Below are 72,089 nucleotides of genomic sequence, written 5' to 3' on the forward strand. Positions count from 1 at the left end.
GCTTCTAAAACCATTACATAATTTCCTGGAATTTTTCGAGCTGTTTAAAGGCACAGTCAACTTAGTGTATGTAAACTTCTGACCCACTGGAATTGTGATATAGTGAATTATAAGTGAAATAATCTGTCTGTAAACAATTGTTGGAAAAATTACTTGTGTCATGCACAAAGTAGATGTCCTAACCGACTTGCCAAAACTATAGTTTCTTAACAAGAAAGTGGTGAAGTGGTTGAAAAACAAGTTTTATTGACTCCGACCTAAGTGTATGTAAACTTCCGACTTCAAATGTAAGTTGATCGGAACTCCGATCTCCTCTTCTAAAAAACGGTAAAAGAAACATCAAAACAACAGGATACGACAGTAAATAAAGACATTGGTTATGTTTAATATTGTGTGACAAAATCTACAGGGAAAGCTAGTAAATCATTTGTAAGACATCAACATCATCATATCGAGAACAGGGCGACATGTTTCTCCTCTAAACAAAATCCGCAAAATGCACCGATCTCACGTTGGTATTCTGCCACTCGCAAAGTTTCCAAAAAGTGGAAAAGTAGAGGGATGGACTTAGGTAGCAGATGTTAAATTGCTAGGCACATATGAAATGAAGTCAATTTACAACCTTGTACACTCCCGCCCAGATGCTGAGTAAAAGATGCATATAGAGGATGTGAGCAAAATGTTTATTTCACATGTAGGCTAACCTGTTCTACAAGAATTTGCTACGTGACCTTTCACTGCTACACTGAATTTTGGTCGTCATGGTTGAATATAAATCATTTGTTTGTGTGTGTGTGGGGGGGCTGATGTTAAGCAAATATAAAGAATAAGTACATCAAAAGTAAGTTGATATATTAAAGTATAAAGAGTAGGCTTATGTGACTGAAAATACCATATGTTCTTGCTGCGTGAGGTGTTCAGCAGTAGGAAAATGTCACCCATAAAATGTCAATTTAATGCAAACTAAAACATGTATAAATATATATTTTTTTGTATCGCTCACATGCTCCAGCGTTGAATCGCCGTCATTGTTCACTGAAATGAATATGATGCTGAAGAGCATAGGATATTTCTTTTTCATTTAAGTACATCAATGCCTTTGACAAATCAGTAGAACTAAAAAAAAAAATCTTCATCAATCAATCATAAACAACAGTTTGGGGGGTATATACAAGAGGGTAAGGGAGATTGCGGTAAAAAATGAATATTGAAGTAGTATGTTGTAAGCTTAATGATCTCTCAAGCCGCATGTTTGCTTTTGCGTGTAGAAGTGCATTACACAAGATGGGTCCAAGGCAAAATGCTCACTTGATAAAGGACGTTTTAAAACAATAATATTCATTTGACATTTAAGAAGACACATACATGTAACAATCACTTTTCGCTTTAACAAAAATAGATGTGGCTTTTCCAGCCTTGAGGTTCCCTTTCAGTATCTATAAAAAGCATGGCTCTGTCTGAAATGGTACCCTACTCCCTATATAGAGTACTACAGATCCCTGTTGGTCCTGGTCAAAGTAGTGCAGTGTATAGGGAGTAGGGTGCCATTTTGGAAGAAACCTAAGTCTGCCTATTTACAGTGTCAATTAGCATTATGGTCATTTATAAAGGTCCTGTTGCAAGAGTCAGTTGGTGCTGGGGATTGTGGGTAGTGTGGTTTTAGTGTGTTTTAGTGTAGTCATCTAGCTCAGGGATGGACTAATCCTAGAAGGCTGCAGTGTGTGTGTCGACTTTATTCCAGATAAGCTCTAACAAACACCTAATTCCACTTGATCTAAATCGAAGACTTTGATTAGTTGATTATTTGAATGAGGCGTATTAGTGCTGAGCTGTAACAAAAGCCTGCACACAGTGTGTCCCTCTAGGACTGGAGATGCCCACCACTGATCTAGCTGATATGCACAGGGGAGAGAGAAAATCCAGGAGAACATTTAGTTGTGTTTCTAAACTCTGAGATTTATCTGTACATTTCCAGGATTTAATTGAGCAGATATTCCAAGCGTTTATCTCAGTGTTTGTGACAAATGTTGTTTAAGGTGTTTTGGTCCTTGCAGACGTCAAATGTTGGATATAAAAAATGATTTGTTACTGTATATCAACATTGCATTAACCATTATTTATTCTAGTAAAATCCCATAGTTCTGACATTCAACATTGACAGTGGGTCTTCAACGCTTTAGCTGCTTTTCCTATTGGACTCTCTGGGTGATGTAATACTCTGACCAACCTCCTATTCCCTAACCCGGGTAAGGGGGATGTCACTCTTCTCTCTCCTCAAACAGATGATTGATCCCACACCTGTACAGGAACATCAGAGACAGATCTGGTCAGGTGTTATGGCATTAACACAGAAGTTAGAGGAATTTACATGACTTGGTATCATTAAGGCTTGATCAAAGACGATTCATCACTGAAATAGGAAAGTCTTATAGAAAAATACATTTTCAAGTAATTCAGCATATCCAAAGAATCTATCAAAATTATGCCATACTGAAGAAGACAGAGCTCTGGTCCAAAGTAGTGCACTAAATAGGGAAAAGGGTTCACAAGTCACCCAATACCACTCATGTTATGTCCTGTAAATCAGGCAAGGGAAATCATTGAATAGGGTATTGGGGCTATTTGGGAAGCATACATAGTCTACTCTCTAACCTTGTTGACTGTGGTGAGGGGCGTGCGTCCGGAGCTGGTGTGGAGTCTCTGGCGAACTCCATGCTGCTGCTCCTCGAACCCCCGTCCCGGCGACCTCTCCCTCCTCACATCCCGGTCCATCAACCTCCCTGGGGAGCGACCGAGGCGTAGATCCCCCCCCAAGGCTCTCCCTGGAGACCTGGCCAGACGCGGGTCCATCATCATCCTGCCACTGGGAGACTTTTCCCTCTCCACCGAGTGTGGCCGGCGGCCGGGTGACTTGTCGCGGCGGAACTCGGTGCGTGCCTCGCGGTAGCGGTGTGGCGTGCCCGGGTCACCGTGCAATGCAGGGCTGGCCGCCAGGCGCTTGGTGATGTGCTCGTTGTAGGAGGGCGGCCCACGCTTGTTGGGGCTGTGGATGAAAAGGAGGTATTGGAGAGACCCATTGTGGAGATGGAAAGGGCAGAGCAGGGCGCCACAGGACAAAGATCACAGGGTAAACAGCATTGCATAGTATACTGCTGCCCTGATGTGAAGGGGAGTATCTGGATGAAGTTACTGAACAGAACCATGAAACAGCAACTAATGCATCCAGCTTAAAGAAGTGATCTTGGTCCAAAGTGGTGCATTAAATAAATATATTTATATTAAGCTGATGTCAATCATAACTATGGCTAGTGTAATACTCTCAATAGCTATGTAAAATGAAATCAAGACAGTGGCAAGCAATGGCTTTGGATGTCGAGAAAGCAATTCTCATTGAAATCACTGAAGATTATGCAAACAGCTAATGGGTTAGCCACTGTCACAGTAGGAGACAAAACATGAGCAAGTGTACAGGACAAAAATGAGATATGGTTGATTCTGTCACTGCACATTTGTATCCATCGATGGATTGGAGAGCCAAAGACATTTTGTCATATCGTCACCATGTTCGCTCCAGAAGTAAAATGTCCCATTTTATATTACACGGAGGATTATGGAATCAATGATATGACAACTCCAGCTGGTCATTTTCCTAGCGCTTTAACAAACATACATTTTTCTGTCCTAAATTGCACAGAAAGAGTACGATGTATGGATAATGGCTGAATGACGGTTGACAAATTACATTTTGGATGTCCTTCTGTCTTTTACTATAAATACATTAGAGTACAAACATATTTTTGGTGAAGATGAGAAAAATTGCAATGAACCCTATGCCACTCTTTAACCCTCTCTTCTGTTCTTTAAACATCTTGAAACCCACAAGGTCAAACTGTATGAGAGGGTGGTTAAAAAAAGCTAACTCTAAGCAAACTGTCACTACAATATTACATTAATGCAGCTGTTTGATTGGTAGATACAGGGAGTCTCAGAAAATACAAGTAGTAACCACCTTTTATTTACCATGATGTATTTTACTTATTAAATAGACAATGTCTAAGTAATGCCATGTTTAAGTAAAATGCACACTTCCTCCTGCAAAGAATAAACACCAGCATTAATCCAGGTCTCAGATATGCATGGTGTATCAGATGGAAGAATACCATTACCAGAAAGCTCACAAGTTATGTATGCCAACCTATGTCACCCATATGCAGACAGGTGCCACCTAGTTTGCCAGACTATGCCACGTGTCTGGCAACTTATGCTATGGAGCCATTTCAGCAGCAACAGAAATCGGGGGGGGACCACATGGGGAGTGTGGCGAAGTCAGGTAGGAGACCTGCGCCAACTTCCCGTGCTTACCGGAGAGCGAGAGGGACCCGGGCAGGCACCTTGTTATGCGGTGGAGCACACGGTGTCCCCGGTGCGTGTGCATAGCCTGGTGCGGTACATTCCAGCTCCTCTATCGGCCAGGCTAGAGTGGGCATCGAGCCAGGTGCCATGAAGCCGGCTCTACGCATCTGGTCTCCAGTGAGTCTCCTCGGGCCGGCGTACATGGCACCAGCCTTACGCATGGTGTCCCCGGTTCGCCAGCACAGCCCAGTGTGGGCTATTCCACCTCGCCGCATTGGCCTGGCTACGGGGAGCATTCAACCAGGTAAGGTTGGGCAGGCTCGGTGCTCAAGAGCTCCAGTGCGCCTGCACGATCTGGTCTATCCGGTGCCACCTCCACGCACCAGCTCTCCGGTGGCAGCCCCCCGCACCAGGCTGTCTCTCCGTCTTCTTCCTACAGGTGCTCCCGTCTGTCCTGAGCCGCCAGAGTCTCCCGTCTGTCCTGAGCCGCCAGACACTCCCGTCTGTCCTGAGCCGCCAGAGTCTCCCGTCTGTCCTGAGCCGCCAGAGTCTCCCGTCTGTCCTGAGCTGCCAGAGTCTCCCGTCTGTCCTGAGCCGCCAGAGTCTCCTTTTCCTGAAAAAAACAGTCTTTTTTTACCTTTAGTTGAACTAGGCAAGTCAGTTCCTGAGCTTCAGAGTATCTGTCCTTTTAAAAAAACTCTTTTACCTTTTTTGGGATAAAAAAATGTTCCCGTTTTAAACAAGATATTTTGTCATGAAAAGATGCTCGACTATGCATGTAATTGACAGCTTTGGAAATAAAACACTCTGACGTTTCCAAAACTGCAAAGATATTATCTGTGAGTGCCACAGAACTGATGCTACAGGCGAAACCAAGATGAAATTTCAAACAGGAAATGCCCAGATTCTGAAGGCGCTGTGTTCCAATGTCTCCTTATATGGCTGTGAATGTGCCAGGAATGAGCCTACACTTTCTGTCGTTTCCCCAAGGTGTCTGCAGCGTGACATATTTGTAGGCATATCAATGGAAGATTGACCAAAAGAGACTACATTTACCAGGTGCCCGCTTGGTGTCCTCCGTCAAAATTATTGCGCAATCTCCAGCTGCGTGCATTTTTCCATTTGGTTCAGAGGAGAAACCAAACTGCCACGAATGATTCATCATCGAATAGATATGTGAAAAACACAATGAGGATTGATTCTAAACAACGTTTGCCATGTTTCTGTCGATATTATGGAGTTAATTTGGAAAAAAGTTCGGCGTTGTAATGACTGAATTTTCGGGGTTTTTTGTTAGCCAAACGTGTTGAACAAAACGGAGCGATTTCTCCTACACAAATAATATTTTTGGAAAAACTGAACATTTGCTATCTAACTGAGAGTCTCCTCATTGAAAACATCCAAAGTTCTTCAAAGGTAAATGATTTTATTTGAATGCTTTTCTTGTTTTTGTGAAAATGTTGCCTGCTGAATGTTAGGCTTAATGCTATGCTAGCTATCAATACTCTTACACAAATGCTTGTGTAGCTATGGTTGAAAAGCATATTTTGAAAATCTGAGATGACAGTGTTGTTAACAAAAGGCTAAGCTTGTGAGCCAATATATTTATTTCATTTCATTTGCGATTTTCATGAATAGTTAACGTTGCGTTATGGTAATGAGCTTGAGGCTATGATTACGCTCCCGGATACGGGATTGCTCGACGCAAGAAGTTAAGAACAAATTCTTATTTTCAATGATGGCCTAGGAACAGTGGGTTAACTGCCTGTTCATGGGCAGAACGACAGATTTGTACCTTGTCAGCTCGGGGATTTGAACTTGCAACCTTCCGGTTACTAGTCCAACGCTCTAACCACTAGGCTACCCTGCCGTCCTGAGCCGCCAGAGTCTCCCAGTCTGTCCAGAGCCGCCAGAGCCGCCAGTCTGTCCTGAGCCGCCAGAGCCGCCAGCCAGGAGCCGCCAGAGCCACCAGCCAGCCAGAGCCGTCAGCCAGGAGCCGCCAGGGCCGTCAGTCAGCCAGGAGCCGCCAGGGCCGTCAGTCAGCCAGGCGATGCCAGAATCGCCCTTCACTCCGGTGTCGCCGGAGTCTCCCGCCTGTCCGGCGCTGCCGGAGTCTCCCGCTGCTGGAGTCTCCCGCCTGTCCGGCGCTGCCGGAATCTCCCATCCATTCGGGACCCGTGGCAAGGGCCCCCAGTCCGAGGTCGGTGGCAAGGGTCGCTGCTCATAAGAGGCCACGGGAGCGGTTGAGGAGGCGGACAAAAACTATGGTGAAGTGAGCTCCACGTCCCGCGCCAGAGCCGCCACCGCGGACAGACGCCCACCCAGACCCTCCCCTATAGGTTCAGGTTTTGCGGCCGGAGTCCGCACCTTTGGGGGCGGTACTGTCACGTTCTGACCATAGTTCTGTTATTTTATTCTTTGTTTTAGTATGGTCAGGGCGTGAGTTGGGGTGGGCAGTCTGTTTGTTTTTCTATGTTGGTTTTTGTGTTCGGCCTAGTATGGTTCTCAAACAGAGGCAGGTGTCGTTAGTTGTTAGAATCATACTTAGGTAGCCTGGGTTTCACTTTTCGTTTGTGGGTGTTTGTTTCCGTGTGATTGTTTGGGCCACACGGTACTGTTTCGGTTTTGTAAATTCACGTCATCGTTTATTGTTTTGATTCAGTGTCCAGTGCTTTCTTTAATTAAAATCATCATGAACACTTACCACGCTGCGCTTTGCTCCTCCTCTCTTTCTCCCGAAGACATCCGTTACAAAAACAAACTATCAATCATGTATTGTCAGGTACAGATACTGTACCTCGTCAAGCAACTGCTTTCTATCCCTCTTGATCACTCAGTCTTCTCTCTTGTGTCTTCCCGACACTAACCTTATGTAGCAGGTGTAAAAGAAACATACCGGCGCGCAATGGATTTAGTAATTACCATGTTTTCTGAGCTAAACTATGTAGAATTTTGTCCTGTTGGAAACTACAACTCCTTAGTACATCGCATAGTTCGGGCTTGATCTGATTTTTCTCTAGAAATTAAGCAATGTGCGCATGGAGCTCACAGGAAAAAAACGAAGGAGATGGAATTCAAATAATTTAACAAAGGTCTGTCAATTGGTTGTTTAAAAAACAAAACATTTGTACCAACATTTCAGTTTATCGCTCAGCATTGGGGAGGAATGAGTGAGTGAAAGAGAGAAATAAATAAGAAAAAGTAAGAGCCATGTACCTGCGTCCAGAGCCATTCCTCTGCAGCTCCCCCTCCTGTCCCAGGTTCCCCTTACAGCAGATGACCCGGAGCTTGTTCTGGTAGGATGAAGCCAGGTAAATGGCCCCGGAGGAGATGGCTGGGCCCAGGTAGCGCGGGTTGGGGATGTCTAGGTGAGCGTACGAGTGGGCCCTGAACAAGACACAATATCCCCATTGAAAAATCTTACAATGTTATGCTAACTCATTCAGGGTTTCAGTAAACTAAAGGATCAGGGAGGTGGTATTACCCTAGAGCAGAGTGGCCCTGGACCTCAATCACATCCAACGAGTTGAAATAGGTCACAAACAGGTAGGGTTCTCTGTAGGCTGAAATGGAGAGGAGCACTGTGTTATAAGCATGTACGAGCCCTTATAATGTCTTATAACACTTTTCTAAATGGCAATGCTTCAATCCTTCCGAGATGATCCTTATAGTGGTAAAACATTATTTGACTTACCAAATGAGAGAGGCAAACAGCTCCATTGGATGTCCTCACTTCGACTCCTGCGGCCATGCTCGTCCACAAACACCCCAAACTCTGGACATTGAATCACCACAAGCAGAAATTAGCAATCATTCTTGCAGGTAAACTGTGTGGAAATTGGTAGTAGCACTTTCACTAATCATAATGACAGCAGAAACTCTCCCTCTCTCACAACCAGCCGCGCACACACACAAACACGCACACACACACACGGCCTATAGAATGTGTATGAATGTGAAAGAAACATCTGTCTGACCGTGGAAGCAGAGCAGGTACTCGTCTTTCTGCGGTGCCTGGGTGACCTGGATGATGGAGATGGGGAAACTGTGGGAGGAGGCTGCAAAGATGGCCGAGGCCAACGTCACATCATTCTTATCCAGGAACTCTGCAAGAGAGAGGTCCCCATACCAATCAATCAACCAACGATACAAAAATGTATTTTTGGACAAGTCCAGGTAGTCCTTTCCTGTTTCAGTCCATTTAACCCGAGATAAGTGTCTACCATTAACTTGCATCCTGTGTGAGGAGTCATTGACCAACCTTCCAGCATGTACTGCTTCATCTCGATCTCGTAGAACTTGTTGGTGCCGATGATGATGCTGTAGCCTGTGAAGTGGATACAGCTGCAGGGCTCTGACGTCTCAATCTCCTTCTTGATACAGAACTTATTGAGGTTGTCGTTGTAGCGCAGTATGGTGATCTTGTTGGGCATGGCTGCACATATACACGTGCCATTCTCAATCTGCACAAGGGACAAAAGCAAAACAGTCAGACAACAATCACTCCAGAGATCAATCAGTTGTGTCTACAGTGTCAAGGAATTTAACAGACATCTTGATGCATTATCAAAAGGTGTGAATAATTTGCTATGCGCTATGACTATGACTAAGACTCATTATTTTAACAGAAAACAATGTTGCGTTCTATTTCGATAAGGTGAAAACAATCCATGAAGAGAAACGTAAATTGGTGGCTCACACCTTGCCAGAGGAGAAGAGGTGGCATCCCTTGACCGTCTCAAAGATGTATGGGCTGAGATCTGGCTGGGCCGGGAGGTGGGACTGAGACAGTGACTGCTTCACCTTCTTGATCTCCACCAGACACAGAGCCCGCTCCTCTCCTGGACCAGACATGGTATAGACATAATCAATCATTTATTTATAAAGCCCTTTTTGCATCAGCAGTTGTCACAAAGTACTTTTACAGTAAGCACAAACACCTACAGTACAAACTGCATACTCCCTCCCACACACAATAACAGATGGGATAATAAACAGATATTACACTGTATTAACATTCTCTATAATCGTGGTATTAATATACTGTAACTGTTTCGGTGAACTACGCTTGCATGCAACAGCAACCTTGCCTGGACACAGTTTGTCCCAAACACTAACCAGTAATTATGAGCAGCTTGTCGTGCTCCTTGAGGATCCGGATCTGGAAAACGGAGGCCAGGCCAGGGATGTGAGTCAGACTGTTCTTAATGACATTCAGGGCATACAGGCCCTCCTCAGAGCCCACCAACACTATCTATGGAGAGGGAGAGAGAAGGCCACACAGTTCGAATGGGGAAATAGCAACATAACCCATCGCATACATATTTTGCTGTTAAGAATTGAGCAAATAAAGCCATGTTTCTTTCACATTCTTGTGAGTGATCTATTTAGATCGCCAAGTATTATTCCATCCATGATAAAAGGTATACCTCAAGGCAGTAGCATGGTTTAGTTGCAGATCCTACCTGGTCGGTGAGGGGCAGGGTGCAGTTAATATCCAGCCGGTCGTCTCCCTCCAGCTTCAGCAGAGAATTCCCTAGAAGTTTCTGTCATCATATAGGAGAGGGAAAGCAACAGGTCAGCAGGTTATATGCACAATGGCTGTGACAAGAGGCAAGAGTGTGCCAGGACAGAGCAGGTGACAACACAGACATGACTGTTAGCTGCTGGATATGGACACTTGGGGGGAAAATAAAAAAATTAATCTAAATTAACAACAGACACTTGAAACAACTATAAAGACATAGCAATGGATGGTGAATCTATCAATCCCTAAACAATAGACGCGGCCAGTTGATCAATCGTTGGGCTGCATTGGTTGGGCGTAGAGTACATGACCTTTAACATGGAAGTGCATGCATGAAGCCAGGGGACAAAGCTGCTCAACATTGCCATCTCACATACAGGCGCTGCATGAGTGCTGCATGTGTGGGCATGTGGCTGCCTTTCAGGGCGTGAGAGTGTGTGTTTGCATTTACTGTATGCGTGATAGTGATGTGTAGTTTGTGTGCTTGGATATGTCTGTACATGTATACAGTAAGTGTGTGTCTGCATGCTCTGTTGGCCCAAGCATAAGGCAGGCTCATGCAGATCTTTACCTGGACCAATGGGGAGAGGTTCTTCTGTTTTTTAGGAACAGCTGTCTACAGTGTGGTCAACAACACCTCAGTATATTTACACATACAGTGTAAAATATGCGTAAAATATGTATTCATACATAAAAATCATTGACAACAAACAGATAGTAGAGGGACAACATGCAGACAAAAAGAGAGGGAAAGGGGTGGGAAGAGGAGAGAAAGAGACTATTGAGTGTGAATACACCTGACCCTACTCTCCAGCAAACACCAAGAAAGTCTTGCTCTTTCATGTTTGAGTGTGGTTCATTTATAAACTCTACTGCACTAGCAGGAGAACTCAGATGGAGACATTAAAAGTTACAACAATACTTCAAATATCAACTGACTAGAGATTGAAGATGGCTCTTGAGATATGCACAGACACACACTCACCGCGTCAGCCTCAACCTTGTCCTTGGAGCCCCTGCTGCCAGCTACAACTGACTCCAGGACAGCCACCCAGCGCTGCTTGTCTGGAAAGCTGGGAGCCATGAAGTATAGGGACTGGCCAGGCCAACAGGTGGTGTGAGGGTGAGACTCCAGCTTTAGGATGTATGGGATGTCTGCACAAAGAGTATCAACACAACAAGATGACAGATTGAAGAAACATGACTTGATCACACACCCACACCTGATTAAGCTACTTAAATGAGTAATATCTGGAGGAGACATCTATAACTTTTGTTCGGTTTAATGTCGGGACCATTAACTTTGTATGTTCCAGATGGCGGAATTTAGCAAAAAACAGAAGTTGAGACAGGTGGACCCGTACCAACACAACCTGTACCAGCACTTTGAGAATTTCTTCTAAAGCCCTTTTTAAACTAAACGTATTTTCTCCTTCCCTACTCCTCCTTAGACAGGTGCACTGTAACTGTACCTGACTTAGCCGTGTTGATGAGCTCCGAGGCTCCCACAGCTCCATGGATAGTCACCTCTCCGTCAGGGAGACACAGTTCAAACTCCTCCTCTGGCTTCAGAGAGTCTGGTAGATAACACACCAGGGTCATATTCATGAGAGAAAACCGCAGCAAAACTTTTTGCAATGCTAAACAAATAATTATCATTTCCTATTGGACAAGTCCCAGCAGACCATGGTCATGAAAACACTGCCAAATCAGTCTGTTGAATAAACACAAAAGGAGAGTCAAGTCAAGGAGCAGTACCTTCTCTGGGTTCAGAGTCATAGATGGACACCTTGGTCCCATCCAGCACCACATACTTCCTCTCCCAGCCTTGCTGGCCCCGCCTGGAGTTCCTGCAGACACACACACACTATGAACCAGAATATTCACAGGTGTTACATTTTCCCTGTGAAGCACCATACCCAGAGCTCATGCCCAAGGAGGAAGAGGAGGAGTAGGGAAGGAAAAACATGTTTAGTTTAAAAAGGGCTTTATAAGAAATTCTCAAAGTGCTCTACATAAAGCAAGGTAAGGCAGGTAAACAGAAGAATGTCCATAATAAAGTGGTTACTATTGTGACGTGGTAAGGTTGGACCCAGGTGCAGAGGAGACCAGACAAGGATTCAGTGGTTAAGGATAAACAGTACACTTGAAAAAAAAAAAAACACTAAGTCTCGCAAACTCACTCAGGAAACGAACGCACACGGTAAACAATTCTAGCTTTTGCAAAGAGAAACAGAAAATACATCTCTTTTGAGAGGGGAAATCATAATGAGTAATATAACACACCTGACTGTCATAATTGGCTCTAGGATGGTCTCTGTCGCCCTCTGCTGACAGGTGGAACCATGACAAATATAAGTACACAGACCTGGGTTGTTTCATCCAGCCCTCCAGGCGTACATGGCCAGCAGCCTCTTTGAGCTGCAGGGGAGGGGAGTTGGCCTTCTCCCGACACAACACCTCTGAAAAGTGGGTAGCATACTCCGCCGGCAGGCCGCACGTGGCAGGGAGGCAGGGCGAGCACTTGGGGTGGCACAGGGTGTGGCACTCTACAGTAGACCAGGAAGAGAAAGAAGAAAAGGCATTCATTCTGTAGGATTGATTTTAGAGTTATGGTGGCTGAAAACAAGTACTCTGAGAAGTTGTGTTGTCAATCCATTTTATCTTCATACCTGTATACAAGTGTCAGGTATAATTAAAACATTTTTTATAGAAAATAAGGACCACAAGCTAGAAAAGTTTGATTTCAAGAAAAAGTTGAAATACAGTATGGGCTCCAGACTAACATTTCCCCCTGGTGGCACTGGTTGGTGGCACCAGCCCATTATTTGGTCCCTCCACTTTTTTTGCGCAGCGTCACACAATATGATTTTAAAAAATATCATTTTAGAAAGTCATTCACTGTGCTTTATTACATTTTTTTTATAGACCACTGAGATTGTATTCAAGAAATAGGTTGTTTCATCATCTTTTCATGTTGTGATTCTAAATACTCAAATTTGGTTCCTAATCCAGTGATTGTCATCTTGGGTTGACAATTAGGCTTTTGTTATAATTTAGTGTTACCTTTTTGATTTTGTTCAATAGAGATGAATTTGCCTGCACAAATATCATAGGCTAATTTATTTGGGGCCAATTCATCACTCGAGTAAGTGGAAACTCAAAACACATCAATCGCTCAATCACTAACTCCAAATATAATACCCACTGTTAGTTGCCATGTATTAATCTAAAAGTAAATGTAATGTCCCAATTTTTTTTGCAGTTGTAGCCTCTGGCCCAATGAGATCTATGCAATCGCAATGGCCAATGCACATAATAATTTTGCGCGCTCTGTGTCTCAAAGCTATATCAAATATTTCAGTTGTAAAATAGTTGCTAATCAGCACAGAGTTAAAAAACTGAAATTATAGCAACAAAAAGCTGAGAACCTCTTCTCTCCAGCAATTGGATTTCAAAATGTTATACAATCAGAACACCTTTCTTTCTCCGGGAGCATTTTTGTTATCCCAAAGCAAAAGAGGTATCCGGGCAGGTAGACACAGTCTGGAGCCCTGGTAATGAACATAATGCAGTGGTCTGGGACATTGCTCATGAGTTCAACCGCAGTGCTACCACAACAGTGATGAGGAAGAAAGGCAGTGCAGTACAGTAGGACCTACTAACCTAGGCAGGTGGCGGCCTGCCGTCCAAAGTGCACGGTGTCCAAGCAGACAGCACACTTGGTGGCCCTCATGTTAAGTCCGAAGTTGAAACGATGGGGTATGTTGCTGTGCATCCTCTCCTTCACACGACGCCCATACTCTACAAGAAGATGGAGGGAGAAAAATAGAGTGAAAATTTGTGAAAACTAGAATGAATGAGTTTGCAGTGGTCTTGCACATACAGTAAATTCGGAAAGTATTCAGGCCCCTTGACTTTTTCCACATTTTGTTACGTTGCAGCCTTATTCTAAAATGGATTCAATAGTTTTTTCACCCTCATCAATCTAGACACAATACCCCATAATGACAAAGCAAAAACAGGTTTTCATCAAAAAAATGTTTTTCATCAAAAATCAAAAACTGAAATATCCCATAAGTATTCAGACCCTTTACTCAGTACTGTCTTCTTGGGTACGACACTACTGGCTTTGCACACCTGAACTTGTGAAGTTTCTCCCATTCTTCTCTGCAGATCCTCTCAAGCTCTGTCAGGTTGAATGGGGGGCATCGCTGCACAGCTATTTTCAGGTCTCTCCAGAGATGTTTGAATGGGCTCTGGCTGGGCCACTCAAGGACATTCAAAGACTTGTTCCAAAGCCACTCCTGTGTTGTCTTGGCTTTGTGCTTAGGGTCATTGTCCTGTTGGAAGGGGAACCTTCGCCCCAGTCGTAGGTCCTGAGCAGGTTTTCATCAAGGATCTCTCTGTACTTTGCTCTGTTCATCTTTCCCTCAATCTTGATTAGTCTCCCAGTCCCTGCTTCTGAAAAACATCCCCACAGCATGATGATGCCAGCACCATTCTTCTCCATATGGATGGTGCCAGGTTTCCTCCAGATGTGAAGCTTGGCATTCAGGCCGAAGACTTCAATCTTGGTTTCATCAGACGAGAGAATCTGGTTTCTCATGGTCTGAGAGTCCTTTAGGTGCCTTTTAGCAAAGTCCAAGCGGGTGGTCATGTGCCTTTTGTTGAGGAGTGGCTTCCGTCTGGCCACTCTACCATAAAGACCTGATTGGTGGAGTACTGCAGATATGGTTGTCCTTCTGGAAGGTTCTCCCATTTCCACAGAGGAACTCTGGAGCTCTGTCAGAGTGACGTGTTCTTGGTAACCTCCCTGACCAAGGAACTTCCACCCTGATTGCTCGGTTTGGTCGGGCAGCCAGCTCGAGGAAAAGAGTCTTGATGTTTCCAAACTTCTTCCATTTAAGAATGATGGAGGCCACTGTGTTCTTGGGGAACTTCAATGCTGCAGAAAGTTTTTGATACCCTTCCCAAGGACTGTGCCTCGACACAATCCTGTCTCGGAGTTCAACGGACAATTCCTTGGACCTCATGGCTTGGTTTTTGCTCTGACATGCACTGTCAACCATGCACATGTCCAATCAATTGCATTTACCAGAGGTGGACTCCAATCAAGTTGTAGAAACATCAAGGATGATCAATGGAAACAGGAAGCACCTGATTTGAATTTCGAGTCTCAAAGCAAAGGGTCTGAATACTCATGTAATTTAGGTATTTGTAATTTTTATATAGAAAATTGCTAACATTTCTAAAAACCTGTTTTCACTTTCACATTATGGGGTATTGGGAATGGTCCAAACACACCAAGACAGTAGTGAAGAGGGCACGACAAAGCCTATTCCCCCTCAGGAAACTAAAAAGATTTGGCATGGGTCCTGAGATCCTCAAAAGGTTCTACAGCTGCAACATCGAGAGCATCACTGCCTGGTATGGCAACTGCTTGGCCTCTGACCGTAAGGCAATACAGAGGGTAGTGCGTACGGCCCAGTATATCACTGGGGCTAAGCTGCCTGCCATCCAGGACCTCTACACCAGGCGATGTCAGAGGAAGGCCCTAAAAATTGTCAAAGACCCCAGCTACCCCAGTCATAGACTGTTCTCTCTACTACCGCATGGCAAGCAGTGCCGGAGTGCCAAGTCTAGGACAAAAAGGCTTCTCAACAGTTTTTACCCCCAAGCCATAAGACTCCTGAACAGGTAATCAAATGGCTACCTGGACTATTTGCATTGTGTGGCCCCCCAAACCCCATTTTTACACTGCTGCTACTCTCTGTTTATCATATATGCATAGTCACTTTAACTATACATTCATGTACATACTACCTCAATTAGGCTGACCAACCAGTGCTCCCGCACAGTGGCTAACTGCATTGTGTCCCGCCACCCACCACCTGACAACCCCTCTTTTACGCTACTGCTACTCTTTGTTCATCATATATGCATTGTCACTTTAACCATATCTACATGTACATACTACCTCAATCAGTCTGACTAACCGGTGTCTGTATGTAGCCTCGCTACTTTTATAGCCTCGCTACTGTATATAGCCTGTATTTTTTACTGTTGTTTTATTTCTTTACCTACCTATTGTTCACCTAATACCTTTTTTGCACTATTGGTTAGAGCCTGTAAGTAAGCATTTCACTGTAAGGTTGTATTCAGTGCACGTGACAAATACATTTTTATTTGATTGTGTGTAGATTAATGACATGTTTTCCTAATCTATTTTAGAATAAGTCTAACTTAACAAAATGTGGAAAAAGTCAAGGGGTCTGAATACTTTCCGAATGCACTTTATACCTTGCAAATTGTTCTTGTCACTTAAATGTTCCTGACATAAGCAGCAGTTTTTTGACAACAAGATTAAGCAAGTATACAAGGCATAGTATACCCCAAACATTCTCTGCACTTGCATGTTCTCTGTTCTAGTGACATAACAATGACTATGAGTTGGATCATGCAGATGGCAATGTGTGTATGTGTCACGTCCTGACCTTAGTTATTTTGTTATGTCTTTGTTTTAGTATGGTCAGGGCGTGAGTTGGGTGGGTTGTCTATGTTATTTTTTCTATAATTTGGGATTTCTGTGTTTGGCCTGGTATGGTTCTCAATCAGAGGCAGCTGTCAATCGTTGTTCCTGATTGAGAACCATACTTAGGTAGCCTGGTTTCACCTTTGAGTTGTGGGTGATTGTTTCCTGTTGTAATGTTTGTTTCACATTTCAGGACTGTTTCAGTTTTCATTTGTATCATTCACTTTGTTATTTTGTATTCTTTAGTGTTCAGTTTAATAAACTAAAATGGACCAACCTCACTGAGCTTGAGCTGTTTTGCAAGGAGGAATGGGAAAAGAATTTCAGTCTCTCGATGTGCAAAACTGATAGAGACATACCCCAAGCGACTTACAGCTGTAATCGCAGCAAAAGGTGGCGCTACAAAGTATTAACTTAAGGGGGGCTGAATAATTTTGCACGCCCAATTTTTCAGTTTTTGATTTGTTAAAAAAGTTTGAAATATCCAATAAATGTCGTTCCACTTCATGATTGTGTCCCACTTGTTGTTGATTCTTCACAAAAAAATACAGTTTTATATCTTTATGTTTGAAGCCTGAAATGTGGCAAAAGGTCGCAAAGTTCAAGGGGGCCGAATACTTTCGCAAGGCACTGTACATTTGCCAAGACCCACCCACATCTTGTTGACCAACTGATGGAGCATTTCCTCAGTGGATTCTGAATCATTCTCTATTTTTTGCCCACTGATACTCTAAACATTTGTTCCTTCAGCCAATAACCCTGACATCATCACATCATGGTTTCTTTTAGGAAACTTTGGCACCGGACAATGTGACTGGAAAGATTTCAATACACAGGACATTTGAGAAATGTACCGGACATTCATATATGCATCGGGTGCTTAACGAATTAGGGCGTACACCCAAGGTGCTCAAAATCACATTTAGATTCTCGAAATTCATTTTTACTAGAATATAAATAAGCCTGTAAAGTTTTAATAAAATAAAATAGAACAATGTTCTTATACCAACATGACAAGTTTTATTGAAAAGCAAAACATTGCCAATTGCATCTTCATCCCTGTTATAGATCAATAATAAATATATAAAAAATATACACTACCTTTCAAAAGTTTGGGGTCACTTAGAAATGTCCTTGATTTTGAAAGAAAAGCTAATTTTTTGTCCATTTAAATAACACCAAATTGATCAGAAATTCAGTATAGACATTGTTAATGTTGTAAATGACTATTGTAGCTGGAAACGGCTGATTTTTTATGGAATATTTACATAAGTGTACTATCAGCAACAATCACTCCTGTGTTCCAATGGTACGTTGTGTTAGCTAATCCAAGTTTATCAAGGCTAATTGATCATTAGAAAACCCTTTTGCAATTATGTTCGCACAGCTGAAAACTGTTGTTCTGATTAAAAAAGCAATAAACTGCCAAGAAGGCCAGCATCGTGTAGTTGCTTCTTCACTGTTGATGTTGAGACTGGTGCTTTGCAGGTACTATTTAATGAAGCTGCCAGTTGAGGCCTTGTGAGGCGTTTGTTTCTCAAACTAGAGGCTATAATCTACTTGTCCTCTTGCTCAGTTGTGCACCGGGGCCCCCCACTCCTCTTTCTATTCTGGTTAGTGCCCGTTTGTGCTGTCATGTGAAGGGAGTAGTACACAGCATTGTACGAGATCTTCAGTTTCTTGGCAATTTCTCATATGGAATAGCCTACATTTCTCAGAACAAGAATAGACTGATGAGTTTCAGAAGAAAGGTCTTTGTTTCTGGCCATTTTGAGCATATAATCGAACCCACAAATGCTGATGCTCCAGATACTTAACTAGTCTAAAGAAGGCCAGGACAACAGTTTTCAGCTGTGCTAACATAATTGAAAAAGGGTTTTATAATGATCAATTAGTCTTAAAATGATAAACCTGGATTAGCTAACACAACGTGCCATTGGAACACAGGACTGATGGTTGCTGATAATGGGCCTCTGTATAACAATGTAGATATTCCATTTGTTTTTTGTCTGCCGTTTCCAGCTACAATAGTCATTTACAACATTAACAATGTTTACACTGTATTTCTGATCAATTTGATGTTATTTTAATGGATAAAAATGTGCTTTTCTTTCAAAAACAAGGACATTTCTAAGTGACCCCAAACTTTTGAACGGTTGTGTATATAAAATGTAATAAATAAATAAATAATAAAACCCAAATTCAAAATATTATATTTATTTAATATAATTTGCGAACAACCCTATAGGCTATTTGTATGAAATTGTCATTAATAAATAAACAGCTTTTTTCAAATACAATCTAGGCCTCTTTAATTTAATTTAGATTAGTCATGAACATTTGATTTAGGCCTAATAAATAACATAATATGGTTGTCGACAAACACCTGGACCAGCAGGTCATGGCGAGTAGGGATCCAGCATTCATGTCATATTTGACTTTTTGTAGCAGGTTAGGAGAATTTACGCAGCAGGTTAGGAGAAATAATGTAGCAGACTATGATAATTAGGTTAAGGTTAGTTAAAGGGTTAGGGTTAGCTAAAATGTACACACAAAAAAAAACCTTTTGATGTTTGCTTAACAAAGGCAGGACCCTTCTAGCCATGACCGGGTCGGCCAGTCACACTCCCGCTGCAGTTCAGCACCACAACAGTGGAAAGAGATATTATCAAACTGATGTTCGACAATCAAATTCGATATGTAAATAAACAAAATTTGTTAAGGCTGGTTCATTGAGAGAAAGCTTATTTTACAATGCTCCTGTGAAACGAGGCCCCCACCATGCCTTTTTCAAGGTCAGAAAATATCTCCCTCTTAACAGTTCTTATGGATGATGTTAATGTTATGCTTATTGTCATTTGAATTATCGCGGGTCGTGACTTGTGTAATATACGTGGCTTATTGATAACAACTCTGTGCCTGGTGACTTCAACTCTCCGATGTGAATAGTCGGCAACGACGTATTGTTTCCAAATGTTACTGAATAAGCTCAACTGAAGTGCACCAATTGCGCATGATACACATCATTACTCTAGTCTATCAATCCATTCCAATCTTGATACTATTAACATGCATTGCCGGCCCAAAACCTAATATACTACATGACACAGAGGCGGCATATGTTGATCTTGCTTAGGGTGGCAGTAGAACTTCTAGGATCGGGCCTGACGAATACAAGAATTTGCCTCTAATTTACTTGCGTTTGCGGCAGACGATGGCCTGCTCAAAGTGAGCCGCTGCTGTTGGGAAGTCAAAACTGTCCAACTCCTTGGAGCACCCTGCGATGCGCATCAGCCTCGTTACTTTGTCCTCAAGAAGGTGTGATCTTGAGGCAGTCTTTACTCTGTTTTGGAGAAAAAATCCCCTCACACTAGAAACATGGAAAATCAACACAATCTTCGTAAATGTTTCCCAGTACATTTAGCTGAAGTCCCTTATCAGGACCTTGTGTCTTTTGTGTGAGTAAAAATAGAAACTCACACCAGACACTCATTTCCAAACAGCTTGATGATTTATTGGCCTATGAAGCATATTTGCCTTTGAAGTTGGAGCCCATCTACTGGTATTTCCATCAATTAATAAAAAGCATTCATTTGCAATGGATTTTTTTTTAGGACAATTTGGCTGGCAACAATTTTATATATTTGCTTTAAAAAAAATGTTGGGGCTAAAAGACAGCATTTACCGGCTAATGGAAACACTGCATCACATGCACCTCAGATGCAGGCTACCGTTGTAAATGTGCCCCATGAACCAGTTGCAGCGAGGAGATGAACACAAGCACAAGGAGTTGGAAGATGGTGACCTCTTCAAATAACATTTTCAAACTGGGAATACACTTACTTTCAAAAGTTACTCTTCGCTTCTCTGTGAGCAGAATAAGAGGGAGAAAAAAAGAGTTCTAAAAGTGGCTAGGTGACAGCAAAAGATAGCAAGGAGAGCAAGAAAATTAGAGCGAGAGAGAGCAGGGGCTGTAGGACTTACCCTCGGGCGTGGAGCTCTCCTTGCAGCGGGCAGAGCTGGATGGTGCCAGTAGAATGCTGGGGTTGGGCTGGAGCTCAGGGGACTTGACGATGGCTGACATGAGTATCTGCTGGCGCGCAAAGGCAGGCGTGGCCGGAGCATGCTCTGAGGCTTTGAAATGGGCCGCTGGGGTGGAAAGGGTAATACCTAATCAGTTGTACAACAATGTGTTCAAAGGAAATGGGTCTTCTGCATTTAACCCAACCCCTCTGAATCAGAGAAGTGCGGAGGGCTGCCTTAATCGACATCCACGGCGCCCGGGGAACATTGGGTTAACTGCCTTGCTCAGGGGCAGAACGACAAATGTTTACCATGTCAGTCCAGGGGTTCGATGTTTGGCTCTTCCTGTTTGGCCCTGTCCGGGGGTGTCCTCGGATGGGTCCACAGTGTCTCCTGACCCCTCCTGTCTCAGCCTCCAGTATTTATGCTGCAGTAGTTTATGTGTCGGGGGGCTAGGGTCAGTTTGTTATATCTGGAGTACTTCTCCTGTCCTATTCGGTGTCCTGTGTGAATCTAAGTGTGCGTTCTCTAATTCTCTCCTTCTCTCTCTCGGAGGACCTGAGCCCTAGGACCATGCCCCAGGACTTCCTGACATGATGACTCCTTGCTGTCCCCAGTCCATCTGACCGTGCTGCTGCTCCAGTTTCAACTGTTCTGCCTTATTATTATACGACCATGCTGGTCATTTATGAACATTTGAACATCTTGGCCATGTTCTGTTATAATCTCCACCCGGCACAGCCAGAAGAGGACTGGCCACCCCACATAGCCTGGTTCCTCTCTAGGTTTCTTCCTAGGTTTTGGCCTTTCTAGGGAGTTTTTCCTATCCACCGTGCTTCTACACCTGCATTGCTTGCTGTTTGGGGTTTTAGGCTGGGTTTCTGTACAGCACTTTGAGATATCAGCTGATGTACGAAGGGCTATATAAATAAATTTGATTTGATTTGATCCAGCAACCTTTCGGTTACGGGCCCAACACTCCTACCCGCCAGGCTACCCGCCACCCCCAGGGATGAAGGCAGGGGAAACGTTAGCCTTTGGGTACATATCTGGTACACTTCGACACACCAGAAATGTTGCTTCATGTCCCCATCATCAATATACAATGACCATGTTCAAATACTTCAAAAACGTATTTTCACTTCCCTGAATTAAGACATCTTTCCACTGGACTGCTCTCCCCAATATTATGTTAGATCAGTGAGAAGTTCAACGAAAGGACAGGATACAGTCCAGGATTTGAACCAAACACTATGACAACCATCAGGGCATATATTCACAAACAACTCACAGTAAGAGTGCTAATCTAGGATCAGTTTAGCCTTTTAGATCATAATGAATAATATAGCATGGACAGGGGGGAATCTGATCCTAGATTAGCACTCCTGCTCTGAGAGGCTTTATGAATATGGGTCTAGATCCTGCAAAGATCCTGCAATAGGTTGTTGGCGACACCACTCTTACCCTCTTCTCTTAGTGATCTCAGCTCTATCCTCATCTTCTGCAGAGCCTCCTCCAGGTCTGAGCAACGTGTCCTCTCCTTCTCCAGGGCCAGCTTCATGTCACTGTACTGCATGGGCAGCGCCGGCTGAGCCTGGGCCCCAGATCCCCCAGCTCCGTTCCCATTGGGCCCCAGCTCCTCACGACGACGCCCAAAGATACCCTGGCAGGAGAAAGAGAGGGTTAGACAGAGCTTCAGAAAGAGTTAGCATCACTCTCACACATAGTAACATTACAATGTATTGTCTCTGTTTTCATTCTCATTGACATAACTTACTTTTTATTTTTTACATTTGAGTCATTTAGCAGTTGCTCTTATCCAGAGTGACCTACAGTAGTGAGTGCATACATGTTAAGATGTGTTCCTACTGGTCCCCCATGGGAATCGAACACACAACCCTGGCATTGCAAGTGCCAAGTACCAGGCCAGCTAAGGTAACTGAGCTAAATGACTACCACCCCGTAGCACTCACTTCCGTCATCATGAAGTGCTTTGAGAGACTAGTCAAGGACCATATCACCTCCACCCTAGACCCACTCCAATTTGCTTACCGCCCAAATAGGTCCACAGACAATGCAATCTCAACCACACTGCACACTGCCCTAACCCATCTGGACAAGAGGAATACCTATGCAATCTCAACCACACTGCACACTGCCCTAACCCATCTGGACAAGAGGAATACTTATGTGAGAATGCTGTTCATCGACTACAGCTCAGCATTTAACACCATAGTACCCTCCAAACTCGTCATCAAGCTCGAGACCCAGGGTCTCGACCCCGCCCTGTGCAACTGGGTACTGGACTTCCTGACGGGCCGCCCCCAGGTGGTGAGGGTAGGTAACAACATCTCCACCCCGCTGATCCTCAACACTGGGGCCCCACAAGGTTGCGTTCTGAGCCCTCTCCTGTACTCCCTGTTCACGCACGCCTCCAACTCAATCATCAAGTTTGCGGACGACACAACAGTGGTAGGCTTGATTACCAACAACGACGAGACGGCTTACAGGGAGGAGGTGAGGGCCCTCGGAGTGTGGTGTCAGGAAAATAACCTCACAATCAACGTCAACAAAACTAAGGAGATGATTGTGAACTTCAGGAAACAGCAGAGGGAACACCCCCCTATCCACATCGATGGAACAGTAATGGAGAGGGTAGTAAGTTTTAAGTTCCTCGGCGTACACATCACAGACAAACTGAATTGGTCCACCCACGCAGACAGCATCGTGAAGAAGGCACAGCAGCGCCTCTTCAACCTCAGGAGGCTGAAGAAATTCGGCTTGTCACCAAAAGCACTCACAAACTTCTACAGATGCACAATCGAGAGCATCCTGTCGGGCTGTATCACCGCCTGGTACGGCAACTGCTCCGCCCACGACCGTAAGGCTCTCCAGAGGGTAGTGAGGTCTGCACAACACATCACCGGGGCAAACTACCTGCCCTCCAGGACACCTACACCACCCGATGTCACAGGAAGGCCATAAAGATCATCAAGGACAACAACCACCCGAGCCACTGCCTGTTCACCTCGCTATCATCCAGAAGGCGAGGTCAGTACAGGTGCATCAAAGCTGGGACCGAGAGACTGAAAAACAGCTTCTATCTCAAGGCCATCAGACTGTTAAACAGCCACCACTAACATTGAGTGGCTGCTGCCAACACACTGACTTTAATAATGGGAATTGATGGGAATTGATGTAAAATATATCACTAGCCACTTTAAACAAGGCTACTTAATATAATGTTTACATACCCTACATTATTTATCGCATATGTATACGTATATACTGTACTCTATATCATCTACTGCATCTTTATGTAATACATGTATCACTAGCCACTTTAAACTATGCCACTTTGTTTACATACTTATCTCATATGTATATACCGTACTCGATACCATCTACTGTATCTTGCCTATGTACCATCACTCATTCATATATCTTTATGTACATATTCTTTATCCCTTTACACCTGTGTGTATAAGGTAGTAGTTTTGGAATTGTTAGCTAGATTACTCGTTGGTTATTACTGCATTGTCGGAACTAGAAGCACAAGCATTTCACTACACTCGCATTAACATCTGCTAATATGATAGCAGCTGGTGAGGACTCACCATGTGTATGTGACAAATAAAATTTGATTTGATTTGATGCTCTACCAACTGAGCTACACAGGACCACGATAAATGAAAAAGCTGTGTGTAGTGAGTGACCTCTCGAAGAAAAATAAATATCTGCTTCTATACAGACACTGCCATTTACCACATTTCCAGCACTAAGTTCTTTCACCTTCTTTTTCTTGGTGGGCAGGTCCATTTTGGCCTGTAGAAAGTCAATCAGTTTGGTCTGCTGAGAAATGGTGCCCTCCATCTTGACTTTCTCATGAGAATAGACAGCCTGTGTGTGGTGGGAGAGGAGCAACATCTCAGAATCAGCCTCAATATAAGAGTACCAGCTAACAACTCAAACTGAACTAGCTGTAGCAGCTGCGTTCCAGCAACTATGGTGGATGTGTGCGTAATCTGGGTCATATTCATTTGGGAACACAACAGAAAACTTTTCAAAGTGTTTTGCCACAGAAAACGAAAGTGAGCGTTTCTTATTGGATAAGACCACGTAGTCCTTCCCTGTTTCAGTACGTTCGGTGCCTAATGAATACCTCCCAGACCAGGCCAGTACAGCTCAGCTTCGCAGTGTAATAACAGTCTATGTGGAAGTGGGCGTAATGTCACCTGAATGTTCTCCAGCTGGTACTCCAGGTCAGTCCTCTCAGTCTTCAGCAGGTCAGTCTGGTCCAGAGCATCCTGCAGGCCCTGGGTCAGACGGAAGATGTGGCTCTTCTGTAGGTCCATCTGCTGCTGCAGCTTGCCTTGCTGTGGTGGGCAGATCACCACACAAACACACATCATTCCAAGACAAGCTAAAAGCTATTTTGTTAACTCTTTATTTTACAGTCCTATCTCAATGGGGCTCGTCTTCACAAAATGTTTCAGAGTACAAGTGATCTAGGATCATCAGCCCCCGTATGTCCATGTCACCTTATTCATTATGATTTAAAAGGCTAAACTTATCCTAGATGAGCATTATGGGGTACTTTCTACCTCATCCATTAGCCTCTGCTTCAGCTCCCTCTCTGTCTCCAGTTTCTGCTGCAGGGTGCGGGCGTTCATCTCCAGCATGGCGTGCTTCTTCTCCAGGTCATTCAGCTGACAATAAACATTCAGATTCAAAATGTGTGTAAAATAATCATAATAATATAACATGCCATTTAGCAGACATTTTTATCCAAGTGCCTTACATTGCATATTTATTTTTGTATATTTGACCCCAACAGGAATCAAACCAACAAACCTGCCGCTGCTAGTGTCACGCTCTACACAAGACTCACCGTATCAGAGAGACTCTCAGCCTTCAGTCTCTGTTCTTTCAGAGCTTGCTGCAGAGACACGATCTCTGCCTTGTGCTCCCTGACCGCTAGCTCCACTGCCTGGCGAGACTCGGTACTGCGCTGGTCTGCACGCAGCCTGAGCACACAAACATAAAATTCACCGTGTGTGCACAGCTGTGTGTTGGTAGGAAGCTATGTTTGTATGATTAGTCTGTGAGATGGCAGTGTGTGTTTTGTGTGCTGGCCTTTGTGAATGTCAATATGACATGAGCACGTGTGTATGTACTATGTATGGGTGTCTGTATGTATGATGGTATGGGTGTGTATGACACGTGAATTTGTGTACATATTAACGCTTGTGCGTATAATGCCTGCTCATGTTACGTGTGTGTATGATACCCGGCGTGCGTGTGTGTATCTGCCTGTTCTGCTTCTCGTTGTCAATCAGGCGCTGCATGTCTCGGGTCCTCCTCTCGGCCTGATTCTTCTCGTCCTCCAGGGCTCCCCTCCAGGCCTCCCACTGTCTCTCCTTCTCCAGCAGCTCATCATTCAGACTCTCCAGCTCCACAACCTGTTCCTCCAGCATGCTGCATGTCGTCTTCAGAGTCTCAATGTTCTACAGGCACACAAGTCACTTGTTTTATTTTGTTTTTATGTAACTAGGTATGCCTTTATGTAACCAGGTAAATCATTGAGAACACAATCTCTTTCGCAATAACGACCTGATTTACTTGTCGCTTCCTATGCTGAGTCTGTATACATCTCAAGCCCAGCTAGGGCTGGGCGGCATACCGTTAATTACTATATACCGGTATTGATGCATGGACCGGTTTGGGTTGTTACTTTACCTTCTATAACGGTTCAATTAAGGTTGTCCCGTTGGGTTGCAAACACCCGGCGTTGAAACAGGTTATGTCATTTCGGCGACAGGTGTTTATGTTTTTGGACTCACCGGAGCAGACTTTAGAGTTATCGTTTAAAATCAAGTATGACAATAGAATGTATATGACTTATGCTAGTACGGGTAGTCAACTGTGTTTTGAGTGTGGGGATGTTGGTCATAAGCGACATGCTTGCCCGAAAAGGGAGAAGGCAGAGGGAGGGGAGCAGGTGGTCATCGTAACGACTGGGCCCACTGATGTAGGGAGAGGTGGACTGACAGAGGTAGAGCAGCCACAAGCACCTGTTGTTGAGGAACAAGTTCTCCGTGTTGAGGGCACGGAGTTGCAACTTGTATTAGCGGGAAATGTTATGCAGCAGAAAAGTATTGTTGTAGAAGGTAAGGATGTATCTGAAGAGCCAGTTCCTCAGACTGGTGAGCAGGTGCCCAGTACGAGTGCTAGGGTAAAGGAGGGGGTTCTTGTGGTGCTAGGCTCCCAGGTAGTGGAGGAGATGCCCACTGTGAGTAATGGGGTACAGGAGGGGGTTCATGTGGAGCTAGGCTCCCAGGTAGTGGAGGAGATGCCATCTACGAGTAATGAGGTTCAGGTGGGGCTAGTCTCCCAGGTAGTGGAGGAGATGCCTGGTACAAGTGATGGGGTGCAAGTGGGGAGTGTTGAAAGGGATGTGGTAGAGGGGAGTCAGTTGTCTGTGGCCTCAGCTGAGGAGGATCAGGAGAAGGATATGGACATCTCGTTTGATATGATAGCAGCTGGTGAGGACTCAATTTACGATCTAGAGAAGGTAAATGGTTTTCTGGATCAGACTTTTGGGAAATCTGTCAAATTGGCAGATTATTTTGATGTTGATAAGTTTGTGAGGTCAGCTGTGATGTTACAGAAGACGGTGGGGTTAGACCAATTGAGTGAGAAGAAGCGGTTTCGCTTGAGGAAATTTGTTACTGCTGTTGCAGCAGCAAAAGGTGGTAGGAAACGTGGTCAGGTTAATAAGAGAAGATTAAAACAATGATGATGATCATGCTTCATAGGGTGTCTTTTCTCTGGTTTCTCTGTGGTTTCTTCTGCTTTTCTTTTCTCTTTTCTATATGGAGGTACTAAGGGTAGGTCTCTCAATATTAATGGGGAAGGGACAGGAATAAGAGGGCTTTGGTATTAGAAGTAATAAAACAGAAAAGGCTTAATTAATGTAGTTTTCCTACAGGAGACACATAGTGATGAGGAAAATGACGTTGACTGGGGTTATTTGGTGGGAGGGGAAGCATATACTCAGTCATGGTACTAATTTCAGTGCTGGGGTGGTAATCTTGTTTTCCTCAGATTTAGGGGGGACTGTGGTATCTACAACAGAGATTGTCAAGGGTCGAGTTTTATTGGTCAAGGTGGATGTTATGTTTTTTTTTTTAATGTTTTATGTTTATGCTCCTAATGAGGGTACAGAGCGTATTGCTGTATTTGATCAAATAAAGGAAACCTTAAGACAGTGTGATCAAGAGGGGTGTATGGTTTTAGGGGGTGACTGGAACTGTACAGTGGATTTTACTGTTGATCGCACCGCTGAAGAACCTCACCTGCGGTCAGCCACTTGCCTGTCTGGCCAATTAACTGAGTTTGAGCTTTCTGATGTGTGCAGAGTAAGGAATGCAAAAGTTAGGCAGTACATATGGCTAAAAGGTTGTATGTATCTGAGCAATACTGTAGTAGGGTTGGAAAGTGTGCCATTACTCCTGTGGGTTTCTCTGATCATCATATTGTTACTGTTGATATTCACTCGTCCTGTCCACGAAGGCCATCTCCTTACTGGTATTTTAATGTTAAATTGTTACATGATGTCATGTTTTGTGAAAGGTTTTTGTTGTTTTGGGAAAAATGGAGGGTTACAAAAGGGAATTTTGAGTCCTTGAGACAATGGTGGGAGGTTGGGAAGGCCCAAATACGAGTATTTTGTCAACATTATACTGCTCTGTCTCAAATTGAAGTTAAAGAGACTATCAAAGCCCTTGAACAAGTCTACTGAATTGAAGCTGCTCACTCAGAACGACCCTGGACTAGTCATGAACTTACAGGACAAGAGACATAAACTGAGGTTGTTTCTGCATGAAAGAGTGAAGGGTGCCTTGATTAGGTCTCGTTTCGCTTCCCTCAAGGATATGGATGCTCCTAGCGCTTTAAAAAAAAACCTAGGACAGTCGACATTGCAACGTAAACAGATGGTCTGCCTTCGTCTCCCTGATGGGAAGGTGACCACGGATGACAGTGAAATGCGAGGATTGTGACTCTCTGTGTACTGAACAACTGTTACACGGTCTTCCTGAATTGGGACCTGAGCAGAGAGTCGCATTGGACTCATTGACATTACACTGCAAGAGCTGTCCAAAGCAGTTATGCAGCAGGCCGAGGCCCTGGCATCGATGGTTTAACATCTGAGTTTTATAAGCACTTTTGGGGGTCTATTGGGGAGGATTTTTATGAAGTGGTGTGTGAATCCTTTCATGAGGGTTCTCTTCCTGTATCCTGTCAACGTGCGATGCTTTCACTGTTGCCAAAAAAGGGGGATTTGCCGCTCATAAAAAATTGGAAAACTGTTGCTTTGCTGTGCGCAGAATACAAAATTGTTTCTAAATGTCTCTCAAACAGGTTGAAAGAGTATCTGGGATTGTTGGTCCACAAGGAGCAGTCCTACTCTGTACCTGATCGCTCTATCGTTGATAACTTGTTTCTGATAAGAGATGTTTCAGACATTTGTAAACTGTCTGATGTAAATGTGGGTTTACTTTCTTTGGATCAGGAGAAGGCTTTTGATCGTGTGGACCACCAGTACTTTATAACGATGAAAGCCTTTGGGTTTGGGGATGTTATTTTGTCTTGGATGAATTTACTGTATGCTGGGGCCTCGTGTATGGTGAAAGTGGGGGGTGGTTTGAGTTGACCCATCCCTGTCCTTAAGGGGCATCAGGCAGGGATGCCCAATTTCAGGGCAGTTATATAGTCTGGCGATTGAACTAATGCTTTGTTTTTTAAGAACGAAGCTTACTGGTTTCTCTGTGCCAGGTGTAATGAAGGGTCCGACTATAGCACTGTCTGCATATGCAGATGACGTGACAGTTTTTATTACAGGGGGTGAAGATGTTAAGGTTCTCTCAAACGCTTTAAAGGTGTATGAAGGGGCCTCCTCAGCTAGAGTCAATTGGGGAAAGTGTGAAGCGCTGTGGGCAGGTCAGCTTCAGACGGGGTCCGCTCCACAATTACCAGGGGGGCTTCAGTGGGGCAGAGATGGGATGAAGACTTTGTTTTTTTTTCTAGGCTCTGATGTCTGGTTGCTGCCCCAGCTGTCTTATAGGGGAAGGGTACTGGTAGCTAATAATCTTGCTGCCTCTACCCTGTGGCACAGACTAATGATTTTGCAGCCACCAAAGGGTCTGATACAAGAGCTTCAGAGGACCCTTGTCAATTTCTTCTGGTCTGGACAACACTGGATTAAAGCTGCAGCCCTGTACCTGCCACTGCACGAGGGTGGGCAAGGATTGGTGAACATTTCCTCTAGGATCATGGCTTTCCGGCTTCATGCAGCCCAGAGACTGTTGTGACGGTTAAAGCTGGGTCGACACAGCATACACACTGATGAGGAGAGCGGGCTGTTTGGGCTTAGACAAGCACATTTTCCTCTTAAAGCTGGAGGGGAGTGAGTTGCCTGGCCTGACTCCATTTTATCAGTCTGTTATGCAGGCTTAGAGGGTTCTTGTCAAATCCCGTAAGGGATGTTGGTTTTTGAAGAGCCTCTTTTTTATAACACTGCCATCCAGTCCCGTGCTCTGGGTTCAGCCAGCCTGCGTTCATGCCTGTTAATCATGGGGTGTACCAAGCTGGGTCATCTGATGTGGAGCAGGAGCAGATCGTTGGAGATGCTGGGAGAAAGAGCAGGGATCCGATCATCTCGCCTACTGAGGAAGGTCGTCGCTGAGGTCTGTGACTCCTTGCCAGTACTTCATCTGCAGTTTGTGACTGACACTTCCAAATCTGATCGGTGGAAGGAGGGTCTGGATTATATGTTCCCTGCACTGATTGTTAGTGCTGTGGTGGGGGCATTCGAGGAGGACGTGGGGACGCTGCTTGCCTTCCATACCCCGGAGCTGGGGGAGTTCAAGGAGGTGGGAAAGAAGGCCATGTACAGAATATGTATAAAGGTGTCCCATGCCTCTTCCCTGGAAGTGGTAAAATCGACGAGGTGGGCAGGTGTGCTTGGTCCAGGTGCCTCCCCAAAAGGATGTTGGCGATCATTATACAAACTGCCTATTGATAAGAGGACAGCTGACCTCCAATGGAGGATAATACATGGAGCCATAGCCACCAACATGCATCTGGTACACCTGGATCCTACTGTTGGGGAAGGGTGTCCATTCTGTGCTGAGTCTGAAACTCTGGCACATCTGTTTTTACATGTGTAACTATGGTTTTATATGAGTATTTATGTGTTGTGGGCTCCCCGACCCAATAAAGATGATTTAAAACTCTCTCTCTCTCTCGCTCTCTCTCTCGAGACCCACCCCTGTCACTCAAGGAGCGCATTTGTTGTTGCTTGACAACGAGACACTTTCAATCAGTCTGCATGGTCAATGCAGCACATGCAACAATGTTGTTTCCAATTTGATCTTATTATAAATCCACAAGTGTTCCATACTTACAATATTAGTTTGTGAGCAAACGTAGCTAGCTAATACGGAACATCACTTTGGTTCCTACCCTATCACAATAACTCGTCCATGGCATTTTCATTCATTCATATGTCAAGCAACACTGTATTCAAAGTGCCCACTATTATTTATATTCTAACTATATAATTATAATAAACATTCTATTTCCATGATTCCAAAAGTTCACCCAAGTGTTTTGATCTAAATCGCAATTGCAACATTTGGTTAAAAATAAGGCCTAGTATTTTTGCCCATATCGTGGCAGTGTGGAAATGATCTCAAATGAGTGCAGGAAATGCAGAAATGTATGGAAATGCAGGAAATTATTTCAGGTTGAAGTTGAATTGAACAGTATAAAACAATCAGAATGGAGAAAGACCCATTGAAATCACTTAGAATGTCTGTTGCCACCCTAGGGTCACGCACTACTCATAAAGTAAATTTAGAACTTTTGTTAAATCTAAAACATAAAATACTGTAAAAAATTTGAAAAATACCATGATATGATATTTTGGCCATATCTCCCAGCCCCAGGTACATCTGTTCTTCAGTCATTGAACGTAGTATCACAAACATTCAACAAACATTCAGGAAGTTAGAAAGAACAAATGATGAGCAAACGTCTGTCACCTGTTTCTGGTTGTTGAGGTGCATCTCTCGGTCGGCCACCTCACGGCGGAGGCAGTCCACGTCCTGCCCCAGCTGCAGGCGGTCGTCCGTCTCGTCCGTGGCCTCATCCAGCTGCTTGGATAGGTAAAAGTTCTGTCGGTTCAGCTCGGCGTTCTCCTGGCTCAGCTGGGTCAGCTGCTCCTCTAGGTCTGTTATCACCTGATGCGGGGGGGAAACACACACAACTGAACAGAATTCAATAAGTAGTAGTGTTTCATTGCTTTGCTTGAACGCACAAAAAAGTCAACATGCTATACCACCATTTCCTGCGTTTAGAATTTGTTGGAATTCCACTTACTGAGCAACTGTCTCTCAGGGCATCAAACTTGCGTTGGATTTCATCTCTGTGAGCCTGAAAAAACAAAAAGGATTATGGGTGCGATTCCTGGGGCCACCCGCGACTGAAATGTACTCACACATGACTAAGTCGCTTTGGATAAAAGCATCTGCTAAATGGCATATATTATTATGTATTATTATTCTTGACCTCTGGTGTGATTTACATGAGGCAGGTTGGTTGTGTATGTGCGTGTACGGCTGTGCAGGTTGACTTGTCTGGTTGTCCTGCCAACGTCCTCTCATATCCTCTCCTACCCTGAGGGCGGTGATCTCCTCCTCGGCCTCGGCGGTGGTGTCCTCCAGCTCTGTCTTGGCCTGCTGCAGCTGGTTCTCCAGGGCATGGCGTGCTGCTTGCAGCCCACTGATCTGGGACTCCCGCTCCTGCAACGACAATGTCAGCTCCGTCACCTGACGCTTGATCTCCAGCTTCTGCTCATCGTGCTCCAGGCCCATCTAGAACACCAAAGGTTAAAGGGTCAGAGGTTAAAGGGTCATCATTTTACTTTGTTTTTTATAAAACATGGGTGTGGGTCTAATCAGGTATTAATTGTTTCTTTGAGGTGATGTATCACTTGAAACAGCAACTGAAGTTGCATACAAGTAGCTTTGTGTAAATGTCAGCCAAAGTCAACACTTTTAGGGCTGGTTTCTCAGACACTGATTAAGTCTGGTCCTGGCCTAGAAATCACTTTCAATGGAGATGTTCATGGTTTTTAGTCCAGGACTAGGCTTAATCAGTGTCTAGGAAACCAGCCAATAAAGTCTTATTGTTGCACCATACAAGTGGCCCCTTCTCCTTTCCTCTGGATCCTCTCCCATTTATCAAATTTCCCCTCTGGGGATCAACTCTGACCTCTCTGAGCCTGGTCTCCATCTCCAGCAGACGGCTCCTCTTGCTCAGCTCCTGCTGGTTCATCTTCTCAAGGTGCTCCTCCAGCTTGGCGTTCTGGGCCTCCAGCTTCCCCGCCTGGGACTCCAGATAGAACTTCTGCTGCCTCAGCTCCGAGATCATCTCCTCCTGGGCTTTCCTGCCACACACACACAGACAGAGAGAGAGAGAGAGAGAGAGAGAGAGAGAGAGAGAGAGACCATTGAGGTTTCAACCCAAAATGCATTGTTTGGGGGATGATAGTAAACTTATTTGGCATTATATGCAACTTTGGTTCTCTAAAGGGATGGCATGAGGGTTTAGTTGGGTGTGGAGTCCCAGTTGAAGGCCACCATACTCACAAATTTTTCTGGGTGTAGATGCTACTGTTAGCGGCTAGCTTGCTGGCCTCGGAGAGCTCGGCGATCCGTTGTTCCAGATTCTTCATCTTGGAGTCCATAGCGTTGATAGTCTGGAAAAAAAGGAAGTGCATCACACTTTGATGTAAATATTTGAAATAATATGTGAAATAAAAAACTAATTTAATGCATTTCTACCTTTCAATTTAAGGAAACATAAATTGAGAACTGTGCCAGGGCGGGTGTGAAAAATGTCACAAGGCAGCACTGTATCACAATAATTGAGACGTGTATGCAAAGTGATCCTATTTATTTATGAAGCCAAACGCTTTCATCACACACAAAAAAATCTGTTCATTGTTCATCACTTCCATCAAAACACTGACATTTGAAACTGTTTAAGAAATGGCAGAAGATTGTAGCCAGACCCATATATTCAGACTGGGACTAAATATAAAAGCCATATAAATTAAAGATATGGCTCTGATTGTAGCTGCCGTATTGAAACGCTAGAAGAATAGAATACATAGGCTAAAGCTACATTTAGGTGCAGGCCAGAGTCCCTTTCTGTCCATGTCAAATGTCGTCTGGCTCTGGTCCAAAATCCTATTAGCGGGAGCTAACTCAAGTCTATCACATTAATGAGATTACAGACTTAAATCAGGACTTTGCAGAGTGACCTGGTGTAACAGAATACTCTAAATTATCCCAGCCTTTAACCTCCACAAGATTCCCATTGACAAATTGAGAGTAGCGCCAAAGAAAACAAACAGAACTTAGCCCATAAATATGTCAGAGAATCTGTCCTCAAACAATCACAAGCTGTAGCAGAGATCTCTGAGGCTCCTGCCTACATGGCCCCTTTTATTCAGCTTGCTCACTTAAATTGGCTTGCTCCTGTTCTATAACATGCAGCTTATGATGCGTTTCATTCAATGTTCTCATCTCCACTTTTATCTACAGTCTCGCGACTGACCGACTTACACACAAGCGAATGAATTCATTAATGTTCACTTTGCACAGAATTTTCCTCTCCAAAATGCAAGCACTGTTGCACTACACAGTCCTGCACCTACTGTATGGACAATCAACACAGCTTTGTACAGAACATTTTTAAATAACTAGATTCAAAGTGCAGTCAGTTAAAAAGTGCAGAGTTCGCTAGTTAAAACTTTTTCGGCAGCGCCTTGTTTCATGTTGGTTTCTTAGCACTGTTTGATCACTGAATTGAACAGGAGAAATAAGGCTGGAGCAGAATTGATGAGATTGAGTTCTACTTCTTTCTCTGACAATGTATTATTTATATATATCTCTGTGAAAATGGTCCTTACTGCTTTCTGTTCACTTAGGAGCTTGCACTTCTCCCGGGCCTCTTCCTGGTGGTGGGCCCGTTTGAACTCCAAGCTCTCCTTGTCTGCCAGGTCCACCTTCATCTGGGCCTCAAGGACCTGGGTAGTGTTCAGCAGGGAGGAAAACTGAAACAGTGAATGCGGCGGTACTACCGGACCATGTCCAATAAGAACACAGATTTCTGTTTTTCAGTTGCAAACATTGTTTTGCCACGGTCTACCGTATTGAACATGACCCCTGGTTGAAGGGGATCAACAAAGCCAGGTGACCAGATAGCTGACTTGTCAACACTTTTCAATATAGAAAGACAGCCTGCTCATCATGCAGGTCGCAAGGATGACTGAAAGTCCACTCTACCTTAATTTTGTCCTCGTAGAGCTTCTCCTTCTGCACCAGGTGAGTCTCCATCCGCTGTGCTGTGGACTGGGTCTCCCTCAGGTTCTCCTCCAGCTCCTGCACCAGCAAACACACACAGCCATGAATATCCACAATGTACACAATAAAACAAGAAGAAACTACAAAATGAACCTAAAAGGAAACACAGTATGGATGATGAAAGCACAATCCACACTGTCACTAAGTCCATGACAGAGAAACTCGCTTGGAAGAGCTGTTTGTCCATGACACAGTGGTAGTGGTGGCCTTTCATGCTGGAGTGCAGCCCAGCCAGCGTGAATGTGTAAGGAAAGATGTCCCCTGTGTGAGTGGCGGATCTGTTGTGGCTTGTGACAGCAGGCGGGACATCCCAACAGAAAGAAATGTGTGTGTATGCGTGCCATGGGGCAGCAAGCAGGGTGTTCCCTGTGTGTGTGTGTGTGTGTGTGTGTGTGTGTGTGTGTGTGTGCATCCGACTGTGCATATGTATACGACTGTGTGTGTGTGTGTATGTGCCCACTCTACCCTGTGTTCTGAGATAAGGGGGTAAGGAAGAGAGGGATAGAGGAATGGAGGGGAGTCAGCATATTAAGAGGAACTTTATCCCTCATCTCTCACCAGGATCTTATCAGCCATCTGCTGGATCTGCTGGGATTTGGTCTGGATATCGTCCTTCAGCTTGTTCTCCCTCCGCTCCACCATCTCCAGACGCTTCACCTGGTTCTCCAGGGTCCTCTTACCCTCCTGCAGGACACACAATGTTCAAGTTCATAATAATACCCACAGGACAGTCAACGACACTGAAATACATGGATATTACAATGCAAACAATAAAACAAACAATCACAAATATGACTGTCTAGTCTGTACCTCGGTCTCTCTGAGACGTCGTCGGAGGGTGTCGCTGGGGTCGGCCTTGCTCCGCAGGCGCTCCAGCTCCCGCTCCAGACGTTCTTTAGCCTGCCGGATGTTCTGCAACAGCTCTGTGGCTTCTGTGCTGGCTTTCACCGCCTGGGGGTCAAGGGTCAAATGAAACAGCGTGTGGAGACAACAAAGCCCCTTAGGCTTCATTACTTTTTAATGTCAAGTTTTCCAACACACAGTGAGCAAAGGTCAATGCAAATAGATGGCTTTTTATTTTTGGATTTAATCTTTATTTAACTAGGCAAGTCAGTTAAGAACAAATTCTTATTTTACAATATCGGCCTACCCCGGCCAAACCCTCCCCTAACCCGGACGACGCTGGGCCAAATGTGCGCCGCCCTATGGGACACCCGATCCCGGGATCAAACCAGGGTCTGTAGGGACGCCTCTAGCACCGAGATGCAGTGCCACTCGGGAGCATTTAGCCAAGAATAGTTTTTTTTTATCACAACTGGTGTCAATTGTGAATGTCAATGACTCATTACATCAAAACTATTCAGCGCTTTGTACCTATTGGACCACAGTGATGACAGCTGATGACTAACTATTAATTTGGGTCCATTAAAGGGATAGGTCAACCTTTTTTGGCAAATATCTAACAACATTTCTAATGATCAGTTCAAGCAATTCCCATAGTGTGTCTCGTCAGAAGAAAACAATAGAAAATGTACCTTTGAAAGTTTGTCTTGGAGTTCCTGGATTTTCACTTGCTGTTCAGCATTGGTCTGAAAAACAGTATGAAAGTTTGGCTGACTAATGTCAACGTGTGAAATTGATCTATTAATAATGGGACCCAATCTCTGCATGCTGAAGAAGGCGGAGGCCAAAACGCATCAGTGCAAGGCAATACATACATTTGTGATATTATCCCTTTTATTCCCTATGGACTTTACAAAACGAGGATTCAGAACCCAACCATTTTGAAGAGTATGGGTGAGCACATTGTCTATTATCTCCTCAGCAATACAGTTCATCCATGGACATGACATCAGGACATACCTTCTCCAGTTTGCAAAGAAGTTCCTCTACCTCGGTCTTCCCTTGCTCCTTCGCCTTGAGGAGACATGCAGACATGTTAGCATTCACAGTTCACAACAACTGTAGATTACTTTCAGTGGCAACACAGGAAAAACCTCCTCCCTGGCCTACTCAGTTTCTCACACACACACACACACACACACACACACACACACACACACACACACACACACACACACACACACACACACACACACACACACACACACACACACACACACACACACACACACCTTTTGGATTCTCTGCTGGTAGTCCACAGCCTTCCTCTTGAGTTCCTCACTGGTATTCCGGGAGTCTCGAAGCTCTGACTCGTACAGGTCACTACGGCGCCGGGCGGCCGACAGGTCCTCTTCCAGCTGTCTGATAGTGACCTGCATTTCCTCCAGCTGGGCATGGTACTCCTGAAGTAAAAGGCAAAGGAAGAGACATAATATACAGTGTTGTGTTCGAGACCACCTAAAGCGAGACCTAATCAAGACCGGAGCGAATCGAGTCAAGACCAAGACCCGGAGAGGGGGGTGAGACCGAGTCAAGACCGAGACCGGGAGGGAGACTAGCGGTCCGAGACCAGAAAATGACAATGGCTGCAAGACCATGACTGTAATTTTGTCAAATCGTTACCACAATAAGAGTTCAAAATGTGCAGTATTTCTGTGTTCATATTTCAGAAAAACATATGGATCTTTTAAACATTCAGAATGGTGAAAAAAAATGCATGCTGAGGGCAAACAGAGCCACTCTACAAATGTTTACTAACCCAAACACAGTGGGGAACAATAAGAGCCTTCTACACTTTCATAGAAATTCTAAGGATTAATAAAATAATATATTTATGTTCTGATTTAATCTGTTCAGTTTTTGTTAGAAAGGTTAACACTGAAGAGAAAAAAAGATCCAATCAGGATTTTCCATTTGTGATCTCTGGGGAGATACATTTAGCAAGCTAAGTCAGCCATTGCCGAGCAGGCCATCAGAATCTTGATAGAATGCATCTGCCATTCAAATGTATTAGGGCAACATTTTGGAGTGACAGAAGAATCAACCAATCACATTGACTTGTAATAGTGGGACGGTTTTTACAAAAATGAATGGAAACTTCTGTTTTCTTAAAGGCCAACCGGTCACTGTCTGAAAGTGAGCAGTTCTTTTCCCAAGTTCTAGCTAGCTTTTGTTGAAGGTTAGTTTGCAGCGGCTGCAGCAGGTGTTATTGAAGAGGATGTTGTTGCTAGTTTGTTAGCTTCTCCCTTTTCAAGAATAACTTTCAACAAGAAGTTAAGTTTCAAATGATAATCATCTGGTGGATGGAACTGTGTTTTTTTTTTATTGCAGCACGCTTGCTGTTGTTAGCCATCTCTTTGAAAATAACTTGTGTGAAACATTGTTGCATTTAAACCTTAGATCAATGGTTACTTTGTGTGTTAAACAGGAAATGTTTTTTGCAATGCGTTGTAATAGTGGTACATTTCGATTGGGAAATGCTTTGCCTAATGGTTGTTTTGTATTCTTATGATTGGGCCCTACTGGCTTATTATGTCCGAGAGAATGTACTGCTGTCTTTCAAATCGGTCCTATGCAGTGTTGTAGTGGGTCCTGTGTGAAGGAAAGGTGCCCTGCGTGAAAAATTCTATATTTTCCTATAGATTTTTCCAGATCTTCACACTGATGTCCACAACAATGCTTAAACCACATCAGGAGATCATTTTTGAGGTCTGGGAAAACATATTTTTGGAGGGTGTAGTTGCCTTTTAATTCAATTGAGCAAAACAAATGCCCTCCCTATTGATAAGAGTCTGCATTATATAATTCATTTAATAATATAATGCTGAAACTAGGCTGTGTGTGCTGTGCGCATGTGAATATATTTGACGTGTTTTGCGAATGTGTAGGCCACTTTGTGCATGATTTCGCTATTGTACTACATCATTAATATGTCGTATACCTCCACTACACTACTTTGATACACAACAGAAGGGATTAAGAAGTGAGTATACGCAATGCCCACTGAAAAAAAGTGTGTATCGGGCATATACCTGTGTGTAGCCACTCTAGCCCTTTTGTGTTTTACAAAAAGTGCACTCTCCTACATGATTTCTGGAATTACGATTGCTGTCCTTTTATCAGCCGGTCACACACTGAAGGCCTATGTCCAATAGGTTCGCCAACATGTCTAATAGATCTAAAGACTTTTGTAACAATTTCCCCGTCTCCCCTTATAGTGAGCACACAACTTTCTGAATGGAAGCTGATAATTGAGTTCCTTACTCCGCTGGTCTGGTTACAAGTCCTCACTGTCAGAGACCAAGTAGAAATGTATCTGACACGAGAGACTCAATATGTGGTCTCAGGATCGGACATCTCGAGAACTACAAAACTGTTGATACAGTGCATTTGGAAAGTATTCAGACCCCTTTACTTTTTCCTAATTTTGTTTCACTACAGCCTTATGCTAAAATGTATTAAATAAAAAACTCTGAAATCTACAAACACAATAACCCATAATGACAAAGCGAAAATAGTTTTTTTTTGCTAATTTATAAAAAATAAAAACAAATCTTGTTTTCATAAATATTCAGACCCTTTGCTATGAGACTGTCCGGTTTCCATTGATCATCCGTGAGACATTTCTACAAGTTGATTGGAGTCCACCTGTGGTAAATTAAATTAATTGGACATTATTTTGGAAAGGCACACACCTGTCTATATAAGGTCCTACAGTTGACAGTGCATGTCGGATCAAAAACCAAGCCATGAGGTCGAAGGAATTGTCTGTAGAGCTCCGATTCAGGATTGTGTCGAGGCACAGATCTGGGGAAAGGTACCAAAACATTTCTAAAGCATTGAAGGTCCCCAAGAACTCAGTGGCCTCCATCATTCTTAAATGGAAGAAGTTTGGAACCACCAAGACTCTTCCTCGAGCTGGCTGCCTGGCCAAACTGAGCAATCGGGGGAGAAGTGCCTTGGTCAGAGAGATGACCAAGGATCTGATGGTCATTCTGACAGAGCTTTAGAGTTCCTCTGTGGAGATGGGAGAACCTTCCAGAAGGACAACCATCTCTGCAGCACTCAGCCAATCAGGCCTTTATGGTAGAGTGGAAGCCACTCCTCAGTAAAAGGCACATTACAGCCCGCTTGGAGTTTGCCCAAAGGCACCTAAAGACTCTGACCATGAGAAACCAGATTCTCTGGTCTGATGAAACCAAGATTGAAGTCTTTGGCCTGAATCTCAAGTGTCACTTATGGAGAAAACCTGGCACCATCCCTACTGTGAAGCATGGTGGTTGCAGCATCATGCTGTGGGGATGTTTTTCAGCGGTAGGGACTGGGAGACGAGTCAGGATCGAGGGAAAGATGAACAGAGCAAAGTACAGAGAGATCCTTGATGAAAACCTTCTCCATAGCACTCAGGACCTCCGACTGGGGCTAATGTTCACTTTCCAACAGGACAACGACCCTAAGCACACAGCCAAGACAACGCAGGAGTGGCTTCGGGACAAGTCTCTGAATGTCTTTGAGTGGCCCAGCCAGAGCCCGGACTTGAACACGATCGAACGTCTCTGGAGAAACCTGAAAATAGCTGTGCAGTGACGCCTGAGAGCTAATTTTAAATGATGAAACATTGCGAGCTACTCATACATTTTACCCTAGCTTTCAAATAGGCTCTCTTTGTATTTTTCTGAATTCTGTTTTTCCTGGTTTGGGATTTTTTCAGTTTTTCACTCTCAAAATTACTATTATTCATAGAGAAACAATACAATTGGATGTTCTGAGTCCATGTCCATGCTTAAATCAGAAATGGAAAACCATTTTAAAGGGCTGAAAAAAAATATCTCTCTCATGAATTGAATGAGACATGCTCGCACCACAGACATGCAGGGGCAACGTTGCTGGAAATTATTTGGGAGACTGTGGTACCTTTAACTTTTTAATGCCAATGTTGAATTGACTGGATAGTAGCCGGGAGCTTGAGGTGTCTTATACTTGTGATATTTTTTCATGACATTTTGCGATGGAACACATGAAAAATACATACACTTTCAGAATTGTTTGGTGAGCTACTCATAGGTGGCCTGTGATCGACCTGCTGGAGATCCCTGCTATAATGACATCCAGTCTTCAGGATGGCAAACCGCTTCCTTATAATCATTATAAGCCAAGGCTTTTGACTCAGGCTTTCGACTCTGTCAATCACAACATTCTTATTGGCAGACTCAACTTATTGGTTTCTCAAATGATTGCCTCGCCTGGTTTACCAACTACTTCTCTGATAGAGTTCAGTGTGTCAAATCGGAGGGCCTGTTGTCTGGACCTCTGACAGTCTCTATGGGTGTGCCACAGGGTTCAATTCTCAGGCCGACTCTCTTTTCTGTATACATCAATGATGTTGCTCTTGCTGCTGGTGATTCTCTGATCCACCTCTACGCAGACGACACCCTTCTCCATACCTCTGGCCCCTCCTTGGACACTGTGTTAACTAACCTCCAGACGAGCTTCAATGCCATACAACTCTCCTTCCGTGGCCTCCAACTGCTCTTAAACGCAAGTAAAACTAAATGCATGCTTTTCAGTCGATCGCTGCCCGCACCTGCTCTGACTTAGAATACGTGGACAACTACAAATACCTGGGTGTCTGGTTAGAATGTAAACTCTCCTTCCAGACTCACATTAAGCATCTCCAATCCAAAATGAATTCTAGAATCGGCTTCCTATATCGCATCAAAGCATCCTTCACTCATGCTGCCAAACATACCCTCGTAAAACTGACCATCCTTCCGATCCTCGACTTCGGTGATGTCATCCATAAAATAGCCTCCAACACTCTACTCAACAAACTGGATGCAGTCTATCACAGTGCCATCCGTTTTGTCACCAAAGCCCCATACACTACCCACCATTGCGACCTGTACGCTCTCGTTGGTTGGCCCTCGCTTTATACTCGTCGCCAAACCCACTGGCTACAGGTTATCTACAAGTCTCTGCTAGGTAAAGCCCCGCCTTATCTCAGCTCACTGGTCACCATAGCAGCACCCACTCGTAGCACGTGCTCCAGCAGGTATATCTCACTGGTCACCCCCAAAGCCAATTCCTCCTTTGGTCGTCTTTCCTTCCAGTTCTCTGCTGCCCATGACTGGAACGAATTGCAAAAATCTCTGAAGCTGGAGACTCACATCTCCCTCACTAGCTTTAAGCACCAGCTGTCAGAGCAGTTTACAGATCACTGCACCTGTACATAGCCCATCTGTAAACAGCCCATCTATCTACCTACCTCACCCCCATACTGGTATTTATTTATTTTGCTCCTTTGCACCCCAGTATCTCTACCTGCACATTCATCTTCTGCCGATCTACCATTCCAGTGTTTAATTGCTATATTGTAATTACTTTGCCACCATGGCCTATTTATTTCCTTAACTTACCTCATTTGCACTCACTGTATTTAGACTTTTTGTTTTCTTTTGTTCTACTGTATTATTGACTGTATGTTTCGTTTATTCCATGTGTAACTCTGTGTTGTTGTATGTGTCGAATTGCTACGCTTTATCTTGGCCAGGTCACAGTTGCAAATGAGAACTTGTTCTCAACTAGCCTACCTGGTTAAATAAAGGTGAATATATATATATATATATATATATATATATATATATTGTCAAAATAAAAAGTACTCTTTTCCATTTATGATTCATCAACCCATGTCTAATTGATAATATCCGACCAGGGCTGTTTTGTTGTACTAAACAGCCGTAGAATGAGCCTCTCATTGAGACGGTGGGGTTAAACAGCTTGTACTAACAGCTGTAGAATTAGCTTCTCATTGAGACAGTGGGTTTATACGGCTTATTGTACTAACAGCCGTAGAATGAGCCTTTCTGCTGCTGGACAGTATATGATGATGAATCACAGACAAAAAGCCTGATCCCTGCTAAGCCTGATCCCTATGGTGGGTGTGGAACTCTCCCTCTCTCATACTGCTTACTGCCACAGAGGGCATCATCCACTGGCTCCTAGATGTCCTACCACAGAGATTCACACCAGACCAGAGAGATAGACTGCAGAGCTACGCCAGGCTAGTTTCTACAAAGGATTGTGTGTGTGTCCTTGTGTCTATGTTTGAAGGGTCACAGAATTGAGTTATAAGAAAGATAAATACTGTTGTGAGAGGAATTGGTAATGAATGCAATATACTGCATTAAAATGTATATGCATTGCAAATGTGCAAGAGTTTCCTGTATGATGGATGTTCCCATGATGAACTTATAATGCATAATATGAGGCAGAGATGGAAGAGCAGAACAGTAACACTGGACTGGCTAGGCCTAGGCTACACAATGAACTAAAATGGTTCTCATCAACCATTCAGTGATTTCAGGAGTCCTGATCATAGATATACATCATTGGTTCTTACTAGAGTGAATTTTATTTGTTCTGGATTTGGGAACGTCTACAAAATGGTGTTTCCTTTAGAAGAACATCTAACAAGGGGAGATGTCTTGAGTTTTGGACACAGCCTTAGTTTGTGTTACAACTCAAAGGCAGAGGGTTAGTTAGTAGGTTTGGTGCCGTATGTATCAAGTGTCTCAGAGTAGGTGCTGATTTAGGATCCGTCTAGCCTTTTACGTCATACGGATAGGCTAAGATGGATGGACAGAGGGGTCTGATCCTAGATCAGAACTTATACTCTGAGATGCTTGATGCATACGACCCTTGGTGTGAGATTAGTAAGCATGATGTTCACCGTAGGGGAGTATAAATCTACCTGTTCCTTGATCTCCTGCATCTTGTTGCTCTGCTCTCTGATGTCATGCAGAAGCTGCAGAGCCTTGTCATCCTCCTGAGACACCTCCACACGGGCTGCCTCCAGGCTGCGCTTTAAGCTCTGTTCAAATGCATATATCACACACACATATATGCATGCACAAAAAAAACACACAAAACACATGCACACGTGTCACATTGTAATTGAATCACAATGCATTAAAATAAATCACCTCAACATGTATTTTACTGCAACATTGATGTAACAGTATACACGCTATAAGGTAGTCACACTGTACTCTGATGTACTGTATGTATAGATGTAGATAAGAAACCAACACACTGACATATTTTGAGATCATGCACTATAATAAGGTACTCACGCTGCACTCTGTGATGTAGGTGGCCAGGTCCTGCTCCAGGATGGTCCTCTGGGTCTCAGAGGCCTTAAGCTCCACATCCTTTTGGTGCAGAACTGACTCCAGGTCAGTCATCTTGCGCTGAAACCTAGAGATCTCCTGCTCCATCTAGGGCATAAGCCACAAGAGACAGCGGAATATTGTACTGTCACTCAAAGGTTTCTCAGAGTTGTATACAATTTTATCAAAGGAGAAGGGATATTGTCACTCAAAAGGTGCTTATATTTAAAGTTTGCCCTATATCACTGTCAATGTCACAAGATAGGGCAGGTGATATCTGGTAATCAATACATAATTAATGAACTGTTATTGATTGGTTTAAAAGCTGATTCTAGATAAGACTATATTGGTTATAGTTGCACTGAAATCAATACCCAGCTAGAGAGTCTGCCATGTATGCTATGCTGCGCATCATCCACATTCTAACTCCACTACAATCTCCTAATTTCTCCGTGATTTTCAATTAGTTATTCAAATAAAGATAAAATGCTCATTAACATGTGGCCCATTTCCAGGGGAAAAAGCAAAAAAAAAAAAAAGAAGCTGCACATTACCTTGTGACATTTGTCTTGAGTTTCAACTAATTCTTTGTTTTTTAATATGAAGCTTTTTCTCCATGGAGTTGGTTTTGGCAGGAGAGTTGAGGCCTGAAGCCACTGGCCTAGGAAAAGACACAGGGGAGAACACATTTAATACACCATTCTTTGACAAAAAATAAATACATTTTGAATTGAACGCAAAGGCATATGCTCCTTGAGTTTGACAAATATGTGTCATTCTTATTGGCACTCAATAGCTTATTTCATGACTGCCATTCAAGCTAAAAAATAATGCATTTGTAATACCATTTCATTTAGCTTTGCTTCAAAGCAACTAGGCCTATTTCTTCTCTCAATATAATTTGGTACGGCGTCTATCTATTCTAGACTATGTTGAGTCAATCTGAAAAGTCAAGACCGAGTCGGCAGACATTGAATTTGAAGTCAATCCTCTAATGCTTAGAAGGTTCATTCGTGGTAATTAGATGACTGATTGAGAGGATTAAGATATTAAAGGGAAGGTACAATAAATCCACCGCTTGATGTTGGAGGACGGAACTATCGACTTAAAATAAGACTTTCTTCACTTGTTTTTTATCATAGGCTTCATTGTTTTGGGGCTTATGCTCTTGTTGTCATAGGACTAAACACATGATGTCTAGACCTAACTCTTAAAAAATGAAGACTTATCTTGCTGTCATACCTTCACCACTACAGATCACAATATATCATAGAAATTAAGCGCTATGTGTAAGCTTAAATCTCACCGGGATCCATTTAGTTTTCTGGCCAGCTCTGATGGAAAACATGCTTTTATAGATTCAATCAAAAAGGATTATGTTTGAACCATTTTGTATTTTCCCTGACTACTATAAAAAGATCTGAATGACATGAATGAATATTTGCATATGCATATAATATAGATTCCACTTTCACCAATATCTATCACAGAGAATCTTGTTTACATAACGACAAATGGTCTGTCAAATTATGAACATACAAACCATGAGAAAATAGTCAAATGTCTAAATAGAAATCTGCTTTGTAAACACAACAGCACATTTCCTAGAGTTGTCAGTACCACCAACACATTAATACAGATTGAAACTGACTGATACATTGAAATGACAGAAATGGGTACATGCATCCACCAAAATCATCACCAGTTTTCCTTGAGGGCGTACTGAGCGAGATATATCCCTCATCTCAATGCCCCTGGGAGAGAAGGAGGCTGGCGAACAGCGAACACACGATGGGTATTGCTGCCGGCATCACACTGTGCAGAGGTAATAGATGGATGGTCAGTGCTGGCTACATTGTCTAAGATAGCCAGGACTGATGGCTGGGCAGGTTCTGTGTGGTTACATGTTTGCACAGGTCAGCTACAGGAGATCCCATCTGCTCCAAGTCTGCTAAACAGATGTCCATTTGCATTTTGCCTAGATTGATCTGCATTTTCCCCTCATTGGGCATAACAAGCATTTTAATCAATTCTGCATAGGCAACACAAACTTCTATCTTGATTGAGCTGCTTGTTTGTTATCATTAAAAGCCGAGCAAAAAAGAAAACCAAAAACAGATCACTGTTTGTTAGAGCTCTACAGCGCCTTGGGAGAGAAGAAAAATATGTGAATGTAAAAACAGGGAAGAGAGCGGGGGAGAGAAAGAAAGGGAGAACAATGGGGGTGGGGACAAATAACATCCCGGTTTCCATAGAAATACATTATCTTCACCAATCTGCATCCCTCCTTTCTCTGACTAGCCCAATCTTGCTTTTTGTTTAGTATTTTTTTGGTCTTTTTGCCCTCCTGCTCCTCTGTATCTAGCAGCTTCTGCAATTAACCTGCCGCAGGGAACAGTTAGTGCTAGAAATGCAGCTGGTGCATTATTAGGGAATTAGCATTTAGCAAACCCCTAACTAGTTGAGTCAATTACCAACCAAACCACCCCACTGTCAAACTGGCAAAGCCGTTATACACCAAGGGGCAATAACAAAGACAGAGTCCTTTAACATGCACACAACTGGGGAGAAGAGGGAGAGTCTCCTCTACCTCACAGCAGTGCACGACATCGACACACTCACCGGAATACCAACCAGCTCTGTGAAGGTTCAATAATAGAAGAAAGCTACATTCGCCAACCACACAGCTCTGATCGGTCTGATCTCCACAGCAGTCGAAGAGGTAGACAGATGCCAACAAACCACTGGCACTCCTCTTATTCTCAATCCCAACATGAATTTCTCAATCAGACAGCTGTGTTTCAATGGCAAAAACGGTCAGTTAGAATGCATGAAATAGGGGCTTGTCTCCAAGGAGACAGGAGAGAGGGGGGGAATCCCCTCATTCGGTCTGACAGCACATCGCCAACAAGCCATTATAAAGTCACCAGCCAAGCACTGCCACTGCAGGATGAGAAAAAACAGCCAATAGACCCAGGCAGCATATAGAAAGACTTGGTTGGAGGATACCTGGAGAGTGTTGCTGTGGAGTTGCTGTGGCAATGCTCAATTTCAACCCACAAGGCAAACCAGCCACCACCTGTGACTGACACTTATCAAGGGGAGAGGAGAGGGGCTCGACTGACTGATGCAGCTCAAGGTACAGTACTTACTCAGACTTGGCCAGTGCTGTCAACTCCCTGCTGAAGAACCAGCCTAGAAAGGGCAGGTCCTGGCCCTGGAAGCTCGGCTGCACAGGGTCTCGCTAGGCATCTGCTTGCCAGGGCCGAGGCTTCTCCGGAGGCTCCTCAAAATTGGAGGTATCATCTTCGGCGCGGAGCGTCGGAAGTAAGGGAGGGAGGGCTGCGTGAGGAGGGAAGGGAGAACGAATGAGGAAGAGAGGGGAGAGTGTGAGAGAGGTAAGCCGTGAAAGAGGCAACAGATTTTTTTTAAATGAGGGAAGTGATAGAAGAGTGAGGCAGGAGAGGGGATGTAGCACAGCAACTGGCGTACACACACACACACGCACACACAATCTCCTCTGTCTCCCTCCCCCTCTCCCATTAATACATACACTGTAGTGTCTCCCTCTCTCTCTTTCACTGCAGCAGCTCGGGCTAATCAGCTGGAGCCTTATAGCCTAGCACTCTATCTGCTCTGCTCTGCACTCACTCAATTGTCAACAAACACAGCCCCACAACACACAAACACAAACCAATCACACAAACCCACACACAATTCTCTGCATTTCAGACACACAGCAATCACACCATCCAATGATAATCTTTAACAGTATTTTATCCCTATGAAGTATTTGGATTCACTAACGTTCCTTTGATTATAGCATATTTGACAAATAGTCCATTTAATCTGGGCGGGTGAACAGCCTCCCAGGCCATATCTGATATGATAGACAATTAACAGAACATGTCAATTAAACAAAGGATCCTAATACAGTAGCTCTATGATCAAGTGCCTGGACAGGCGACACTCACAACTGAATTTAGCTACAATTTTATTTCCATCAGGGTCAACACATCAGAGTTCTTTCATGGAAGGAAAGACATTCCAGTAAATCCTCTTATAAAATTTGAATTGCTCACAGTAATTATAATTTCACAGGTTTGTCTATTTACACTGACAACAACTGTAAATAGTGACCATCAATGAGGAAATTTGCCATATCTGGTCAACTAAAGGCTCTTGCCATCTTCTAATCACATCTCAGTGCTATTCAGTGATTCTGAACTCTAACACACAAGCTTTTCTCTCATGAATATGTTACCTCATCCTAGTGTAATGAATAGGCTATACATAGAAAAAAAGAAAAAAAAAATCAAATTTTATTTGTCACATACACATGGTTAGCAGATGTTAATGCGAGTGTAGCGAAATGCTTGTGCTTCTAGTTCCGACAATGCAGTAATAACCAACAAGTAATCTAACTAACAATTCCAAAACTACTGTCTTATACACAGTGTAAGGGGATAAAGTCTCCAAGTCTCCATATGGTCCTTGACTAGTCTCTCAAAGCACTTCATGATGACGGTAGTCGTTTAGCTCAGACATAGTGTGTGTGTATAAGACAGTAGTTTTTTGGAATTGTTAGTTAGATTACTTGTTCGTTATTACTGCATTGTCGGAACTAGAAGCACAAGCATTTCGCTACACTCGCATTAACATCTGCTAACCATGTGTATGTGACAAATAAAATTTGATTTGATTTGATTTAAAGAATATGTACATAAGGATATATGAATGAGTGATGGTACAGAGCAGCATAGGCAAGATACAGTAGATGGTATCGAGTACAGTATATACATATGAGATGAGTATGTAAGCAAAGTGGCATAGTTAAAGTGGCTAGTGATACATGTATTATATAAGGATGCAGTCGATGATATAGAGTACAGTATATACGTATGCGTATGAGATGAATAATGTAGGGTAAGTAACATTATATAAGGTAGCATTGTTTAAAGTGGCTAGTGATATATTTACATCATTTCCCATCAATTCCCATTATTAAAGTGGCTGGAGTTGAGTCAGTGTCAGTGTCAGTGTGTTGGCAGCAGCCACTCAATGTTAGTGGTGGCTGTTTAACAGTCTGATGGCCTTGAGATAGAAGCTGTTTTTCAGTCTCTCGGTCCCAGCTTTGATGCACCTGTACTGACCTCGCCTTCTGGATGATAGCGGGGTGAACAGGCAGTGGCTCGGGTGGTTGATGTCCTTGATGATCTTTATGGCCTTCCTGTAACATCGGGTGGTGTAGGTGTCCTGGAGGGCAGGTAGTTTGCCCCGGTGATGCATTGTGCAGACCTCACTACCCTCTGGAGAGCCTTACGGTTGAGGGCGGAGCAGTTGCCGTACCAGGCGGTGATACAGCCCGCCAGGATGCTCTCGATTGTGCATCTGTAGAAGTTTGTGAGCGCTTTTGGTGACGAGCCGAATTTCTTCAGCCTCCTGAGGTTGAAGAGGCGCTGCTGCGCCTTCTTCACGATGCTGTCTGTGTGAGTGGACCAATTCAGTTTATCTGTGATGTGTATGCCGAGGAACTTAAAACTTGCTACCCTCTCCACTACTGTTCCATCGATGTGGATAGGGGGTGTTCCCTCTGCTGTTTCCTGAAGTCCACAATCATCTCCTTAGTTTTGTTGACGTTGAGTGTGAGGTTATTTTCCTGACACCACACTCCGAGGGCCCTCACCTCCTCCCTGTAGGTCGTCTCGTCGTTGTTGGTAATCAAGCCTACCACTGTTGTGTCGTCCGCAAACTTGATGATTGAGTTGGAGGCGTGCGTGGCCACGTAGTCGTGGGTGAACAGGGAGTACAGGATAGGGCTCAGAACGCACCCTTGTGGGGCCCCAGTGTTGAGGATCAGTGGGGAGGAGATGTTGTTGCCTACCCTCACCACCTGGGGGCGGCCCGTCAGGAAGTCCAGTACCCAGTTGCACAGGGCGGGGTCGAGACCCAGGGTCTCGAGCTTGATGACGAGCTTGGAGGGTACTATGGTGTTGAATGCCGAGCTGTAGTCGATGAACAGCATTCTCACATAGGTATTCCTCTTGTCCAGATGGGTTAGGGCAGTGTGCAGTGTGCTTGAGATTGCATCGTCTGTGGACCTATTTGGGCGGTAAGCAAATTGGAGTGGGTCTAGGGTGTCAGGTAGGGTGGAGGTGATATGGTCCTTGACTAGTCTCTCAAAGCACTTCATGATGACGGTAGTCGTTTAGCTCAGACATAGAGTGTGTGTGTGTGTGTGTGTGTGTATATATATATATATATATATATATGTGGGGCAAAAAAGTATTTAGTCAGCCACCAATTGTGCAAGTTCTCCCACTTAAAAAGATGAGAGAGGCCTATAATTTTCATCATAAGTACACTTCACCTATGACAGACAAAATGAGAAAAAAAATCCAGAAAATCACATTGTAGGATTTTTAATGAATTTATTTGCAAATTATGGTGGAAAATAAGTATTTGGTCAATAACAAAAGTTTATCTCAATACTTTGTTATATACCCTTTGTTTTCCAATGACAGAGGTCAAACGTTTTCTGTAAGTCTTCACAAGGTTTTCACACACTGTTGCTGGTATTTTGGCCCATTCCTCCATGCAGATCTCCTCTAGAGCAGTGATGTTTTGGGGCTGTTGCTGGGCAACACAGACTTTCAACTCCCTCCAAAGATTTTCTATGGGGTTGAGATCTGGAGACTGGCTAGGTCACTCCAGGACCTTGAAATGCTTCTTACGAAGCCACTCCTTCGTCATGCTGAAAGACCCAGCCACGTTTCATCTTCAATGCCCTTGCTGAAGGAAGGAGGTTTTCACTCAAAATCTCACGATACATGGCCCCATTCATTCTTTCCTTTACACGGATCAGTTGTCCTGGTCCCTTTGAAGAAAAGCAGCCCCAAAGCATGATATTTCCACCCCCATGCTTCACAGTAGGTATGGTGTTCTTTGGATGCAACTCAGCATTCTTTGTCCTCCAAACACGATGAGTTGAGTTTTTACCAAAAAGTTCAATTTTGGTTTCATCTGACCATATGACATTCTCCCAATCTTCTTCTGGATCATGCAAATGCTCTCTAGCAAACTTCAGACGGGCCTGGATATGTACTGGCTTAAGCAGGGGGACACGTCTGGTACTGCAGGATTTGAGTCCCTGGTGGCGTAGTGTGTTACTGATGGTAGGCTTTGTTACTTTGGTCCCAGCTCTCTGCAGGTCATTCACTAGGTCCTCTCGTGTGGTTCTGGGATTTTTGCTCACCGTTCTTGTGATCATTTTGACCCCACGGGATGAGATCTTGCGTGGAGCCCCAGATCGAGGGAGGTTATCAGTGGTCTTGTATGTCTTCCATTTCATAATAATTGCTCCCACAGTTGATTTATTCAAACCAAGCTGCTTTCCTATTGCAGATTCAGTCTTCCCAGCCTGGTGCAGGTCTACAATTTTGTTTCTGGTGTCCTTTGACAGCTCTTTGGTCTTGGTCATAGTGGAGTTTGGAGTGTGACAGTTTGAGCTTGTGGACAGGTGTCTTTTATACTAATAACAAGTTCAAACAGGTGCCATTAATACAGGTAACGAGTGGAGGACAGATGAGCCTCTCAAAGAAGAAGTTACAGGTCTGTGAGAGCCAGAAATCTTGCTTGTTTGTAGGTGACCAAATACTTATTTTCCCCAAACAGCATTGCTTGCTGTTTGGGGTTTTAGGCTGGGTTTCTGTACAGCACTTTGCGATATCAGCTGATGTACGAAGGGCTATATAAATAAAAAAATTGATTTGATACAGTGAAAGGCCTTTCTTGCAATCTCCAAACCCAACAATGCAGTAGTCAATATCAATGTAGCATTTACAAATAACATAAGGTAGAACAAAAACACTCCAGAAATAAGAACATGAGAAAGTAAGAAGATATATACAGGGTCAGTTCCAATTAGGGCTGTGGCGTTCGCAAACTTTCGTCAGCTGGTAATTGTCAAGCAAATAACTGCTGGTCTCATGGTAATGGACCATTTTTACTTAACATAAACACATTTAGCATCTCCTGGCTTCCACTGGTGCAAACCTTTGGAACATCTACATTTGAAAAAGTCTAATAAATCCATGTAATATAGCTTACACCTTCCCTATAAATCCATTATTTATTTTAAACAGGTCTAAAGAAACATGATATGAAGAAAATGTTGTCTATTTCAGAAGAACAGAATCGCATAATCCGAGTTGTCCTCATGTTTGGTCCTGATCTGGCTATGCCATATGGCTGTGGTCTGCACTAGTTCATTTAGCAGACAAGATTTGCTTAGAATTCCGTGGCATTATTTTATAGTATGGAGAATACAATTGAACAAAGCTGAATAAAAGCGGTTAACAAAGAAACAGGTACTCCTATATGCTTCATTTAGAGTTATTTATGTAACTTTAGTTGTGATACAAACTTTGGGCTATATGTTTAGATTTGTATTACATTCTAAGGCTGCATTGTCACACCCTAATCTGTTTCACCTGTCTTTGTGCTTGTCTCCACCCCCTTCCAGGTGTCACCCATCTGCCCCATTATCCCCTGTGTATTTATACCTGTGTTCTCTGTTTGTCTGTTGCCAGTTTGTCTTGTTCAGCCCACCAGCGGTTTTGCCATACTCCTGTTTTCTCTCTAGTCCCTGTTTTCTAGTTTTCCAGGTTTTGACCATTCTGCCTGCCCTGACCCTGCCGTTCGGTACCTTGTGACAGTGCCCTGGATTACTGACCTCTGCCTGCTGTTCTGTACCTTTCAGACTCTGCTCTGGATTACTGACCTCTGCCTGCCCTTGACCTATCGTTTACCTGCCCGCTGTTTTTGTAATAAACTTTTGTTACCTCGAATTGTCTGTATCCTGGCCTTATCCTGAGGTCTGATAGCATGATGCAACTCTAATGATGATTTAGAAAAAGTCGCAAGAAAGGGATGAGCTCTGCTTTGTTTTTTTTGCGCTGGCTGTACACACTTCATCATTCTCTCACTCACAATTTGACAAGGACTTGATAATGCCTCGAATTTCCCAGCATCGTCCCCTTTGTGTGGCCGTAATGCCCCCTAAAAAAATCCATGCTTTTTGCGGCCAGAGGCCGTTGTGCCCTTGGGCTGAGTATAATAATTATAATTCCCTTCTCCCTGCATGCTGTGTGCTCCAAAACACCTCTCACTCACATGGCTCTCCGTCACGTGATTGGGTCTTTCTCACAGGCTACAAGTGAAGATAGACACCACATTGGGGACACAACTGCACGCATCCTTATCCAATTCTGAGGCGCATGTTGGAAGAACTGTCCACATTTACTTTTTGTCAGCCAACAAGATGAGTAGGCCTAACAAACAGCAAAAGCACTAGCCGATGTCAATCTACTTTCCCCATAGTACAAAAGTTGATGTATTCTATTGTGCAAGAAATAAATATTCCAAACATAGTCTGGGACAGTTGTGGGATGTGATAGATCCCAAATTAATACAACCACTAGCATCAAAAAACTTTTTTTATGCAATAAGGCTAACGCAACAGATCAGAAAATTTAGCTTAACATGTTGATAAACTATTAGGCTATTTCTTCACATTAAAAATGCAGCAATGCACACACCATAGTAGGCTATAAGCTAAATGTTTCATTTAGCGGGAAAACACCATCAAAAGTGACCGGAAATGTGATTATGCATGTAATGCTTTTATTATCAAAGGTGCATTTTTATGGTGAAAATTATCATCCCCAAACCTGAAACTCATGTACTGCATACAGTTGAAGTTGGAAGTTTACATACACCTTAGCCAAATACATTTAAACTCAGTTTTTCACAATTCCTGACATTTAATCCTAGTAAAAATGCCCTGTCTTAGTTCAGTTACGATCACCACTTTATTTTAAGAATGTGAAATGTCAGAATAACACTAGACGGAATGATTTATTTCAGCTTTTATTTCTTTCATCACATTCCCAGTGGGTCAGAAGTTTACATACACTCAATTAGTATTTGGTAGCATTGCCTTTCAATGGCTACAAACTTGGGTCAAACGTTTCGGGTAGCCTTCCACAAGCTTCCCACAACAAGCTTTTTGTGAATTTTGGCCCATTCTTCCTGACAAAACTAGTGTAACTGAGTCAGGTTTGTAGGCATTCTTGCTCGCCGCATTTTTTCAGTTCTGCTCACAAATGTTCTATGGGTTTGAGGTCAGGGCTTTGTGATGGCCACTAAAATACCTTGACTTTGTTGTCCTTAAGCCATTTTGCCACAACTTTGGAAGTATGCTTGGGGTCATTGTCCATTTGGAAGACCCATTTGCGACCAAACTTTAACTTCCTGACTGATGTCTTGAGATGTTGCTTCAATATATCCACATAATTTTCCTTCCTCATGCAGCCATCTATTTTGTGAAGTGCACCAGTCCCTCCTGCAGCAAAGCACCCGCACAACATGATGCTGCCACCCCCGTGCTTCACGGTTGGGATGGTATTCTTCAGCTTGCAAGCCTCCCCCTTTTTCCTCCAAACATAACGATGGTCATTATGGCCAAACAATTCTATTTTCCTTTCATCAGACCAGAGGACATTTCTCCAAAAAGTATGATCTTTGTCCCCATGTGCAGTTGCACATGCAGTTGCAAACAGCAGTCTGTCTTTTTTATGGCAGTTTTGGAGCAGTGGCTTCTTCCTTGCTGAGCAGCCTTTCAGGTTATGTCGATTTAGAACTCATCTTACTGTGGATATAGATACTTTTGTACCTGTTTCCTCCAGCATCTTCACAAGGTCATTTGCTGTTGTTCTGGGATTGATTTGCACTTTTCGCACCCAAATACCTTCATCTCTAGGAGACAGAACACGTCTCCTTCCTGAGTGGTATGACAGCTGCGTGGTCCCATGGTGTTTATACTTGCGTACTATTGTTTGTACAGATGAATGTGACACCTTCAGGCATTTGGAAACGGCTCCCAAGGATTAGCCAGACTTGTGGAGGTCTACAATGTTTTTTTCTGAGGTCTTGGCTGATTTCTTTTGATTTTCCCATGATGTCAAGAAATGAGGAACTGAGTTTCAAGGTAGGCCTTGAAATGCATCCACAGGTACACCTCCAATTGACTCAAATTGTGTCAATTAGCCTATCAGAAGCTTCTAAAGCCATGACATTCTGAAATTTTCCAAGCTGTTGAAAGGCATAGTCAACTTTGTGTATGTAAACTTCTGACCCACTGGAAGTGTGATACAGTGAAATAATCTGTCTATAAACAAGTGTTGGAAAAATTACTTGTCATGCACAAAGTACATGTCCTAACCGACTTGCCAAAACTATAGTTTGTTAACAAGAAATTTGTGGAGTGGTTGAAAAACGAGTTTTAATGACTCCAACCTAGGTGTATGCAAACTTCCGACTTCAACTGTATGTATGCCAGTTAGGCTCTCCACCCATTGTTAAGTGGATTAATGTGCTCAATTTTAAAAAGTTTAGTTGTGATACAAACCTTATCAAAACATATAGGCTAGGTTACATGAGGTGTGCGAATATGATTGATTTAAAAAAAGTTGCAACAAAAAGGCATGCATTGTTTCTTGCCTTATGCTGGGCATCAGTGATAATATATAGTTCAAGAGATAATATTAGCCTATCACATCAGACTTTTCTTGATTTAATCTCATCTTCACATATACTAAATATTATATTTGTGAAAATTGTTTTGATTTAGACTGGACCATTATTAACTGGGGAAACCGGGGCAGGGGAAGAAAATAGTTGTTATCTATGCACTTAAATAGCAATTGGAGGATTATTTTCCTGTGGTTCATTTTCATGCCAGCCAGGTAGATTATACTCCTGTTGTAAAGAGAAGCAATGTGCTTAATATTAGCAAAGTTGAGAAATAAATATTGTAGGCCTAGCCTATAGAAAGCTGATGGGATCCTCTATTTAATAGAGGCCATCACTGTTTTCTCACACAATTGCATAGCCTATAGAAATGATACTTAATAACATGAGCTCATGGGCTCTCATGAAGTGTTTGATTAGATTTTTGATTACATTTGCATTCATGTCAGAGTGATTAGAGGGACAATAGAGTGCTGAGTACCAGGCAGTTAGCAAGTTTGGTAGGCTTCTATGACCATCAGCAGCATCAGAGCTTTAAACATTCACGTGGAATTTGACTGCTTTCATGACCGCCAGTGTGGCGGTAATACGGTCACCACAACAGCCCTAGTTCCAATACCATATTTACAATGTGCAGGGATACTACGTATAGAGGTAGATATGTATAGGGGTAAGGTGACTAGGCATCAGGATATATGATAAACAGAATAGCAGCAGCATAAATGATGATTGTATTTGAGTGTGTGTGGAGTCAGTATAAATGTGTGTGCATGTTTGGGTGCATGTTGGAGTGTCAGTGTGCAGTGAGTGTGTAGAGTCCTGTGAGTGGGCATAGAGATGGTACAAAAAGTAGTACAAGGTCAACTCAGATAGTCCCCGTAACCATTCTGTTAGCTATTTAGCAGTCTTATGGCTTTGGGATAGAAGCTGATCAGGAGCCTGTTGATGTCAGTACTGCTTGCCATGTGGAAGCAGAGAGAACAGTCTATGGCTTGGGTGGCTGGAGTCGTTAACGATTTTCCATTGCATTCCGTTTGTGTTTAAAAAAAATGCGGAACCTTCTCCACACATTCAAAATGAAAAATAAGGAACCATCTTTGGGATATTCATTACCTTTGGTATTTACAATTGTGTCACTATCTGATGTGTGATCATTCAAAGTAAAGATTTTTAACTTTTTATTAGCAGTGAGCTTGGCAGCTGAACCAAAGTCTGCTAGCTTGTTGTATCCCATGCAATCAATGAGAACATTCTCTGGTTTGACATCTCTGCAACAGGAAAGAAGTGAGGATGTGAGAGAATGCAGGAGAAAGCAAATGGGAATGGAAGGACAGGGAGGAGCCGAGACCAGAACAAACTATTTGACAACCCAGGTGAGAGATCTAACAAAGAGTGACTATTATTTGGCTTTTATACTTGTAGCAACCTTATTTGAACCTTGACTCTACCAGTAACAATGCTATTCTGGGATTCACATAAGCAGTACACAGGTGTGCAGCACATTTGAGCGTGTTAAAACGCCCATCTGATGCACAGCGTGGAATGGCAGCCCACTTATTCAATCAGGTAAAACTGGGCCATAGCATCATCAAACTGCTCTTCATATCTGTTCATCAGAGCCATCAGGTCTCTACCCGATGGTACTCAATCACCTATCAACACATACATGGAAATTAAACACAAACACGCATAGTACCGTGACAATTATATCTCGCGGTGGCAGGGCCCGAGTGTTGGGCCAGTAACCGAAAAGTTGCTGGATAGAATCCCTGAGCTGACAAGGTAAAAATCTGTCCTTCTGCCCCTGAACAAGGCAGTTAACCCACTGTTCCCCTGATAGGTCGTCATTGTAAATAATAATTTGTTCTTAACTGACTTGCCTAGTTAAATAAAGGTGGTAAATGTCATATGTTATCAGACCGACTGGAGCCTTGTGTGACCAATGGCTAGGTTTATTTCAAACCAAGCAAAAAGACAAGCATTATCACCACACCCAGAACATACAGTTTCTATGGTCATTGGTCATATATTAAACCACCAAGAGCTCCAAAATGTATCTGTAAAGCAACAATGTCTCTTGTATTCCAGCAGTGCTGCTGTTGGTCCATGCATTCTAAATATAAACAGGAAGCAATGAAGGCAGCAGCTACTAGTCGGGATGTTAATAAAAGTTCTGCGACGAGAGGCATACAGCAACGCATGAATGGTCGGGAAGTCTGAATGAACAGCAGCATTCTAAAAACGTTACCTAGCAACAGGGTACTGAGAGACACTTTGGAGCAGTCTGACACTTGGATAGAGATGGATTCTTTGTATTTTCACTGGGCTCAGTATGGAAGTGTGGGCAGAGCAGAGCTGGGGGTGGGGACAGACTAAGCTGAAGAAGACATGGAAAATCATTTATTTCTAATTTGAACCGCTCAGCTCCCTGATAATATCTATTAGGCTGCAGCAATGCATTGCTCATTTGGCATTTGTATTGGATATTTTACTCCCACTAAATTCCCAGGAACAATCGGATAGAGCGATCCAGCCACAGACGGAGTACAGAGAGGAAAATGCACAATAGTAGGGATGAGGTCAAGTGGGGAAAAACATGTAAACTGCCAATTTCAAGGGCCACATTTGGGCTTTAGAAATTGAATGACAGTCTATAACCTTTTAGGACTAGGGCTGATGCAGAATGTTTTTCTATTTATAATGATACACATGGAAATCTACATGTGACTGCAATGCTTTGTCGATTTCTATTACTGAAAGGGAGAATTGCCCCGATTTAAAGATAGCTTTTTCACAATGTTCAGCCCTGTGGTTCAAAAAAGGCTGTGAAGGAATGGAAGTTAAACCAATGAATGGTGCTTGGACAAAACAAACTTTACTCTGGTCTATAGATGCTATTAATGCATTCATTCTGTCTATATACTTGTTTTTGTTATCAAAAACCCTGCAAACATTATTCATAAATAACATGTTTTGAAAATCTGTAGTATCTATAGTAAATATAACTAACTGTACTGTGTATCTTTGGGGAATCAGCCTGAAACAGATGGTATATGGAGCCATCTATTGGATATAGAATGTATTACAATAGAATACCGAGATAGGCAAATTGCATCGAAAACCGGTCTCTCAGGACTGACAAAGCACATTGCAATGATACATAAAATGTACTCTTTACAAGAGGTGCTGGGCCAGATCAAAGTATAAAGCAGGCTAGCTAAGGCCAATGTTTCCCTACATCTGTACATCTATAGAGATCCCTAAAATATCTGGAAAAGGATTGGTTCCCAGCCAAATTGCCTGGGCCCGAAATGAATAAAGCATATTTTTATTTCACCTTTATTTAACCAGGTAGGCCAGTTGAGAACAAGTTCTCATTTACAACGGCGACCTGGCGGTAATACGGTCACCACAACAGCCCTAGTTCCAATACATATTTACAATGTGCAGGGATACTACCTATAGAGGTATATATGTATAGGGGTAAGTTGACTAGGCATCAGGATATATGATAAACAGAATAGCAGCAGCATAAATGATGATTGTATTTGAGTGTGTGTGGAGTCAGTATAAATGTGTGTGCATGTTTGGGTGCATGTTGGAGTGTCAGTGTGCAGTGAGTGTGTAGAGTCCTGTGAGTGGGCATAGAGATGGTACAAAAAGTAGTACAAGGTCAACTCAGATAGTCCCCGTAACCATTCTGTTAGCTATTTAGCAGTCTTATGGCTTTGGGATAGAAGCTGATCAGGAGCCTGTTGATGTCAGTACTGCTTGCCATGTGGAAGCAGAGAGAACAGTCTATGGCTTGGGTGGCTGGAGTCGTTAACGATTTTCCATTGCATTCCGTTTGTGTTTAAAAAAATGCGGAACCTTCTCCACACATTCAAAATGAAAAATAAGGAACCATCTTTGGGATATTCATTACCTTTGGTATTTACAATTGTGTCACTATCTGATGTGTGATCATTCAAAGTAAAGATTTTAAACTTTTTATTAGCAGTGAGCTTGGCAGCTGAACCAAAGTCTGCTAGCTTGTTGTATCACATGCAATCAATGAGAACATTCTCTGGTTTGACATCTCTGCAACAGGAAAGAAGTGAGGATGTGAGAGAATGCAGGAGAAAGCAAATGGGAATGGAAGGACAGGGAGGAGCCGAGACCAGAACAAACTATTTGACAACCCAGGTGAGAGATCTAACAAAGAGTGACTATTATTTGGCTTTTATACTTGTAGCAACCTTATTTGAACCTTGACTCTACCAGTAACAATGCTATTCTGGGATTCACATAAGCAGTACACAGGTGTGCAGCACATTTGAGCGTGTTAAAACGCCCATCTGATGCACAGCGTGGAATGGCAGCCCACTTATTCAATCAGGTAAAACTGGGCCATAGCATCATCAAACTGCTCTTCATATCTGTTCATCAGAGCCATCAGGTCTCTACCCGATGGTACTCAATCACCTATCAACACATACATGGAAATTAAACACAAACACGCATAGTACCGTGACAATTATATCTCGCGGTGGCAGGGCCCGAGTGTTGGGCCAGTAACCGAAAAGTTGCTGGATAGAATCCCTGAGCTGACAAGGTAAAAATCTGTCCTTCTGCCCCTGAACAAGGCAGTTAACCCACTGTTCCCCTGATAGGTCGTCATTGTAAATAAGAATTTGTTCTTAACTGACTTGCCTAGTTAAATACAGGTGGTAAATGTCATATGTTATCAGACCGACTGGAGCCTTGTGTGACCAATGGCTAGGTTTATTTCAAACCAAGCAAAAAGACAAGCATTACCACCACACCCAGAACATACAGTTTCTATGGTCATTGGTCATATATTAAACCACCAAGAGCTCCAAAATGTATCTGTAAAGCAACAATGTCTCTTGTATTCCAGCAGTGCTGCTGTTGGTCCATGCATTCTAAATATAAACAGGAAGCAATGAAGGCAGCAGCTACTAGTCGGGATGTTAATAAAAGTTCTGCGACGAGAGGCATACAGCAACGCATGAATGGTCGGGAAGTCTGAATGAACAGCAGCATTCTAAAAACGTTACCTAGCAACAGGGTACTGAGAGACACTTTGGAGCAGTCTGACACTTGGATAGAGATGGATTCTTTGTATTTTCACTGGGCTCAATATGGAAGTGTGGGCAGAGCAGAGCTGGGGGTGGGGACGGACTAAGCTGAAGAAGACATGGAAAATCATTTATTTCTAATTTGAACCGCTCAGCTCCCTGATAATATCTATTAGGCTGCAGCAATGCATTGCTCATTTGGCATTTGTATTGGATATTTTACTCCCACTAAATTCCCAGGAACAATCGGATAGAGCGATCCAGCCACAGACGGAGTACAGAGAGGAAAATGCACAATAGTAGGGATGAGGTCAAGTGGGAAAAAACATGTAAACTGCCAATTTCAAGGGCCATATTTGGGCTTTAGAAATTGAATGACAATCTATAACCTTTTAGGACTAGGGCTGATGCAGAAGGTTTTTCTATATATAATGATACACATGGAAATCTACATGTGACTGCAATGCTTTGTCAATTTCTATTACTGAAAGGGAGAATTGCCCCGATTTAAAGATAGCTTTTTCACAATGTTCAGCCCTGTGGTTCAAAAAAGGCTGTGAAGGAACGGAAGTTAAACCAATGAATGGTGCTTGGACAAAACAAACTTTACTCTGGTCTATAGATGCTATTAATGCATTCATTCTGTCTATATACTTGTTTTTGTTATCAAAAACCCTGCAAACATTATTCATAAATAACATGTTTTGAAAATCTGTAGTATCTATAGTAAATATAACTAACTGTACTGTGTATCTTTGGGGAATCAGCCTGAAACAGATGGCATATGGAGCCATCTATTGGATATAGAATGTATTACAATAGAATACCGAGATAGGCAAATTGCATCGAAAACCGGTCTCTCAGGACTGACAAAGCACAAAGCAATGATACATAAAATGTACTCTTTACAAGAGGTGCTGGGCCAGATTAAAGTATAAAACAGGCTAGCTAAGGCCAATGTTACCCTACATCTGTACATCTATAGAGATCCCTAAAATATCTGGAAAAGGATTGGTTCCCAGCCAAATTGCCTGGGCCCGAAATGAATAAAGCATATTTTTATTTCACCTTTATTTAACCAGGTAGGCCAGTTGAGAACAAGTTCTCATTTACAACGGCGACCTGGCCAAGATAAAGCAAAACAGTGTGACAAAAACAACAACGCAGTTACACATAAACAAATGTACAGTCAATAACACAATATAAAAATCTATAGTGTGTGTGCAAATGTAGAAGAGTAGGGAGGTAAGTCAAAAATAGGCCACAGAGGCGAAATAATTACAATTTAGCATTAACACTAGAGTGATAGATGTGCAGATAATGATGTGCAAGTAGAGATACTGGGGTGCAAGAGGATAAATAACAATATGGGGATGAGGTAGTTGGGTGTGCAATTTTTAGATTGGCTGTGTACAGGTACAGTGATCGGTAAGCTGCTCTGACCGCTGATGCTTAAAGTTAGATAGGGACAAGACTCCAGCTATGGTGATTTTTGCAATTCGTTCCAGTCATTGGCAGCACAGAACTGGAAGGAAAGGCGGCCAAAGAAAATAATGGCTTTGGGAATGACCAGTGAAATACACCTGCTGGAGCGCGTGCTACAGGTGGGTGTTGCTATGGTGACCAGTGAGCTGAGATAAGGCGGGGCTTTACCTAGCAAAGACTTATAGATGATCTGGAGCCAGTGGGTTTGGCGACAAATATGTAGTGAGGGCCAGCCAATGAGAGCATACAGGTCGCAGTGATTGGTAGTATATGGGGCTTTGGTGACAAAATGGATGGCACTGTGATAGACTACATCCAGTTTGCTGAGTAGAGTGTTGGGGGCTATTTGGTAAATGACATTGCCGAAGTCAAGGATCGGTAGGATAGTCAGTTTCACGAGGGTATGTTTGGCAGCATGAGTGAAGGAGGCGTTGTTGTGAAATAGGAAGCCGATTCTAGATTTAATTTTGGATTAGAGATGCTTAATTTAAGACTGAAAGGAGAGTTTACCGTCTAACCAGACACCTAGAATATGTAGACAACTACAAATACCTAAGTCAGAACCGTCAAGAGTTGTGATGCTAGTCGGGTGGGTGCGGGCAACAATCGGTTGAAGAGCATGCATTTAAAAGCAGTTGGAGGTCAAGGAAGGAGTGTTGTATGGCATTGACGCTCATTTGGAGGTTTGTTAACACAGTGTCCAAAGAAGGTCCAGATGTATACAGAATGGTGTCCTCTGCGTAGAGATGGATCAGAGAATCACCAGCAGCAAGATCAACATCATTGATATAAACAGAGAAAAGAGTCGGCTCGAGAATTGACCCTGCGGCACCCCCATAGACTGCCAGAGGTCCGAACAGCAGGCCCTCCGATTTGACACACTGAACTCTACAGTTGAAGTCGGAAGTTTACATACACCTAGCCAAGTACATTTAAACTCAGTGTTTCACAATTCCTGACATTTAACCATAGTAAAAATTCCATGTCTTAGGTCTGTTAGGATCACCACTTTTAATTTTAAGAATTTGAAATGTCAGAATAATAGTAGAGAGAATTAATTATTTCAGTTTTTATTTCCTTCATCACATTCCCAGTGGGTCAATAGTTTACATACACTCAATTAGTATTTGATAGCATTGCCTTTAAATTGTTTAACTTGGGTCAAACATTTTGGGTAGCCTTCCACAAACTTCCCACAATAAGTTGGGTGAATTTTGGCCCATTCCTCCTGACAAAGCTAGTGTAACTGAGTCACATTTTCTACGGGATTGAGGTCAGGGCTTTGTGATGGCCACTCCAATACCTTGACTTTGTTGTCCTTATGACATTTTGCCACAACTTTGGAAGTATGCTTGGGATCATTGTCCATTTGGAAGACCCATTTGCGACCAAGCTTTAACTTCCTGACTGATATCTTGAGATGTTGCTTCAATATATCCACATCATTTTCAATGCGTATTCCTTCAAAGCTCAGTTGTCCTGAGTCTGCACAACTCTCTCAGGACCTAGGATCAAGAGAGACACTCGTGTTTTAGTACTATATCTCGACACAACGATGAAAATAATTATGGCCTCTAAACCTTCAAGCTGCATACTGGACCCTATTCCAACTAAACTACTGAAAGAGCTGCTTCCTGTGCTTGGCCCTCCTATGTTGAACATAATAAACGGCTCTCTATCCGCCGGATGTTTACCAAACTCACTAAAAGTGGCAGTAATAAAGCCTCTCTTGAAAAGCCAAACCTTGACCCAGAAAATATAAAAAACTATCGGCCTATATTGAATCTTCCATTCCTCTCAATAAAAATAAAAAAAGCTGTTGCGCTGCAACTCACTGCCTTCCTAAAGACAAACAATGTATACGAAATGCTTCAGTCTGGTTTTAGACCCCATCATAGCACTAAGACTGCACTTGTGAAGGTGGTAAATTACATTTTAATGGCATCAGACTAAGGCTCTGCACCTGTCCTCGTGCTCCTAGACCTTAGTGCTGCTTTTGATACCATCGATCACCACATTCTTTTGGAGAGATTGGAAACCCAAATTGGTCTACATGGACAAGTTCTGGCCTGGTTTATATATTATCTGTCGGAAAGATATCATTTTGTCTCTGTGAATGGTTTGTCCTCTGACAAATCAACTGTAAATTTCAGTGTTCCTCAAGGTTCCGTTTTAGGACCACTATTGTTTTCACTATATATTTTACCTCTTGGGGATGTCATTCGAAAACATAATGTTAACTTTCACTGCTATGCGGATGACACACAGCTGTACATTTCAATGAAACATGGTGAAGCCCCAAAATTGCCCTCGCTAGAAGCCTGTGTTTCAGACATAAGGAAGTGGATGGCTGCAAACTTTCTACTTTTATACTCGGACAAAACAGAGATGCTTGTTCTAGGTCCCAAGAAACAAAGAGATCTTCTGTTGAATCTGACAATTAATCTTGATGGTTGTACAGTCGTCTCAAATAAAACTGTGAAGGACCTCGGCGTTACTCTGGACCCTGATCTCTCTTTTGATGAACATATCAAGACTGTTTCAAGGACAGTTTTTTTCCATCTACGTAACATTGCAAAAATCAGAAACTTTCTGTCCAAAAATGATGCAGAGAAATGAATCCATTATTTTGTTACTTCTAGGTTAGACTACTGCAATGCTCTACTTTCCGGCTACCTGGATAAAGCACAAAATAAACTTCATTTAGTGCTAAATACGGCTGCTAGAATCCTGACTAGAACTAAACAATTTAATCATATTACTCCAGTACTAGCCTCCCTACACTGGCTTCCTTTCAAGGCAAGGGCTGATTTCAAGGTTTTACTGCTTACCTGCAAAGCATTACATGGGCTTGCTCCTACCTATCTCTCTGATTTGGTCCTGCCGTACATACCTACAGGTACGCTATGGTCACAAGACGCAGGCCTCCTAATTGTCCCTAGCATTTCTAAGCAAACAGCTGGAGGCAGGGCTTTCTCCTATCGAGCTCCATTTTTATGGAATGGTCTGCCTACCTATGTGAGAGACTCAAACTCGTCCTCAACCTTTAAGTCTTTACTGAAGACTCATCTCTTCAGTGGGTCATATGATTGAGTGTATTCTGGCCCAGGAGTGTGAAGATGAACGGAAAGGCTCTGGAGCAACGAACCGCCCTTGCTGTCTCTGCCTGGCCGGTTCCCCTCTTTCCACTGGGATTCTCTGCCTCTAACCCTATTACAGGGGCTGAGTCACTTTCTTACTGGTGCTCTCACATGCCGTCCCTAGGAGGGGTGCATCACTTGAGTAGGTTGAGTCACTGATGTGATCTTCCTGTCTGGGTTGGCGCCCCCCCCTTGGGTTGTGCCGTGGCGGAGATCTTTGTGGGCTATACTCGGCCTTGTCTCAGGATGGTAAGTTGCTGGTTGAAGATATCCCTCTAGTGATGTGGGGGCTGTGCTTTGGAAAAGTGGGTGGGGTTATATCCTTCCTGTTTGTCCCTGTCCGGGGGTATCATCGGATGGGGCCACACTGTCACACTGACCCCTCCTGTCTCAGCCTCCAGTATTTATGCTGCAGTAGTTTATGTGTCGGGGGGCTAGGGTCAGTTTGTTATATCTGGAGTACTTCTCCTGTCTTATTCGGTGTCCTGTGTGAATTTAAGTATGCTCTCTCAAATTCTCTCTTTCTTTCTCTCTCTCAGGGGACCTGAGCCCCAGGACCATGCCTCAGGACTACCTGGCATGGTGACTCCTTGCTGTCCCCAGTCCACCTGGCCGTGCTGCTGCTCCAGTTTCAAATGTTCTGCGTGTGGAATCCTGACCTGTTCACCGGACGTGCTACCTGTCCCAGACCTATTATTTGACCATGCTGGTCATTTATGAACATTTGAACTTCTTGGCCATGTTCTGTTATAATCTCCACCCGGCACCCCTCATAGCCTAGTTCCTCTTTAGGTTTCTTCCTAGGTTTTGGCCTTTCTAGGGAGTTTTTCCTAGCCAACGTGCTTCAACACCTGCATTGCTTGCTGTTTGTTTTTTTTTTTAGGCTGGGTTTCAGTACAGCACTTTGAGATATCAGCTGATGTACGAAGGGCTATATAAATACATTTGATTTGATTTGACTTTACTATTTTAAGGCAGTGGATTTACGTTAGCTTCTTTCCACGCATGTGGACACACACTCTTTTATGCTTTGGTTACAGATATAGCAAATAGGAGTGGCAATACATTCTTCTACCATTCTCAAGAGTTTCCCATCAAGGTTGTCTATACCTTGTGACATATAATTATTGATGGATAACAATAGTTTTTCCACGTCTCCCATCTGACTTGACCAAATTCAACACAGTAATCCTTCTCTTTCATTATTAGAGGGGGTTATGTTCAGGGCATATTCATAGCTTTTAGCTAGCTCCCACAAATTTGGAGGAAAGGGTTACATTGGCTGGTTAGCTAGTTATTATTAGCTTCAATTTAAATGGTGGTGTCGTCAATAAAGCTAGCCAGTTAGCAAACAAAGCAACACAAGTATAATTTTATGGCATTTCATGAAGCACATTTGATGTTTTTCAAATCCCAAATCCCAGATTTCCCCTTTAACAGTTACAGTTGTTTTGCTATGTGCATCAAACTATTAAGACTACTTAAACCAGGCCTACATAGTGTGAGAGCAAAACAATGTTCTGAATGATGCAAAGGGCCTCCTGGGGTTTGCTGTGACAGTGGATGGATCTTCTCTGTGTGTTGTTCTCACGGGAACAGAGGGACGTGTAGTGCTGCTGCGTGCTGGCTACCCTACGCCTCTCTGTGCTTCTGTAAATAGTGAAGCATTTGTGGCCTTGTCGGTGAACCCACCGTAATTCTTATGTCATCGCCTGTCTCTCAGCCCCAAGAGTTAGCCTATTTTGCCCATTATCATCGCACTTTGCTCAGTTTCATGCTCTAAGTAGACACTTTCCATAACCATACAGATCTAGGATCATGTACCGATCTACCCCCTAACTTATCCTCATCATCAGGAAGGTATAAAGAATATCTGTCCCTGTGTCAGACAGTGGTGAGGGGTAACTTGTTAGTTTCACTCCTCCTTGGTGACTGACTGCTGCTCCCTCTCCCTTCCACCACAGGGCTGTGCTGTCTGTTGAGGTCCAAACACACAGTGCAAAATCCCTCCTTTTCTCCACATTCTCTCTCTTCGGCTATTGTGATGCCATAGTTTTTAATTCCCAACTCATCCATAATGATTTCTAACATTATAGAGAGCGACCGGCTGGATTCCATTTCTAAGTTTTATTTCAGTACAGTTAACACAAGTTAGTCTCCATAAATACAAATAATGAGTACTGGGGTACCGCGAATGTGTTGGCCATTATTGTAAATAAGAATTTGTTCTTAACTGACTTGCCAAGTAAATTAAGGTAAAATACATGTTTTTAAATTAGAGCGAGGTGAGTAGTTGTCTCGCCTTGCCATACCTCCAAAATCACGTTGTTGTCACGCTCCATTGGAGGTCTGTTTTGCAAAAAATGTAACTATAACATTGATAAGATTCCTACAAAAGGATCTGCTTTTCATAGACAAGTATTCTTAGCATGGTCGTTAATATATAAACATTTTTCCCTGCATAGGTATTTCATTTGGAACAATAAGGATATTTTGTATAGAAACAAGTCTTAAGTTTTAAGAACTGGTTTAATAATCATATCCTGCTGGTGAGGCAACTCTTTTATGTAGAAGGTTTGTTACTCAATTATGAGGATTTTTTTATTGCATTACAATATCTCTGTTACACAATAGAGAGTTCGCGATAGTCTTTGATGCTATTCCACCTGGACCTCTCATGTTGTTTAGAGGTGTAACCAGACCTCACCTTTTTGACCTACCCTTGCTTTATCCAGTTGAATCTCCAATAGGAAAAGTGTATTTCTCCTTGCTCCATCAGAACAACAGATCTATATGTGCTTTATTTCAAAGGGATATTGTATCCATACCTTATGTCACAACTTACTGGAATTCATTTGTCAATATCTGTTGGAAAAAGTCTGGTTATTGCCACACAAATGCCTGTTTGTTAACAAGGTCAAAGAGGTCTCTTTCAGAATGATCCATAAGTTCGACCCTGAGAATCATTACCTGAAGAAACTCAAAAAAGACATTAACATTAACTGTGCTTTTTGTGTTTAGCATCCAGAAACAATTTTGCATTTATTTTGGCATTGTCTACATGTAAAGAAATTATGGAAAGATATTCATATTTTATATTTGTTTGTATTCTTGATGACTTTTTTTTTTTATGGGAGAATGTGCTGCTTGATTCCTTAACTATAAAAAGGATAAAGAAAAACAATTTGCCCTCTTAAATCTAATTGTGCTACTGGAAAAAAGTAATATTCATAATTGTAAATTCACAAATAAAAAACTATAACGTGTTTTCTATAAGGAATTTGAGCAGTAGATTAAGGCCATTCTACATTCTTCCAATAAGAAAGCTGTTACAAAATATGTGTGCATCTTTTATGTCTTTGTGTAATCTGTCATTTGTTGTACCCCCTAGCATATGTTATCATTGTCTGTTTGCAGGGCCTGCAAACCAATAGACTACAAAGGGAAGTACAGCCAAGAGCTGCCCAGTGACACGAGCCTACCAGACAAGCTAAATCACTTTTATGCTCGCTTCAAGGCAAGCAACACTGAGGCATGCATGAGAGCATCAGCTGTTCCAGATGACTGTGTGATCACGCTCTCCATATCTGACGTGAGTAAGACCTTTAAACAGGTCAACATTCACAAGGCCGCGGGGCCAGACGGATTAACAGGACGTGTGCTCCGAGCATGTGTTGACCAACTGGCAGGTGTCTTCACTGACATTTTCAACATGTCTCATTTTCAACATGTCCCCTTTGGCAGTTCTATCTTGGCGTAAAATGTTGTAGTTGGATGGAAATTTCAGAATTTTTGGTGGCCTTCCTAAGCCAGGATTCAGACACGTCTAGGACATAAGGGTTGGCGGAGTGTGCTAAAGCAGTAACATGCATGAAACCAAGGCTTTTACAGTTACAGAATTCAACAAATAATAGCGCCTGGGGAATAGGTGTGATGCTGGGGGCTACAGGGCCTGGGTTAACCTTTACATCACCAGACGATCAGAGGAGGAGTAGGATAAGGGTACGACTAAAGGCTATAAGAAGTGGTTGTTTAGTGCGTTGGGAACAGATAACAAAAGGAGCAGATTTCTGGGTGTGGTAGAATAGATTCAGGGCATAATGTACAGACAAGGGTATGGTAGGATGTGAGTACATTGAGTGACAATGAGAGATGTTTCGTCTCTAGAGGCACCAGTTAAGCCAGGATGAGGTCTCCGCATGTGTGGGGGGTGGGACAAAGCGCTATCTAAAGTTAAGTTGAGTGGGACTGAGGACTCTACAGTGAAATAAAACAATAAGAACTAGCCGAGACAGCAGTAGACTAGGCATATTGTATTCAGGGCGCGTGACAAATAAACGTTGATTTGATACTTCTTGTAAGTATACTGTTTTTTCTGCAATTAAAATAAAATAATTAGAATTAGAATTATTATTATTGTTATAATATTGCAAAAACGGTTTGAATGGTCCGCTGGCTCCCAGAGGCAAGATTTTGATTGGATGTTACATTTCAAGAACCCGCCCCCCACACGCCGGTTGAAAGGGGTGGTACGTTTTATGTTCGTCACTGTTTTCCGACCAGGTAGGACACATTTTGTAGAAAGTTGTTCCTTATGCTAGCCAGTTTGCAACATTGCAGAAAAGGGAAGAAAACATGGAGAAGTAGCTTGTTTGTAGGTGACCAAATACTTATTTTCCACCATAATTTGCAAATAAATTCCTTAAAAATCCTACAATGTGATTTTCAGGATTTTCTTTTTCATTTTGTCTGTCATAGATGAAGTGTACCTATGATGAAAATTACAGGCCTCTCATCTTTCTAAGTGGGAGAACTTGCACAATTGGTGGTTGACTAAATACTTTTTTGCCCCACTGTACATGGACACACATACTTTGTTAATTGGTAAAAAAAACACTTAACATGTTTGACATTAGGGAAGCTTCCAATAAAGAAAGTCCTCTGAGTTCTAGTAGATTGCCATATTGTGGATTAAGAGCTGAGATTGAAAAGCCACAACACATGTTTTTCTCAACTGGTTATGGTCAATAATATCACAGGCTTCACTGAAATCTAAAAGTACAGCTGCAACAATCTTCTTTATCGGTTTCTTTCAACCAATCATCAGTCATTTGGTCAGTGCATTATATGTTGAGTGCCCTTCTCTAAAAGCATGCTGAAAGTCTGTGTGGTTAGTTTGTTTATAGATAAATAATGTAGCATTGTAACTGGACAAACCCATTTTTTCCCCAACAGTTTGCTAAGAGCTGGCAGCAAGCTGATAGGTCTACTGTTAGAACCAGTAAAGGTGTAACGGCTTTCTTCCTGGGAAGGAGAGGCGGACCAAAACACAGCGTGGTTGAAGTTCATGGTTCTTTAAATAAGAGACACTTAACATGAACAAACTACAAAACAATAAACGTGGCAAAACCGAAACAGCCCTATCTGGTGCAGCAAACACATAGACAGGAAACAACCACCCACAAATCCCAACGCAAAACAGGCTCCCTAAATATGGTTCCCAATCAAAGACAATGAGAGACACCTGCCTCTGATTGAGAACCATATCAGGCCAAACATAGAAATAGACCAACTAGACACACAACAGATTATTTTTTATTTTTTTACCTTTATTTAACCAGGCAAGTCAGTTAAGAACAAATTCTTATTTTCAATGACGGCCTAGGAACAGTGGGTTAACTGCCTGTTCAGGGGCAGAACGACATATTTGAACCTTGTCAGTTCGGGGGTTTGAACTTGCAACCTTCCGGTTACTAGTCCACCGCTCTAACCACTAGGCTACCCTGCCCACCCAGCTCACGTCCTGACCAACACTAAAACAAGGAAAACACAAAAGAACTATGGTCAGAACGTGACAGTACCCCCCCCCCCAACAACCTAAACCTATAGGGGAGGGTCTGGGTGGGCATCTGTCCGCGGTGGCGGCTCTGGCGCTGGACGTGGACCCCACTCCATCAGAGTCTTTGTCCACCTCATTGTCCGCCTCCTAAACACGGCGACCCTGCTAAATGGCCCCACTGGACTGAGGGGCAGCTCCGGACTGAGGGGCAGCTAGGGACTGAAGGGCAGCTCGGAACTGAGGGGCAGCTCCGGACTGAAGGGAAGCTCTGGAAGATCCTGGCTGACTGGCGGCTCTGGAAGATCCTGGCAGACTGGCGGCTCCCTGCAGACTGGCGGCTCCCTGCAGACGGGAGACTCTGGCGGCTCTTGACGGACGGGAGACTCTGGCGGCTCATGACGGACGGGAGACTCTGGCGGCTCATGACGGACGGGAGACTCTGGCGGCTCATGACGGACGGGAGACTCTGGCGGCTCATGACGGACGGGAGACTCTGGCGGCTCATGACGGACGGGAGACTCTGGCGGCTCATGACGGACGGGAGACTCTGGCGGCTCATGACGGACGGGAGTCTCTGGCGGCTCATGACGGACGGGAGACTCTGGCGGCTCATGACGGACGGGAGACTCTGGCGGCTCATGACGGACGGGAGACTCTGGCGGCTCATGACAGACGGGAGACTCTAGTGGCTCTAGACAGATGGGAGAGACTCTAGCAGCGCTGGAGAGGAGGAAGGCTCTGGCAGCGCTGGACAGGCGAAGCGCACTGTAGGCCTGGTGCGTGGTGCCGGCACTGGTGGTACTGGGCCGAGGACACTCACAGGAAGCCTGGTGTGGGGAGCTGCCACCGGAGGGCTGATGCGTGGAGGTGGTACTGGATAGACCGGAACGTGCAGGCACACTGGAGCTCTTGAGCACCGAGCCTGCACAACCTTACCCGGGG

General features: G+C 43.3%; 1 protein-coding gene across 6 annotated transcripts; it reads right to left on the reverse strand.

The window, feature by feature from the left end:
- Nucleotides 1–256: 256 nt before the first annotated feature.
- On the reverse strand, nucleotides 257–47,503 carry LOC112254787 (citron Rho-interacting kinase). Of its 6 annotated transcripts, none has more exons than XM_024427640.2 (40): nucleotides 47,163–47,503; nucleotides 44,565–44,671; nucleotides 43,975–44,118; nucleotides 43,593–43,712; nucleotides 37,072–37,242; nucleotides 36,800–36,853; nucleotides 36,472–36,525; nucleotides 35,747–35,887; nucleotides 35,495–35,620; nucleotides 34,859–34,954; nucleotides 34,483–34,599; nucleotides 33,155–33,264; nucleotides 32,778–32,952; nucleotides 32,180–32,305; nucleotides 31,884–31,937; nucleotides 31,547–31,744; nucleotides 25,752–25,945; nucleotides 25,330–25,465; nucleotides 25,043–25,147; nucleotides 24,674–24,814; nucleotides 24,231–24,338; nucleotides 21,903–22,101; nucleotides 20,400–20,564; nucleotides 20,259–20,282; nucleotides 13,547–13,684; nucleotides 12,249–12,429; nucleotides 11,639–11,730; nucleotides 11,353–11,457; nucleotides 10,866–11,035; nucleotides 10,452–10,496; nucleotides 9,819–9,899; nucleotides 9,472–9,607; nucleotides 9,055–9,194; nucleotides 8,615–8,816; nucleotides 8,331–8,459; nucleotides 8,048–8,128; nucleotides 7,838–7,916; nucleotides 7,570–7,740; nucleotides 2,653–3,043; nucleotides 257–2,298 (listed from the first exon to the last, which is right to left on the reverse strand). In XM_024427640.2, the coding sequence occupies exons 3-40, from the start codon at nucleotides 44,116–44,118 to the stop codon at nucleotides 2,275–2,277; spliced, it is 4,923 nt and encodes a 1,640-aa protein (XP_024283408.1). In that variant the 5' UTR covers nucleotides 44,565–44,671; nucleotides 47,163–47,503; the 3' UTR covers nucleotides 257–2,274. The 6 variants fall into 6 exon arrangements, with proteins under 6 accessions (XP_024283408.1, XP_024283404.1, XP_024283405.1 ...); XM_024427636.2 differs by having other exon boundaries at nucleotides 32,180–32,377; nucleotides 47,163–47,502; XM_024427637.2 differs by lacking the exon at nucleotides 20,259–20,282 and having other exon boundaries at nucleotides 32,180–32,377; nucleotides 47,163–47,502.
- Between the last annotated feature and the right edge of the window lie 24,586 nt (nucleotides 47,504–72,089).

This window comes from Oncorhynchus tshawytscha, linkage group LG07 (assembly GCF_018296145.1).
Source record: "Oncorhynchus tshawytscha isolate Ot180627B linkage group LG07, Otsh_v2.0, whole genome shotgun sequence".
Lineage (NCBI taxonomy): Eukaryota > Metazoa > Chordata > Actinopteri > Salmoniformes > Salmonidae > Oncorhynchus > Oncorhynchus tshawytscha.

Bases quoted from the DNA above. Each gene is read 5' to 3' on its own strand.
- LOC112254787 (XM_024427636.2), bottom strand. From the start codon at position 44,118: ATGGAGCAGGAGATCTCTAGGTTTCAGCGCAAGATGACTGACCTGGAG. The intron at 37,243-43,592 runs GTAGATTTATAC...CTTTTACTTCAG, and splicing joins TGCAGGAGATCAAGGAACAG to GAGTACCATGCCCAGCTGGA. The intron at 32,378-32,777 runs GTCAGAGTTGAT...TTGGTGTTCTAG, and splicing joins TGGAGACCAGGCTCAGAGAG to ATGGGCCTGGAGCACGATGA.